Source organism: Hydra vulgaris, chromosome 09 (assembly GCF_038396675.1).
Source record: "Hydra vulgaris chromosome 09, alternate assembly HydraT2T_AEP".
Taxonomy (NCBI): Eukaryota; Metazoa; Cnidaria; class Hydrozoa; order Anthoathecata; family Hydridae; genus Hydra; species Hydra vulgaris.
In genome coordinates, this window is record NC_088928.1 from 12585541 (window position 1) to 12657629 (window position 72089).

The 72089-nt window shown below is 28.2% G+C and overlaps 2 protein-coding genes across 2 annotated transcripts in view; one reads left to right on the forward strand and one right to left on the reverse strand.

Moving 5' to 3' along the window:
- Positions 1–13144: 13144 nt before the first annotated feature.
- LOC100211664 (mitogen-activated protein kinase kinase kinase 9) lies at positions 13145–43129 on the forward strand. Its single transcript, XM_065804761.1, has 8 exons — positions 13145–14128; positions 23682–23856; positions 27981–28129; positions 28206–28522; positions 36864–36969; positions 37274–37384; positions 37505–37726; positions 41759–43129. Exons 1-8 carry the CDS (start codon positions 13420–13422, stop codon positions 42640–42642), a joined length of 2673 nt encoding a protein of 890 aa, XP_065660833.1. The 5' UTR covers positions 13145–13419; the 3' UTR covers positions 42643–43129.
- Positions 43130–70433: 27304 nt separating this feature from the next.
- The window catches only part of az (ornithine decarboxylase antizyme AZ), a 6896-nt gene continuing 5240 nt past the window's right edge, over positions 70434–72089 (reverse strand). Inside the window, 3 exon segments of the mRNA NM_001289902.1 lie at positions 70434–70489; positions 70492–70604; positions 70709–70794. Of these exon segments, the coding sequence (NP_001276831.1) occupies positions 70492–70604; positions 70709–70794 (199 nt within the window). The 3' untranslated portion in view covers positions 70434–70489.

The window sequence follows — 72089 nt, forward strand, 5'->3', positions numbered from 1 at the left end:
GAGGCACAAAAGCTGTACTAAAAAGATTTTCTTCACTTTTAAGTTCTATACTTATGTTGCTTGTCTCATATTTCTGTTTATAAATACTTTGGCTTGATGCTCCATCAAAACCAATCTTTCCATATAAAACTCCAAATATTTCGTTACCTTGACAACAATTAGGCATATCAATCATTTCAGTTGTTCTACTCACAGTGTGATCTAACATGCTTTGAAGAGTACACTTTGCAGAAATTTCAGAAAAGTGTATATTCTCAGGATAGCATTTCAGTTTTTCCTCGAAAATATCGTGCAAGGTAGGATAAATATGCTTATTGTGTACAAGAGGTGAGTTTTTGATCATTTGATATTGTTTATCACTGAGATCAGTGTTCATTTTTAACGCAAGAGCTTCCTCTACACTCATATGATTAGGAAAGGTTTTATCCAAAATTTCATCAACTTTTTATCTCTAAACAATCTCTAAAACATTAGAAATATTGTTTTTTTGTATAAATGTATCATAATTTTGTCCACATTGTTTTAATTTTTTCTTCACCTTTAAAATAAATATAACTAAAGCAGCCTTTACTTTATTTACGTTTTCTTTGCAAATTTCTTCAGTTTTTTTATTTCATTAATTAAATCCTTCCATAACCCATGGCCTACTTTATTTATACGGCCGGATATTTTGCATTTTTAAGAAAAAAATAGAAGGCCAGTTTTTAAAATCGTAATGTTTCAAAAACTTAATACGTTTTGAACATTTTCAAAATTATTTTACTTTCTAAATTTAAAAAGTCCACTAAAGTTGTATATATTCATAATTTTAGATATTAAAGGAACATTTATTAAGAAATAAATAAATAAAAAGAGTCTTTATTTTAAAATTTAGAATTAGTAAAAACAATGTAAGAAACAAGAACAGTTATAAAAAAATGTTGAATTTTTTTTTTTTTTTATTAAAAAATAAAATAATTATAAATAATATATTAAACATTTATAAATAATATATCAAACATTCTCAAATTTTTTCTTTTTAAAAGATTTTATATGATAAACAGCTACTTCGCTGGTAGAGATAATTCTTTTATTATTAAGAAAAACGTTGATAACAATTCTTCCAGCAAGTTTTATCCCAATTTTTTCATGCATGGGACAAGAAAAAGTCTGAAAAGAGTCATAAAAGTGGTTTAAAAAATATTCTAAAGCTTGTCGTGCATGTAAATTAAATTTCTTTATTTTGTTATAAGAGTAGTCAATCATAGCAAAGGATGTGCAAACATAATCCAAAAGTGATGGTGAAGGAATAGTGAGACCACCCCTAGAAATAATTGTTAAATAAGTATGATCAGGATTGCTTTCATCAATATTGACACAACATAAAAATTCTTTACAACATGTACCAAAACCTAAGGCATGACTATTAAGTGTTCTTATTAGTGCTGCAGCTGTCTGAACACTTAAAGTAAACTTCTCACAGTTTGGTATCTTTTGTGATTGCCAAGCTTCAATCCAATGTGCTATTTCCCTAAGAAATTCAAGTTTTTTATCACCAGAAACGACTGCATTACCTAAAATATTACATGTTGAATATTGACATTTAGAATTTGATAAAACCCACCACTTGTTAAATAATGTAAGAAAATCTGCACTACTTTTAAGTTCAGGAAAATATGAGTGAATCACTGCAGATGTAGTTTCATCAAAAATTGCAAGTGCTAAAGAAACATTTTGTTTAAAATTGCCAGGATGTAATACTTTCATTGTTATTTTTGGTGCTTTACGCAAGCCAGCATCAAGAGAGAGGTCTTTTTCATAAATATTATGGAAGGTGCTCCATTTAATTTCTCCCCCACATACAATTATAGGATCTTTAAATCCATTAAAGTTAAAATCTGGAAATAAAAATCTTTTGCAATTTAACAAATTATTTCTGGTGTTTTTAATAAGATGCACAACATCAAAACAAAGATAAATTTTTTTTAGATTGTAAATAAAAAACAAATCTTCGGCTTGTTGATTCGATGCACAAAGAATTTTTTTAAAACAAGAAACATTAGAGGAATGGTTGTCACACACAATAACTCTAACATTAAATTCACATTCAGTTCAAATACGAAGACATTCAAAAATTTCTTCTTTCAACCATTCAGCATTGATTTTTTTTTCAGGAGACGTTTTAATCACATATGGAATGTTTTGTTTCAGACCAACTATCATAAAAACAAACTATTCCCTTATACATTTCTCCAGACTCATCACTACCAATCATCTCTCCAGCAAAATACTCCTCACATTTTTGCAAGTACATTTCATCAAAAATCAAGCAAATGTCTTAAGATATCTTACCTTCTAATTTTAAACGTTTTGCACAACTTAGAGCATCAATATTTCCACTAGTTATTTTTTTAAGTAATGATAATGATGGTAAAGGCAATACTTAACACAAAAGTTGGTATGACTGCATAGAAGTATATCGTAATATCAGTGAATATTTTATAATATTGGCTGAATAAATAGGTTTTTTCATATATTTAATTTGCTGTAATTCAGTCAATACAGATGAAAATTGTTCGGCTTGTGATTTAATGTAGGTAGGAAAATTATGAAGCATACTTTTACAAGATAAACGACAATCTCTTCTTTGACGAAACCACTGAGGCAATGGCAGAGGTGAACCTTTGTAAAATAATTTAACATGCATCTCATTGTTTACACGAATGCACTCTGTAACTTCTGGAACAGATAAAATACTATGACTCAATTTATAAAAATTACATGATCATGATACTTCAAGAATGAAAAACCATCTGGAGCAAGACTTTCAGTAATATCGTCAAAGCTACTAATCAAATCATTCAATAAAAACTGTTCATATTGATCTGGCTGAAATATTGTTTTAGTTGGTGATTTTCTTAACGAATTAGAAGATTTTATAAGTTGTGATGAACCTTCTTCAGTCAAATTTGTGCAATCAAAAATAGTTAGAATAGGCTTTAGTTTTTTTATTAATCTAAATCGTTGACTCGTGTTACCTTTCTGAAAATATTTTTTTTCAAAGTGTTTGATGCATATAACGGAAGAATTAGTAGGTGTCCAATCTTTTCTATTTACAAATTTAATCCAGCTTTTTTTTAACTCTTCATTTTTTGGAAACGAAAATACCACTGTAGATACTTCACCATAACTATGATAATTTGAACGACAATTTACAACGCAACATTTGTTAACCATCTTTTTAAACTTTCAAAGCTGCTTCTTTAAAAACACTTTCCGAGAAAACTGGCCTTCTATTTTTTTTCTTCAAAATGCAAAATATCCGGCCGTATAAATAAAGTAGGCCATGCATAATCTTAATTTATCCACTCCTAATTCATGTATATTTGGGATAAGATCTAATTTTTTCATTGCTATTGTTTTTAAGAACCATCAATATAATAAAACTAGTATATCAGAAACATTTTAAATTACATTATATATTCTTTTACTTTACACTGTTTAAAATTTTAATTTGATATGGCTTTAACAATTGTCACATTGTTACATCCTGTAAAAACTATTACTAAGTTAACTTTATATTACAAGAAATAATAAAGTTGTTCAGTTAAGCTTTTTCAAACATATTTTACTTATCGAATAATAAATCGTTCTTTAAAATTGTCAATAAATATTTTAACGAACTTTTAAATAGTATATAATGACAAAAGTACGTTTTTTAAAACTATATTTAATATTTATGATTTAAAAACTATATTTGAGCAAGTAAACAAGTAAAAAATTTAAGTTTCCCGCCATTTTCATTTGTTTGATTATAACAAATAACTTTCAAAAATGGCGGAAAACAAGGTTTTTAAGTGTTTAACAACATTTGTATTTCTTTTATAACTTCTAATACCGCAGGAGACCGCAGTAATCCCTTTATATTTTAAAAGTAGAAATGTTAATTAACTAGAAAAAATATATATATTTTTGGAACTCGGTGGAACATTTTTTTAACTGATATATAAACCAAAAAAATACGATTACTTACTGCCTTTTTTTTTCAAAAAGTCTTTAAACTTAAACAAAAAAATCAGACTTTTTTTTTCTTTTTAGCAAATTTGAAATATATAGAGCCAAAAGATTATCTTCAAAACAAATATACACTTTTATTTAAATTAAAACTACTTTTTTTAAGTTAAATAAAAATCTCACATTTTTCAGATTTTTTTGAAAATAATAACAAATTTTTTCACTTTTTTTTACTATAAAATACAAAATAAAAGTTTTATTAAAAAATTATTTATACTTTTGAAATAAAAAATTATTGCAATTTAATATTATTTAAAAAGGGGCACTTAATTTAGAGAAAAGTTGTGAGGGGTTTATTACCATTTTTTTGTTGTTTTGAGTCACTGTGCGCCGTTTCGATGCGTTCGAGAATAAAAAAACCACTTAACAAAACTAATGACCTAAAAGTCACAAATTCCGGCAGGATCAAAATTTCGGTACATGCCTAGATTATATCCATATATATTCGTATTATATATGCATAAATGCGCCTCCTACCTAACCTCCTAGAAAGAGGAGTATTACTTTATACCTTTCCAGGTCTGAAAACTTTAATTAGAAAAGTTTAATCATCATCATTTTTTTCAACTTTTTTACAAGAACATATATCTTGAGAACATCGATCTTTTTATTATTACAAGAAGTCAAAGTAAAAAAGTCTGACTCTAGGATCCGTTATTCCCAGTTTACTAAATATTGTATCGTATCTCCGATGTTAGGTTCTAAGACTTTTATAAAATCTTTAACAGAGTCATAACTAAAGTAAGTCTCCAATTCATGAGTCTAATATTTCTCAAAGTATAAGTGTTAATTGCAAAGAACCTTTTCTCTAGTTTGACTCTTGGATCTTATTATTGTCACTTTGGCTTTCGATGCTAAAATCATCAGTAAATTCCATCATAGTTTTATACAAGTGTTCTTCAAAATATTATTTAATCTTTGTTAAGCTATTATTAAGTGCTAAATAAGTACTTGCAATATTTAAAAACTCTAGAAAACACTTAGAAATCTTCAACTATCCTAAGATTAGTCTTTTCCCCAAATTATTAGTTTTTTTATATAAAAGTTTTAAGATTATTAAATCCTTTCTTTTTAACTACAGCATTCAAGTCATTTTCGAAAGCCTACACTTTTCTTCATTTCCAGTAACTTTAGGAATACCGCAAGTTATCTTTTGCTCCTGTATTGTTTGTTATCTTCAATAATTATCTTACTGACAATTTTACATCTAAATTGGCTCCATTTGCTGACAACTCAACTATATACTCTTGACTTGATCACTTTTTCATTCTAAATCTAATCTCTTTTCTCTAACAGCTTGGGGCATGCAGTGGCTTGTGAATTTTAACTCCAACAAAGCTCAGTTATTTACTGCTAACAATTATTGCAATATTGCTGATATTCTTATATTTATAAATCTCTCACTCTCGTAAAAAATTCAAAAGCACATTGTAAATTAAAAATGGATCTGTTTTATCTGTTAAGCTGGAGCTACTCTACCATCGTTGTGGGGTCGCATCTTTTTCTTTTTTCTACAAATATTATCATGGTCGCTGCTCAAATGAGCTTTCGTCTCTAGATCAATCAACTAAAACTCTATCTTGCTTGGCTTGTTAATCAGCAAAGTTGCATCTTTCTACTGTATCTGTAAATGTTATAGTTCTACAAACCGGTTTACAAACCCGGCCCCGGCCCCCGACCCGGGTTTGTAAACCGGTTTGTAGAATTATAACATTTAGTAGAGGTTGAAAGCCGGGGCTTTATCATATATATATATATATATATATATATATATATATATATATATATATATATATATATATATATATATATATATATATATATATATATACATATATACATATATACATATATATATATATATATATATATATATATATATATATATATATATATATATATATATATGTATATACAAATTAGAACTTCCACTATATTGTATATCTTTAATCTCGCGATACCCTTCCCGTGACTAATTATATAAGTCAAAATATGTTCTTTTCATAATTTAGGACACTTTCGGATGTTTTCTATACTTTTTATTTTATGCTCTCCAAACACAACATTACTAACCAATAGCATTTTTATTTACTAAGGCTTAGCTTGAAGGACATTTTTCTTTTTATTGATTAACCGCAAACTACATCATACAACACCTAGGTACAATTTTACAACTTACATGCGCTCTATAAACTGCTCATTGACATATCCTTCATAAGACTTATTCTTATTCAATATCAATTTATTGTAAGACTTTTTTCTTAAATATTTTTTATTTTTTTGTTTGTTTGTTTGCCTTAAATTTGTACTTTAGTACTTAGGAATAATGTGTCTTATAAGTTTTTGTCTCTTAATAATACTTCTTGCGCAACGTGTTTTAATAAAATTCTTAAAAGTATATCAGCGTGCTTTTCTTAAAATGGAACAAGTTAGGGTATTTGGTTGAGCAGTAGAATTTCCTCTCAAATTTTGCAACATAAGAAGACTTAGACGCAGACGTAAAGGTGGGTTTTACTTGCTTGTTTTGAGGATGACACCCCGACGGAGGTTTCTAGGAATGAGCATTAAAACATTCAAAACGTCATATACCAGAGTATTGAATCACTGTAAGGGTAAATACTATATCCATTTCTTGACGAGAACCTGGTATTTTACTACATAATTTACGATTTATTTTTAACACTGTTATACTTTTATGCTCTTCCTTTATTTAATTCTGCACTTTCCTTATTATAATATGTGTTTATTATTGATGTTTATTATAACACTGTTGCTGTTGTGTTTTAAGTATAATTAATTAAGTAATTTTGTAATATTATGTTAATTAATTTATTAGATTACTCTTACCACAACGATGGCAATCATAATTGTTTTGGCTTTAACATTTAAACTACGATTTTTTATTTTTTCTATCTAATTTATCATTTGTTAATGCAAATTTTTACAAAAACATATGAAAAAATTATGTCAATCCTTTCTTGTATGTGGGAAGTTTTGGGTTAAAAATGTAATACCTAGTCTTCCCATGCATCAAATTTACTACGGGTCTTAAGCGTTCAAAATTAAAATTAAAACTAATTTTAGACTATAAGAATTGGACTGCACTGTAAAAGTTAATTAAAACTAAATAAAGGTTAAACATAAAAAACAAATATTTTTACTAAACCATATAAAGTAAATTAAATGTAAAACAAATATTTCCAATAAACCACGTTAATTAAACTAAATCATATATAAGCTATAATTATATATAGGGAAGACCGGGCCAACTTACCTCGAAAGCCTTTTTTTCAATAAATAGTCTTTAGATCCTGAAAAACGGCAACTTTGAAAAAAAGTCTGACTAGATATAGTAAACCAATTGTGACTGAAACATTTACAATAATTTTTTTTTCATACGACTGACTATTTTCTTTGTAAAGTAAAAAGGAAGCGATGTTCTAAAAGTTACGTTTTTTTCCAAAAAACGCATAAATCTTAATATCTCCCACGCGCATGCGCTAATCCTGACAATGCTATAGTGAATGATGAAATGATCAATTAGGAATGTTCTGTGTAATTTTTGTCAATTTTCGATGAAAGACTTTAAAGATAAACGCAGTTCGTCAACTTACCCCTGCGGCCAACCAGCTCCGGTCTCCCCTTTAGTGGTTATTCTAAGTATAAACAAAAGCAAAAACGAATAATTTCAAACAATCGAATAAAATTCAAATAAGTATAGACTAAAAATAAAACGAATAACTAAACCGTATAACTGGAATAAAATGAATTTAGTATGAAACGAATATCTATAATATATCGTATTAATTTAAACTAAATTTAAACTAAATGCTAAATTAATGACTATACTAAAACGTATATATTAATATGCGTATGAACTGAATATAAAACAAGTGATTTTAATAAACCATATAAATTGAACTAAATAAAAACTAAATATGAAGGGTTTTACTAATAACAGCATAAATTCAACTAAGTTAAAAATTACACCATATATTTGGTACATACATATACAAAGGTTACTTATAATATAAATATAAAACAAAGAATCGCATTAAACCATATGAAACTAAATAGAAATTAAACATAACACAAACATCTCTATTTAACTAGATAAATTAATTAGAAGAATTAAGATTTAAATTAAAATTAAGTACCTAGACGGATATAATGTTCCCACTTTCTTCACTTAATTACCTGCTTTAACATTGAACATCTGCTCAATATAGTGTAAATATTACACTAACACTTTTTCTTATATAATCACTTCTTTTCTCTCAGGCATTTACGGCTAAATATGTTCCACTAGCGACTAGACTTACTTGTTCTAGTTGTGAACCTTATATAGAAAATATATGTTGATGGTGTCAAACAGATGATATTTATAACTGATGGAAACTGGTAGTATTGTGAGGACAAAAGTTGTATCAAATTCAAACTCAACGTCATTCAATCCAAGTAGTATTGCTTACACAATTTCTTAAAAAATCTTTTGTCAAATATAATATAATTCGTTATTTTATATAATTTAAAACTGACAAAACAAATGATTTTCAAAACAAAAAAAACCTTTTAAATATAATTTTATATTTCGTTTACCGTCTAAAACGTCTTCCATTTTGAAAAAGGTACTAAATAAGGAATATCAAGTTAAGTGTTTAGTAACTCTAACCAGAGAAATAAACCTAGGAGTCTTATTAATAAAAATTACTTATAAAAATTCTGGTCAAAATTATGCAGCATAACCAATGTCTTAAACTTAGAAGGTGTACTCCTTTATTAACTAATGTAATCGATTTTTCAGTTTACAATAGGCTTTAGGTAAGCTGTATGATTCGTTGTGATAACGTAACAGCTGTTTTGACTTTACTAAGGCCGCTATTAAGTTTATGCTATTACAGGTTGTTATTTAAAAAAAAAAATTAGGCAATAAATAATGTCAATTTCAATAAGAAATGTCAAAAGATATTTTATTCTCAGCGGGCCAAAACATTCGTGAGATGTTTTAAGTCCTACGTTCGTAGGACGTATTAACTTCTTTCTTTGAATAACACTGGAACTCATGAAATACCTTTTAAATTTTAACAAATAAACATCGCTTAAAATAAGTATAATAGATTTATTTTACAAAGGGTTTTGGCGCTAGGCTGATTTAGTTGACATTAAAATTATAAATATAGAAAACAGTTTTGCAGCTATTCCTATCATCATCTTAAATAACTCAGTTTAAAATTCTTAAGAATAATTTTACAGATTCTTTATAACATTATAACACGCAGGCGTGCAGGCGTGCAGACTGTGATTTATTAAATTATCATAAATGTAACCGATATTTAATTTTAGATACTTATCATAAAGCAATGAATAATAACAACTTTTTTTTTTTTGTTGTTGTCAAGTTAATTAATCTGTAAACAAAGATATTACTTATGGAAAATGGCAGCTTACTATAAAACAATTGGAAACTGATCAAACTCTCCGTAAACCAATGAGTCATAGTTTTATATCCATACTATCCGAACGCTTAGATACTTAATTAAAGAAATTTAACATAGTTCTATTTTGTTTTAAGTCTGATAGATTAGACATTTGTAGAATGTTTATACTCTCCTGTTTTTTGCAAGAGAGTAAAAGTATCAAACGAATGTGAAAATTTTTTAATTAAAATTTAATGTATACTTTTCTTATATCATTACTCAAGTAGTACTTTGTTTTTTGCCCAACACATTTTTTGTTATTGTAATTATTCTTAAAAAGTCAAACAAAAAAAACATAACAAAGAAAAAACAAACAAAAAAAAACACCAACAACAAACAAACAAAAAACAGAAAAAACTAATCAAAATTTATTTTATTTTTATAAATTTTTATTTATTACCAATTATTATTCAGTTATTTCTTTTGTTTTATTCCTTTATTTGCTTATTTAAATTTTAAAAAACATACTTTGTTTCATAACGCATAATATATAATATAGAGTAATTTAGAAACCTATTTTTATATATTATAACATATAACTTAAAAATAAGTAAACTTCACCCACAACTTAAACGTGGCGAGAGAGGAACACTGATGATATCACGCTCCAGGTAGTTATGATTACGCCTAAGTAGTAATAGTTTACCTTAAGAACTATAAAAGGTGTATACATTTATTTATTTGCATCTATTTACTCTTAAAAATAGAACTAAAAAATCATGAAAAATCATGACCACCTAAATTTCCTCTTTACATTGTAAAAAAATTGTTGACTGCTTTTTATAATAAAATGTTTCCGTTAAACTAAAATAATGAAGCTATTATATATATACAGGGTCGGATTAAGATACTGTTTTGCCCTAAGCATATAAATTAATGGAAATTTTATTAGACGGGGTGAGGGGGGGGGGGGGACGGATAAAGATTTGAAATTAACTTCATTAACAATTCTTGAATGAACCGTTTCAGAACAAGCGTGCTTAAAAAAAGATTTGTTCCTACAGTAGATAATTTATCTAACTCATTAACAAAAGTTTGTAGCAAATAAATTGAATGTGAAGAAGCACCTGAGCAGTTGTTTTGGAGCAGTTGCCGAGGCCAAATCTAATCAAATAACCTCATTCAAACTAAATACTTTAGAATGAGTTGATTTTAAAACAACGTTCAAGTTGTAATCAAAGTTGTAAACATTGTCAGTCAATATATCAAGCACCTGTACAGTAAGTTAAAGAGAAAATGTGTGTTTCAAAGATCGTCTCTGAGTCTATCGCGGTGGCATAGTTCATAAACTTTGACTATTTTGTGTTTTCTCATCTAAAATTTTTAGAAATAATAGAAATATAATTTCTAAAATTTTTAGATATGATTATTTCCTTGAAGTTAGAGAATGCATAAAAGATTTTGAGCAGATTACCATATTAGATAAAACAAGATTACTGAAAGTAACTACTGTACAATTAAAAAAAGAATAAAAAATTCATAAAAGCCAATACCAGAAGCAGCATGAATTAACAATCTTTGAGGCAACGCGAATGGCCTCAAAGATTGGCGTAAACTCAACCGACAAAATAAACACCAATCAATTTGGTGTTAAATTGACAAAAATAAATCTGCCGGCAAATAATGACACAGAAAAAAACTTTAAACTTATGATATATTTTGGTTAAAACTATCAATTGCAAAGTGCCATTTAAAGTGGTAGTCAACTACAATAACTCAAGATATTTCAAAACCAATTAAAATTAAATGGCGTTCTTAGTTGTTTAAAACACCTAAGACCTCGAAATGATATTTAACTAACAGTAAATTTTATTTGGTACGGTTGCTTTATTTTTGACGTCAAAGTAAAAATGAGGAAAGACAATAGTCGTAAAAACAAACTATTTATAGAAAACTGATGAATTGATAATAAACAGCAAAGCTCAAATTAGACTTCTTTAATCAGAGGTGCTCTTGCAACAAAGTACTCGTAAGCAATAAAATATATTGATTCCTGTTTGTATGAATCTTCATGGTCTTTTATAGTTGTAATTCTATTGACTTCTTTTTCTTAAGTCCTAGTGATGAACTATACTTCTTTTTCTTAAGTCCTGGTAGTGTCCAGGAAGTACTTATGACTTGTAGTAATTATTATAGCACACATTTGTTGTCTTCATATGACGTGTAGTTTAAGTAGTAGTTGCAAGTTGTATATGAAAGCGTTCAGCACCTCTTACAATACAAAAAGCACTTTGAAAACGCTTTGTGAATGACCAGATGAAATCATTTAAAGTTTTCATTGGGTTGAATGGAACGCTAATAAACCAATTGAAAACCGATTGCGATTGTACACAAATTTTGTATACATCTATCCGAAATGTAATTTATGTATTAGTGGTAAATTGCTATAAGTGCTGATCAACTCTAACTTTAGTTTATGAAATCTATACTTATCCGAAAAACGAAATGCTGATGCCAAAAATTAACAAGTGATTCCGAGAAATGTTTAGCACATTTTAAACTGTTTAAAACTCGCTCACATACACGCACTTGTACCTTATGTTATTTGATCAGTTTTGTTACTGACTCATTAGATTTTTTTAAACTCATAATGCTTAAATGCACATGAGCTCAGGAAAAATACTTGCCTTCCACCCACCAAAATATAAAATTTAAAACCATTTTAACGTTCCAAATTTAAGTTATATTGGAAAGGCTGCACATAAGTTAATTAAAAATTAATGGCAAACTAACTTCTCATTTTTTTAATTTAAATCCTTTTTTTTTAAATTACTTTAGTGACCCTTGTAAATCTCGTTGTCTCTAGATGAAAGTTACATATCTCAAATAAAAGCGAGCCCTTGTACGGGACTCATACTCAAACCACACACTACGTTAGGTATCATCAGAACATCGTTGAAAGTGATAGGTTAACGTTGCCCCAACATTAGTCTCAAGTGTTATGCTGTTTGGGGCAATAATTTTATACTTTTTTCTCATAAATTCAAAAAATTTCATTCTCAGAATTTTTTTTTAAATATCGTGTGGTCTTAAGTTATTTGTTCGTGATAAAAAAATTTTAAAAATAAAATTTAATGTAATAAATTTTAACTGATACTTTAATTCTTTGTTTTATTATCAAAAGGTATCAGTTAAAACTCAAATTTAAAATAAAACAGTTTGGAGCTCACATATAAGACATTGAAAAAATAGGATACTAAAGATAATTAGTTTATATTATGCAAAACTGTGGCACCTTTTTTGAAAAAATTTAGCTGTAGAAATTTTATGCTTGAGGCCATTCCGAATAAATTTTTCTTAGCTTACTTTTAGGGAGATAAACAAAAAGTATATTAGTTCTTTTCTCGCTGATTATCTCCGTTCGTAATGGCCATTTTTGTACAAACAAATCTTCGAATTCTAATGATGAAAACATTCACACGAAAAATATTTCAATCAATTGTATTGTGCCGAAAGTTTTATATAAAACGAGCTCAAAGTTGTTTCCAATATTTGGTTATGATTGTTGCGTATAATTCATTATTTTCTATATATATAGTATATATATAGATAAATATAAAATCTATTAATAATATTAGTTATAATATATAGTTTAATTAAAGTTATTATTCCATAAAGAATAAACTGTTTTTGTTAAAAAAATACGCACACACTCTTCTGAAGTGGACGAGACTAAATATGAATATAGTTACTACTTAAAAAAACATTCTCGTTAACTCAGAGAAAATAAAAGCCTTTTGGATGTAATCACTAGTTTTTTTGTACAAAAAATTGTATAAAGAGTAAAATATAAAGATTTGTCTGTTCATGGATAAAAGATTTGAGGTGTTGACATATAAAACTCCTTACAGTGTTCAAATTTTGTTTTAACAAAAAAGAGTTTATTCAAATGATGCGGAAGGATAACGCTGATTCTGTAAATCCAGATAAGTTTGAATATGGAACTGCTATATACTTTTACGATGCTAAGGAGGAAGATGAGCTTACATTAAGAGTTGGAGATGTTATTGAAGTACTTTCTAAAGATAAAGAAATTAGTGGGGATGATGGGTGGTGGGTTGGTCGAAGGCATGGACAAAATCTAGTGGGAGTCTTTCCAGCAAATTATGTTATTTTAGAGGAACAAAATAAAAATATTATTCAAAAACACAGTTCTTTTAGAACACCTATAGACAATCGTAGAATTCCTGAAATAGATTTTGAAGAGCTAGATTTGAAACAGCTAATAGGAGTTGGGGGTTTTGGAAGAGTTTACAGAGCCTTTTGGGAAAAAAAAGAATGTGCTGTAAAAGTAGCTAGGATAGATGCTGGAGATGATCCTGATGTAGCTGTTGCTAATGTAGAAAAAGAAGCTAGAATGTTTACTATGTTATCTCATCCAAATATTGTTGCCTTACTAGCTGTTTGTCGTAAACCTCCTAACCTATGTTTAGTTATGGAATTTGCTAGAGGAGGTGCTTTAAATAGAATTTTACAATCCAAAAAATTACCACCTGAAGTTTTATTAGATTGGGCATTGCAAATAGCTCAAGGAATGCAATACTTACACAATGAAGCTTTTTTGCAAGTTATTCACAGAGATTTAAAATCAAGCAATAGTAAGCACCATGATTGTTTTAATTTTCTTGTTTAATGTTATGCTTGTTTCGCTTAATATTATATTTGTTATGTATGTTTAACGTTGTATAAGTTATCAATTTTTGATTGATTATAACAGGCACCCGATCTTGAATCAGATTTCTCTTCTGTGACATCTTATCACTTGCAGTGGCTTTAGCGCAAGCATAAAGTTGTTTACTACTAATAATTATCACAATTTTGTTGATAAATGACAATGGTCTTACTGAGTCTTCTACTTTAAGTCTGCAATTATCATTCTCTACTGTTCTCTTATGGAAACTATATATAAAATTCATTGCAAATTGAGGATCTGCTTATATTGCATTACTTCATTGTATTTTATGATTTTTCTTACTTCATGATTTTATTTTTTCTAGAGAATACTTTTGTTTTTATTGGGCTGGTTCCTCTAATAAGGCCTTTTCTCTTTTAGACAAAGTCCAAAAATTTGTTGTTAACGTTGTCTAACCAGTTTGAGCCTTTGTCTTAATATTGTGAAGTCGCAACTCTTTCTTTTTTCTTTAAATACTACCATGGTTGCTTTTAAATAAGCTATCAAAAAAAAATTCTAGTTTTTTTCCACAAATAATGGCACTTATGAATTCTCTCCAGTCTTTATGTTTCCAAGATTCATCAGGATGGCCACTGGTCATAATAGTCATGAAGTTTCAATTGGTCATAAAAGAAGTCATGGAATTCTTAAATTTTTGTTAAAAGTCATGGAAAATTCATGGAGCTTTTTAAAATGATTTTTATTTTTTATATTTGAGTGATATTATTAAGATATTTACAAACTGTACTAGTATGTCTAGCCTAAGCTTTTTTTGAAAAAGATATGAAGATTTTTTTTTAGACATAATTTTGGAACTTTCTAGTAATCAGTTTTTGGTCTGCATATTTTTTAGTGAATCGGTAGCTACAGCTAAGCGCATGGCAAGCACTGGATATTTTAAAATAGTAACTTATCGTGAAAGTTTATAAAGAGTCAAAGAAAAGTTATGAAATTTCATTTTCAAATTTAAGTGGCCATCTTGATCCAGAGTTCTTAGTCCTTAACCTTGGCCTTGTAACGTGTGACCTTGGCCTTGCTTCTTTTGACCTTGTTCAACTCTACCTTGTTCATACAGTTTACATTTTTTTAAGTCTTCTCTTAATGGCTTTCTTCAACTATGTTTGTTTTCTGTTAACTCTTAACTTAATTAGCGGTTGCTTGCAGCCTTGTTAGCAGTAAGTTTGTTTAAAAAAACAAAAAACCATTTTACAATTTATGTTAATAATCTACAGTGTGTTAGTTACAAAATTTTTCTCAAGTTCAAGTTTTAACTTTTTTCTCAAGTTCAAGATTAAAATTTCTAGTTTGTATTTATATTTGAAAATTTGTTACCTTTAATGCTTTAATTTTAGATAAACAGGATGTTTTTATTTATTATCAATTATTATTAATTGATATTATCACAAGTTTTTGCAAAATATCAGTTGTCTCAGTTATTTCACAAATAATTTTACTAAAGAATTTAGGTTTTATTTTTATGTATTCTATACCAATAGTTCTTCAACATGTATTGTTGAAAATGTAAAATAAAGTTTTAATTAAGTTAAGAAAAATTAGAAATAAAAGTTCTTTTTAATCTAATTTTTTTTACTTCAACTTTTTATAATTCTCAATAAATGCTAATTTTTTTCAGTGTGATTTAAAAAAAAATGACAATTAGACTCAGTAGTGCAAATTTAAAGAGAATGTCAATTACATATTATATTATTACAAATTACATATTATAATGATTTCTCCATTTAAACCTTAACCGCGCTATTTTTGTAACTAGAAGAGAAAAATTATGAGTCTTGAAATTAACTTTAAACAGTCCCTAAAAAGCAAACAAACATATAAAAAATTTTTTTTGGGGGGCGCGAGAATTTGGGTGCATGACTTTTTTGTCACAATGAGCAGAAAAGGAAAAAAATATATAAAAATTTGGAAAATAAAAAATTAGTAAATTCATATATTTTTATTGACACTAGTTGCAGTAATTATTTATTCAGTTATAAAAACTAAATTATGCAAAACATCATAGTTGGTTCTGAAAATTAATTTTATTTGTAACAAAATTGCAAAAAAAATTTGAACAACAATTCATATTGACTAGATAAATAATTAAAAAAATATTGATTCCTTCAAGCACTCGTGATATTTGAACTAGCTCAAACTGTCTAGTAACAAATACAGTATATATTGACTAGGTAAATTATAATACTGTAGTTTGAAATTCTTTTTCTAAAACAAGCTTTTTATAGGTCTGTTTTATAAAAATATTTATAATACATTAGGTTATACTCCATTAAATTTCATGAAACAGTTAGATGTTGAATTAAGACAAAGATGAGCATCGCACTTAATGCACTTGATTACTGGCGCTGCCTTACAACTTAGAAATCTGCATCTCCCTCTTGTTGTTACAATTGGCCAATGACCAAATTGATCATTTCGAATAGGTTTAGGAGGAATTTTAGTTGCAGCTCCTCCACCTCCCTTAGAAACCTTTGCTCTCTGAAGCTCATCAACATCAATTGATGGTCTACCTCGCTTGGTTGGAACTTTGTTTTCACGAGTAAGACACAGGGCTATTTGATATTTAAATGTTTGAAGTTTTATAATCTTTCTAGGATCCGTTATTCCGCTAAGTCTTGCGTCTCGCCTGTATGTGTTCCATGTTTGAATGATTATGGTGTCAAGTAAATGAAAAATTATCCGATGATACCATTTCTTTGATCCTTCTTGGATTTCTATAAAGGGCAATGAGCATGTCTAGCAGGTCCACTCCTCCCATACACTTGTTGTAAAGTTTCACAACATCCGGACAATCAACATCTACTCTTCTTTTAGTCATTCTGTCATAACGACTTATTTTGCCAAGGGGTGCTATACCAGCATAAGTAGAAACTAACATTACCCCACAGTTATCATACCACTTTATTGCTTGCACCTCAACATCATTGAAGAGAGTTGTATGAATAACAGACGCACCTCTCTCTTTCTTTTTGAGTTCCTTATCATTTGGCACATTGCAACTAGGTAATCTATTCAACCGAGCTATGCCAAATTATTCCCAAGAACTGCTCAATTTTCTTTTCATTTACATCTAGAGGCCTATTTATATCACATTGTAGGGCACAACGATTTGACTCTACAACAATGTTTGATAAAATTTTATCATCCAATATAACACGAAAAATATTGAATTGGTTCTTTTACGGGCTGACCTTCATATAGTTTTCCAGTGAATGGAACATTGATAGTGGGTATTTCATCTTGGATCCTTTTTTCTCTAAATTTGGGGTCGATTACCTCTAGGACCATTCGATGTGGCAGCGGCAGTGGGACCATTTTGTTCATCAGGTTCATCTGGATCTTTGGTTTCACTTTCTTCTGTAACTTCTAAATCATTTACACAGAAAAAAATACCATTTATAAGTAAATGTTTCTATATTCAGAAATAGGCCTATGATAGGTAAATAATGCGGAAATTAATTAATTTGTGTCATTGAAGTAAATTAATTTATGCTTACCGGAAGAGTCTGAATCTTGTTCTAACGCTTTAAAAGGAATTGTAGGTTCAGCTTCATTTTCTGATTCATCAGAGGATGAGCTGTCATCAGGATCAGAGTCAATTGGAATTGGCGCAGCAACTCCTTTCTTCCTTCCGTAAAAGAATTTTGAATTGAAAGATGTCATAGTATCCCTAATTTGTTTGCCTAAAAATAAAAGAAAATTGTACTTTTATAGAAGACTATTTTAATAATTTAAAGCATAGTTATACATACGCAGGTTGCGTATGTATAACTATGCTTTAAATTTCGCCGTTTAGGGTTAATAAAAGATTGTTTCATTAAAGTAAATCTTTTTTATTCCAATCTGATATTATTTAACTCACTTGAAATAATACTGTTATTGTTTCTAGTACAAGTAAAAATTATTACTTGTGGTACTAGTAACTTTTTTTCAACTAACTCTTCATGATGTTGCAGTATAAAATCAAAATGTATAAAATCAAACAATTTTTAGTAATTCTATAATTTTATTTATTTGATTGTTGCTTTTTGCTCTCGCAATGACGGTCCAAAATAATGAGCCTGTTTTTTTCAGTCTTAATAATTTTTGAAGTTTGTTTTTCACCGTTTTTATGGATAATCTCAGGCAAGCATATCAAGAATGAGTGATTCTTTTAAGTTTTTTTCATATTTGTCAGTTTCCATTATGATATGTAATTCAATGGTTCTGACTATTTGGGATTATAAGATTTAATGGTATGTAATTCAATTGGTTCAGACTATTTGGTTCAGTATGTAATTCAATTGGTTCTGACTATTCGGGATCATAAGATTTAATAGGAATAACACAATTCTAAAGGGAATAAAAGGCAGGTTTATGAGATAATATATATTTTTAACTGTGTAACAAAAAAACTTTAAACAATTATTATGTTAATTTTAAAAAATTATTATGATTCTAAATATAAAAATGCAGAAACTAAATGTTGAGCTTGCATTGATTATCTATCATGGTTTGCAGAAAACATGTTTTGCTGCAAGATTATTGCTTCATTAATAAAGTATTAGTATGCAAAAAACCTCATGCGAATGCAGCAGTATTTTATATCCTCCAATGATTTTTGCGCATATCATAAAAAAAAAAAAAATTTTATACATTTGTCATTCATTTTATATTTTTAGTGGTGTCAATATAATATCACTGCAAGTCCTAGCCATTTTTAAAAGAGCTGTAGCAACAGCAGATTCATCAGAAGCATTTATACCTCATATCTTACAAAATATTTTATATGCTGTAAAACTACTATTTTTATTTAAGGATAAGCATTTAAGAATGCACAAAAGTTTACAAAATCTTTTAACTTTTACCTAATAGGCTATTTTAGATCCAAAGTCTGTTACTAACGTTTTTTACAGTTGCAACTTATTAAAATATAATATTGCTACTCATCACATAGTTTCAACTTAATTATTTATGTTGTAACTTAACTCACAGTTGCAACTTAATTATTTATAATATTGTTGCTTAATTAACAGTTGCGACATAATAATTTATAATATTGCCACTCAAATCACAATTGCAACTTAATAGTTTATTATGTTACTACTCAAATTTTCAATACAATATCAATCACAGTTGCAACTTACTAATTTTGTTGTTATTCTACTCACAGTTGCAACTTGATAATGTTGTTACTTAACTCACAGTTGCAACTTAACAATTTATGTTGTAATTCAACTCACAATTGCAACTTAATAATTTATAATATTGTCACTTAACTCATAAATGCAACTTAATAATTTATAATGTTGTTTCTCAACTCACAGTTGCAACTTGATAGTTTATGTTGCAACTAAACTCACAGTTGCAACCTAATTGTTTATAATGTTGTTACGCAACTAATTTAATTAATTATAACTTTCCTCACGTATTCATTGAATGCCCCATCCTTATTCATATATTCTTTGAGTGTCCTATTCTTTAAACTTAACATGCCATAGGTGCTGCAAATGGTGAATTCTACATATGATTCATGCTTTTTACTACTTGACAGTTTTTCAAAACATTTTAAAGCTACTTACATAAATTAACTGTGGTTAATTATAGTATATTATTAAATTTAATAAATAATAATCAAATCTAATAAGCTAATATAAACCATAAAACATGGAAGTTTCTTAACTCGACTTGTTATTCTTGACTTTTCAACAATGTTTAAATTTCACTAATGATTTAAAAAAAGTAATAAGTTTAGAGAAACAGCAATTACACATTGATAAGTCATATAAAAAAAGCTATGGACATTTTTTATTCTGTATAAAATCTACCGCTTTAACTTGCGGTTTTTTTATCTTGTTTTTTTGTATAACTATTATGTTAGACCATTCACTTTTAAATCTTTTTAAAATATCCAGTTAAGGGATATTTGTTTCTTCCATTTTACATTTAGTAATTAGTCTTACTATTTCCAAAATGTGGTGGAACATGGGAGATACTGTTCAACTGCTCCAAATACAGTTTTTGCGACAATATTTCATGCACTATTGTCTAGTAATGGAACTCCTATTAATTATTCTTCATCTCCACAGCTGATCAAAATTGCTGCATTTTTGACATTTTTTGGTAGTAATTTTCTATCCTGTGGACTGCACCTTCTAAATTTGAATTGAAAAAAATCTACTTTGAATAAGTTTAGTTTTTTTTTTAATTGTCTGCATATTCAAATTACACTTTTATTTAATGCAAGTTGCTTTGGGTCATGTTTAAAAAATTCTAATGTACCTGATAATATTTGAACTGTTATCTCTATTTGATATAGCACACTTAACTAATAATACTAATAGTCTTTCATTTATAACTTGCTTATTTCCTTTATTTCTAATGAGCTCTTCTTACTGTATTACTAATGTTTATAATGTTTTAATGCGGTAGTAAAAAAAGAAAAAAAAAGAGGAAAATTCTTAGTAAAAAGTATGTATGACTATTAAAGTAATAAATTAAAAATTTTAATTTAATAAAATAAGTTCATTGCTCTTCTATTTTTGAGAATTTAACATCAAGACCTCCCATTTAACCTGGATGTCCTTTTTCTTTTCGTTGAAACTCTCTTTTTCAAGGGAGGTCTTAAACTAAATGGAATGAGTCATTTACCTAATCAAATAGTTTGTTTTTCTTTCAAATCAATAATTTTTTTTTTTTTTTGCTCAAAGATTTTTATATTCAATTTAAATTTTGTCTTAAATAAAGAGGAAGCTAAAAAAATGAACTCACAAAGTAAATCTTAAATAAATAGGTAATAACTCTACTGAACAGGAACCAAATTTGTCAATCAATTTAAAAGTCGATTGATAAGGAGAATTCATTTTCAGAGTTATTCACATTCTAAAAAAAAGTAAAAAAACTTGCTGACAAAAAAGAACCAAAGTGAAGTTAATATTAAAATAAAGGAAGAAAAAAAAATATTAATAATTTTTTCTGCATTGTCTAAAAGGATGATCTTTCTATAAACTTCAGCCTCTGATAGAAAAAATGCAAATGTCTTAGAAACTAAAGGTTGTAGCTAAAAGTGTTTAAGAAGATTTTTGAATTTGAAGATAATAAAATAGTTAACAAAATAAGACTTTCAAGTTTTAAGTTTCGGGATGAACTATTTTCATATTATGAAGTTTTTTCAAAGTGTCACACTTTTTCATGACTTTAACACCGATGATGTATGGATTTGCATTGTCTAGTTGAATTAAAACTTTAAAAATGTCATTACACACATAATATATATAATATATGTCTAAAAAACATAACTGGTAATGTCATACTGAAATACAGAGAAGAGCATACATCAACTAAGGATTTAGTTGATGTATATAGACAGTTGTATGAAAATTTTATTTTAACTCAGGATTTAGTTAATATATAGGACATCTCTGTATGAAAATTTTATTCTTCTGTTATTATTTTACTTTTTCTTTATTTTCAAAATTTTCTCTGGCTTGTCCAAGCCTTTACAATTTTCTACAGTCATGGACAACCATCAGTGAATAATTGTAATTTAGACAGCTTTTGAAACATTATTTTTAATGTGGGTATTATAAGTTAAGATTATTTAAGATTTTATCAAGGTTCAATTTTTTCCAATATTTAACATTATTTTAATGTGGATATGATAAGTTGAGATTTTATTAAGGTTCTCAGGTTCCTTAATTCTCATTAAGGTTCTTTTTGATGCCATTTGTTTCATTACACATTTTTTTCTAGGGAATATCTAGTTACTTTTTAACATTTGATTAATAAAGCAACCTTTTGCTTCCCTTCTGAGAGTATAAATTTTAAGTGAGATTTTAGAAGAGATATTCTTGTTGATTTCCTATCTTGTTACTTTGAATGATGATATTACAAAATCTTAATCTTGTTCACCCTGACTTTGTTTTTTATCTGTAAGATCTTCTATTTTTTATTTACAAGGTTTGCAGAGTTTCTTCTTGGGTATTGAAAGATTTCCTTTAAAAAAAGATGTCATTCTGTGCATTGGAAAAATATATATTATGTTTTAGAAAATACAAATTGAAAAATTATATATTAATAACATATTTAAATTTTAAAGCTAAATGTAAAAAATAAGTTTTAAATAATTCTTACTGTTTTAGTCTCCTTTTTGACTATAATGTTTTGCGCTTATAGATATTGTGAATTTTATTCCAATTAAAATTTACAAACAAATGTTGTTTTTCTACTGAATTTTTTATAAACTACACAATTTGCTAAAAACTTAAATAAAGCAAATACACGTTTTAAGTGTACTATTTGAATTCATTCATTCATTTTGAATCAAAAAAAGTTCTAAATCCTTATTTTCATAATTTTTCCCTTGTTAATTTAAGATTTTTTTAAATGCCGTGAAAACATTTTAAGCAAACCAGGTCAATATTAAGATTACAGTATCTCAAGAACCATTCAGCATTTTGGATAAAATTTCTCTGCGTGAACTTCCCAACAAGACCGCATCTAAATCGATACCGCTTTTTTAGAAAAAGAAGAAAACGAAGAATAATGAATGAAATAATTGCTGCCCACCCCAAACCCTCAGTCGATGTAGCAGCACTCCACTGATAGTCAGGCTATTTGTCGGTCGATATATGTACTGAAGCCCCCAGCAGCAGGTTATTTCAGTATGACATCACACTGCTCACCTATATCAGCAGTATAAGATAAATATATATTTATTGTTTTTAGCTATATTCCAAAGATTTATTCAAAAAGGCAAAGTTCATAATATATTCTGAAATATTTCATTACTATTTCCTTATTAGTTTTTATAAAAATTTGATTTAAAAATGAGTTTAATATTTAATATCAGTTGTTAATAATAAGTAAATATGAAGTTTCAAAGTAGGTTAATCAATTTTGATTTTAAATAGTTGTTTCAAATCAATCAAAAATTCAAATAAAAAATAATGATAGAAATGTAGAAAGATTAAAATAAATTAAGGGATTTTGCAGTCTTCTCCATTTAGCCAGCGCTTTTAGTGCTCAAGTTTTGCCCACGCCCGCAAAAACTTTGGCAAGCATATAAAAGAGCGCTTGCCAAAAAAATAAAAGCGTTTTGTTTTAAATTTCAACAAAACTTTTTTGTCAATTTCTTTTATGAAAAATGGCATTTTTACCAATTTTTTCTTTTTAATTATATTATCTAGTATTTATTTAAAGCATTCTTTTTGCTGTTTTTATTTTAATTTAAATAGCAGAAAAAAATAAGTTTTTAAAATTGCACAGGCTTAAAAATGACCATCCTGCCAGCGCTTTTATTGTGCGCTGGCATTAAATTTCAAACAGAGAAGACTGATTTTAATTAAATTTTGATTAAAATGTTCCTTTTTATATACACATTACCTTTAAATGTATTTCTTTCTTTTTCTTTTTGTATACACAAATATCTCTAAAATGTATTTTTTTGAATTTACCACTTTTGATCTTCTTTTTTTTTATGTTAGTCTTGATCAACCAGATTGAAGATTCTCTTTCTAAAAGTATACTAAAAATTACAGACTTTGGTCTAGCAAGGGAAATGAATCATACAACAAAGATGAGTACAGCTGGAACATATCCTTGGATGGCCCCGGAAGTTATAAGAAGCTCAATGTTTTCAAAAGCAAGTGATGTATGGAGGTGATGTTAACATTTCGAATTTCTTTGATAGAACACTGCTTTCAATAAATTTTTTTTATATTGGTTTCTAATCTAAAATAACTTATAAAAATATATATATATATATATATATATATATATATATATATATATATATATACATAATAATATATATACATATATATACATATATATATATATATATATATATATATATATATATATATATATATATAAATATGTATATATATATCAGGCCTTGTTTTAAATGAAAAATGCTTAATGCATTAGCTTAACGCTATATTTGGCGTCATAAAATTATCTTTATTTTTTTATAGACATTAATTACCACAATAAATAACCACAAACTAGTTCAATTGAACAATTAACTCAAATAAGGAAAACAATTTATAGACGTTGTGAATGTTATATTATGAAATATAAGATATATTATGAAAGGTTTGTTATGTTTTCAATTGATATTCAAATGTTAATTTTAGTTCAATATTATTTAGTAAAAAATAAATATATATATATATATATATATATATATATATATATATATATATATATATATATATATTTACATTATTTCTGAAATTAGTTTTTGAATAATTATTGTTACTGAATCGTTATTGAATAAATAAAAAATAATGATTTTTTGTTTTTAAAAATTTCGGGAGTTAACAAAAAAAATTAACATATCGATAAACAAGAACCCCTATTAATTATTTAAACAGCGATTTTGTTTTGACTAGCAAAGAATAATTTAAGTTTTTGAGTATTTTTTAAATTTATGTTGCTTAGCATTTTTACTTGCGTTTATATAAAATATAAATAAGTTTAATGTCTGTTTTAAGGAAATTTTTGATATATAGTTAGAATGCGTTTGCCAGGAATTTAATGCATAAATATTTTACGTTATCATAAAAATGTTTTACATTTAAACAAATCACAAAGAAACACAGCTATACAGAAGAATAGTTTTTAATGATTAAATTTTTTATTTTATTATATTTATTTTTTATGAATTTTGTTAAATTAAAAAAAAAATTAAATTAAATATCTTAATTATGCAAACTCTTTTGTTAATTATTTTTAAAACAAATAACTTTTTAAATACTTCTACGCATCATTTTAATCTTGCCAACTTAAAAAAATTCTCAACTTATTCAATATAAGTATATTTAATAATTTGAATCATATCTGTTTATAATAAACATTCGTGAAAATTTGTTCATTAAAAATTAAGTTCCTTAACTTATAATCAAACTCAAAGTATTTTCATTCTACTTATAATTACTAAACTCTCTTTTTTTCGTTTGCAAGCAATTTAATTTAGTAGTAAAATAAAAATAAGGAGAATGATTATGAGGTAATCTTTGTAAAGAAAAAATTTAATTTATTTATTGAAAAATATTTAATTTTATTTATATACCAACTTTAATAAAATATACTAACATGTTAAAATATTTTAGTGCCATTTATATACTAGTGCCACTTATGTACTGTAGGGCAGCTGTCCTCAAGGCACCATTCGTTTTGGATAAAGTTTTATTTTGATGAAGATCACGCAAGTTACATATGATTTTAATAGCATAAGTCTTCTCTTTTTCTGTGATAGTTTCAATTCGAAAAGCATTGGTAAAGTCCCAAGATTTAAAAGTTTTTAAAGTAACTTTTTTGTCCTGCAAAATACAATCCATATTCGAACTTTAAACAATTTGGAGAGAATAGAAATATACTAGGTTTTTATATACTAGTTTGTCTTATTTTATATAGAAAAATACACAGTCATTAGTAAACAATAAAGATTGTCATTAAACTTTAACGTGCCTTAGTATTAGTTTAATGGAGTCTGTAACGTGCGGGTGCATAATGAAACCTCCATTATATAGATATAATTAACATAATATTAGTGTCATCAGCGGATGTTTTAGTCTACAAGTGCTTGAAAAACGCTAATACTTAAACCTTGAAGCAAAGATCATAATGATATAATTTAATTCTCATAAAAAATATATATGGTTTAATCTAAAACTAATTTAATAAAAATATATAATTTTATTCTGATAAAAAAATATATAATTTAATTTTGATTTAAAAGATATATTTAAGTTTATTAAAATTAAAGTTAATACTTGGGTTTAACTTAACTGTCAAATTTATTTTAAAATATTACTAAATATTGTTCAGTATTTAAATTTAATTTATTCTTAAAAAAAAATTAACTTATTTTTATCGCAATTGTTTTTTCGGTTTTCCTTCCTAAACATTTTTTTTTACTCAAAATTAAATTTAAACGACTGGATCAAAATTTTGCACTAAACATAAGTTTAATTTTTTTTTATAAAGCAATATAAATCGCAGCGATTATTTTTTAGTAAACGATATATACTGCGATATAATTTTAATAAATGGTGTTTAAAAAAACAATCTTTGCTTTCACAACAAAATTTTTAATAAAATAATAAACTTTTAATAAATAAAGTAAATAAATTAACGTAATTTTTTTATTTGTTACTCAAATTTTTTTTAATAAAAAATCATTTGTAGTTGCAAAACTGCAATTAGAAATTCATTTCATATTTCAAAAATTTAACATATTTTAATTCATTTATGCAAATGTTGAGAAAAGAAATAAATTTAGTAATATCAAACATTTTTAAAAATGTGATATTAAATTTAATTATTTAATATAAAAATAAAAAAATAAAAACATTTCCTTATAGTAATAATAAAAATGAAGTTAAATAACATTTGCGGTAATTAATATTATTGCAGTAATGGAAAAAGGTTAATGTCTTTAAAAATAAAGAGAATTTTATGACATCAAATTCACATTAAGCCATTGCATTATTTAAAACAAGGCATATATACATATATATATATATATATATATATATAATATATATATATATATATATATATATATATATATATATATATATATATATATATATATATATATATATATACATATATATATACATATATGTATATGTATATATATATATATATATATATATATATATATATATATATATATATATATATATATATATATATATATATATATATATATATATATATATATGTATATATATTCCAATAGTTGATTTAAATTCACAGTTTGTGGTAAAAAATGGCTCTAAACAACTCTTTGTTTAGCTATATCAGTTTTTTTTGTTTTTTTTTAAAAAACATGAAGTTTAAATTTTATGGTATATATATATATGTATTACTTAGATTCTAGTTCATTTAGTTCAAACACCATATCACTTAAATCAACATTTGTGAGAAATATTTACTGGCACTCCTATGTTATAAAAAAACAACACTAGGTTTACAAATTTTATGATTTAAAAAACATTTTGACCCTTTAATATTTAATGAGTCCTTAATATTATCCCCCCCCCCCCCTCAAAAAAAAAAAAAAAAAGTTTCTATTATCATAGATAAATGGGCCTCAATCAAAGCAAATTATATTAAAACTTCAAATATAATAGTCATTTTATTAAAAACATTCAAAAGTTTTGTAAAAATGCAACAATTAGTCAAAAATAATTTTTTTGAATTGATAAAATAGTTAATAACTAGTTAGGTTGCTATGATTAGAAACTTTATGGTCACCTTAAAATTCTAATGAAACTTTATGGTCACCTTAAAATTCTAATGAAACTTTATGGTCACCTTAAAATTCTAATGAAACTTTATGGTCACCTTATAATTCTAATGAAACTTTATGGTCACCTTAAAATTCTAAAATAATTTCGTAATTCATTATAAGTGAAGTATCAATTTTTTGAATATTTGATATGATAATATTATAATTAATTAGATTAAAAATGATAATTGTATGGCTCAAATAGACTGTCATTATGATCTAATAGTAATAATACTTTTGTTCTTAAAAAATTTTTAAATATAGAGATTATAAGGAAATTTGAAGAAGACAGTTCTTATCTCAAAAATATAAAAAACAAAAACTACAACAAAAAATAACTCTCTGCTACATGTATTGTTACCGTATTTTATAAAAAAAAAAAATTTTCAATTAATTTTTTTTTAATGTTTGAAAGTTTTGAGTATAAAGGTTAAATAATTTAACATGCAACATCAATTTTCTAGATATTTTTCTTTAGTTATGGTGTTGTACTTTGGGAGTTACTTACTGGTCAGATTCCATATCATGGCATTGAAAACTTAGCAGTGGCATATGGAGTTGCCATGAATAAGTTAACCTTACCGATTCCAGCAACATGTCCTCATGGCTTTGCTCTTCTTATGGAAGGTTAAAAATGCTTTTTGATGTCTTGCAATAGTATAAATGTTTGTAATAATATAAATGTTTAAATTTTTATTCATAGGTTGTTGGAAACCTGATCCACATGATCGACCTAGATTTCCAGATATTCTTAGTTCTTTAGAAAAAATTGCGCGCTCAGATTTTCCCCATACCGCTATTGATTCATTTCGGACACTTCAAGACAAATGGAAAGGTGAGATAGAGCTTATATTTGAGGAATTAAAGGAGCGAGAAAAAGAAATATCTAGTCGTGAAGAGGAGCTTATAAAAATTGAAATTGATCAAAGGCGTCTAGAAGAACATTTAAAATCAAAAGAACAAGAGTTGCAGGAAAGAGAAAGAATGTTGCTTGAGCGTGAAATTGTCATTGCTGTTCAGGTGTGTATTATAAAATAAATCTTATAACATAAAGTTTATTAAGTAAGTTGCTTTATAAGAGCATAACTTTGAACAATAATTATCTAAGGAATGTAGCTTTATGTAATTAAACTTTATGTATGTATATAGCAAGTTTATGAATTGAATACAGAATGTGTTTATTGTGCATCATTATCACAAAGTTCCAAGGTTTTTTGGACTTTAACACTGTTATGGGGTTCCGCAGCACTTTCTTTTTTGGAAATGATAGTAAAAAGAGTTATTTTCTTAGCTTCACTCAATTTTAAGATATTTGTATACATTATACTCCATGTGTATGAGAAAATAAAATATGGTCTGAAAAGGTTTTTATGACTGGTGACAATTTTTATTGTTACAATTTTTAAAAGCTCTGAATAGTCTAGTTTTAATTATAAATATCTAATTTTATACCAAATTAAAGTCACTTCTCCGAAATCATTTGTTTGAAAACCTTAGGATTTAAACCCTTATTTTTCAATAACAGTTCTGTGTATTACGACTTGTTCAGTTTTCTTTTTGCAACACTGAAAGCACTGACGTTATCGCAATTCAATTATGCTGTAAATTTTGATATTAGGCCTAAAAATAAACTGGAACCAAAAGGAACTGTCATTTGACCCTGAAGAATTTTACGACATCTTAATTAGTTATTGACATAGTATGTCAATTTGATACTTTTCTTTTGAATTTTGATATTTTTAGGTAAGGAATTGGGGTTTACGATTGCAATATTTAGTTTGGTTGTGATGGGGTTTTTTGCATCAGGGTTAGCCTGCTAATGATTTATTGCAAGCCAATTTTCATCAAGGAAAATTGTATGCAATTCAATGCAATTTTTTATCGCTTTTTATCGCATAATCAAAAAAAAAAAAAAGCTTTTTTGCTAAGAACAAATATGGTGAGCCATTGCTTACAACACTGTAGCATTTCTTATTTTTAATTGCTCTAATAAAAAAATCTGTACTATTTTTCAATTTAAAGAAAGTTCAAGATGTTCCTTAACAATGTTTTTTAAACAATTTTTTTTTCTCTACATGTTTTCATAATAACATGATTATATTAAGACTAAACTTTTGTATTAAACTTTCTGATCTTAAATAATGTTAAAATAGCTGTGAACATCAAAATGAACAGTTTTACCTAATAAAATAAATGTTAGATTTTAAAACTTAACAAAAAAGTTGAGAAAAAATAAATAAATTAAAGTTTTTTTTTAAAATAAAACTTGTCTAACTTAAAAAACAAATAATTACAGTAAATAAATTATGAACTCATATTCAATGAATATTATATTTTTTACATATATTTATTTTCGCATGCTTACACTTTTAGAAATTCAGGTAAGCAGTTGTATGCCGTAGTAAAGCCAAGTTAGCTCGGCTTTTGAGTTGGCATTGCCGAATACCAACTCAACTTTAATTTAGGATCATAGATTGTTTTTTATTATTTAATACGGGATCATCCATTCTTTTTTTTTTTTTTTTTTTAAACATCTTCGCTTCCAACAAGGCTGCAAGCAGCCACTAATTAAAGTTGGAAGTTACTGAAAGAGAAAAGATGAAGATTGTAGAGCAAGATAACGATTGACGGACAACTTAAAAGATTGCAAATTATATGAATTAGGAAAGCAAAATGAAGGAAGCGAATTCCAAAGAACTGATGTTCGAGGAAAAAAACTAGACGAATAAGCATTTTTGGAGCACGTAGGAACAGTCACAGAAAAAGGATGACACTTAATTGAATGACGAGTAACACGAGAATGAATTTTAGTAGATGGCACAAGAGACGCTAGCTCTTTAGAGCAGTGCCCATTATAGTATTTGTAGAAAAGAGAAAGAGAAGCAACATTACGACGATGTGATAATGGTTGGAGGTTGGCTGCAAGAGCAGGTCCAACTATGTTTACAATGCGTTTTTGCACCTTGTCTAAAAGAGAAAGGGCATCATTAGAAGATTCGCCCCAGATATGGCAACAGTATTCCATACAAGGCCGGATTTGAGATTTATAGAGATAGAGAATAGAATCCGAAGTAAAAAAGTGACGAGCTCGATAAAGAGATGCAACCTCAGCAGATGCTAATTTTGCAACTGATTTGATATATGGTTTCCAAGAAAGATTGGAAGTAAGAGTTAATCCTAGAAGATGAAGAGTAGGTGACTCATCGAGTACATCACCGTTCATAAATATAGGAAGATCTAAATTATTGCGATAACGATTGGCTGAAAAAAATTGAGTTTTATCTGAATTAAAGTTTACCAGTCACTGTGAGCCCCATGCTGTAGCAGAAGTGAGATCCTTTTCAATCTCAAATGCCCCCTCCAAGGATAGAACCTTGAGGAACCCCTGAAGTTACAGAATAAGAAGAAGAGTGTTGTCCATCGAGGACAACTTTTATGCTATGATTGGAAAGGAAGGATTCAATGATCTTAAAGGTGTTGCCAGACACACCATAAGAAGAAAGCTTCTGGAGAAGACCAGCATGCCAAACTTTATTTAGCTTTTGAAATGTCAAGAGCAATGGCCTTAACCTCTCCACCTTTATCTAATGCACGATAAAACCTGTCAATTATTACTGTTCCATATTGATGATCAGAAAGTAAGTTATTAGATTCAAGATGAGAAATTAAGTGTTTGTTAATTAAAGATTCAAAAACCTTGCTAATAATAGGAAGAAGACTTATGGGACGGTAGTTAGACGAATCAGATTGCTCTCCAGAATTTTTGAAAATAGGAATAACAGATGCCGCTTTCCAGCAGGCTGGAAAACAAGACTCTGATAAGCACTTGTTGAATAGTTTTGAGAGTATAGATGTCAGCTCCGGAGAACACTTCTGCAAGACAATAACAGGTATGTTGTCCGGGCCACAAGCTGTAGAAGAGTCTAGGCAGGAAATCACTTTAGATACAGATGCTGGAGTGATATGAATGGATCAGCCTGTTTGTTGGCAATATCAGGTAGAACGCAACTAGTGGAATCAAGAGATGATATTGATGAAAAGTTTTTAGCAAACAATTCGGCTTTGTCTTTAAGTGAGGTTACAAAGTCTGAACCATACAAGAGAGGTGGAATTATAAATTTGCCCTTATTATTGATATTATTAAAGATTCTCCAGAAGTCACGAGAGCCTAATTTTTGAGATGAGATACGAGATTTCATGACCTGAGAATAGCGGGTTTCGGCGTTAGACAAAACTTTTTTACAATTGTTTCAAGCAGTAATAAACAGACGTCTGTTTTCTGGAGAATTGTTTTGCTCATAAATATGGAAGTAATGGTTTCGATTGGCAATCGCAGCAGCACAGTGTGAGGAAAACCATGGAGGAGAGTGAGGCTTGACCTGGAATCGTCAAGAGGGAATAAAAGATTCCATGCCAGCCTGAAACCACGAAGTTATGTAAGAAGCATATTTGTCGATAGGAAGAAAAAAGATTTCTACCCAAGTGCCATCACGAAGAAAATCACGGAAAGAATCCAGGGGGATTCAGGTGATGAAGAAGAATGAGATATTAGTTTTAAAGAGTTCAAACTGTGATCAGAAGAACTTAAAGGTGAATGTGGAGAAACTGAGCATTGACTAGGATCAGAAACAAGACATAAGTCGAGTAGAGAAGGTAGATGATTCGGGTTGTCAGGAAAGCGAGTTGGAAAGTTGACTATTTGAGTTAGGGATTGAAAAAGGCAAAAGTTGTGGGCTTTAATGCCTGCAGAGTCACTGACACTAGAGCCAAGCCATCCAGAGTGGTAAGCATTAAAGTCACCGACAACAACTATATTAGCTGATGAATAAAGAGAGAGGGCTTGGTCAATATGATCAGAAAAAATGTCAAAAAGAGTGCAGTCTTGAGATGAAGGAGAGCGATATAGAACAAAGAGAAAGGCAATAGAGTGACGTGGTGCTAAACGAAAGCACATGAAAGAATAGTCTGTGGATTCAAACCTAGTTTCACGACAAATGGGTGAATTCTTACGAATGTAAATGCCCAGGCCAAGCATGTGACTATTGGAGTCTTTACGAATTAGAGGCAGATAACCATCAACACTAAGATCACAAGATGAGACAGCCAAACTCAAATTAGTCTCACAAAGAGCAAGTAGGTCTGGTGAACTTTGCAAGAGATAAGACTCAACAGAAGAAAAGTTACTTTGAAGACCACGAATATTAGTGAATTTTGGTTTTTTGTGTTTTATAGTTTTTGATACTTTATTCATTTTTAAATTAGATTGAAGAACTTGACTTAAAGCATGATAGTACTCAGAACACCATTTAATAGCCCAAGCAATTGCCTCATTACTACTAATAAACCCTAAGCCGTAACAAAGGGCTCCAAATGTGGCAATGCACACCAAAAGTACAAACAGGGACACCATCCATGCGCAACATGGCACTGTTAATACTTTGATATTTTTAAGCTGTTGATGGAATCAGCCTCTCTGAGAGCTACCACAGAGTTCGGGAAACCTGACTACCAGCCGGCCTCAGAACCATAAAACTGAGTTTTAGAGCTGTACCCTCATTAGGAGATAATAGAATGAGTTGCCTAGTCATAAAAACAGAGACACAAGCAAAACCCATGCATTGATTCAAGAAGATCCAGCATTCAACATCCTAAACTGGAAACAATGTATTAAAAATACATCTGCGCCAACCTAATAGATGAAGAAGGAGTGCGAGGCTGGTCAACAGATAGAATCTGTTTACCCCTTAAGTCTTTGCCTAGGAGGCCTTTTACCAGACAGTAGCCGGGTGCATTTAACATCTGCCCAAGATGAGTATTTTTATCAAGACACCATCTCTAGCCTTTACTCAACCAAGGTGTATCCTACAAGGCAGCAGGACATGAAGCAGATTGTACTGGGTTACATGTTACCAGTAGCAGGATAACCTGATCTGACTGGGTAGATGAACTTAGTGGATAGATAAACTTAATATTTTTGCCTTCTATATGCATGCATTTACATTAGTTTTTATTAAATTTTAATAGCCATTATTTAAACCATGAAATTGGTTTATATAGATCTATTACATCAGAAGCCAATCTGATTAGCATTAACAATATAATCAGATTAATGTCATCAGCATCGTTTATATAAACAATTAAACATAAATTAACCCAAAATAAAACCTTGCAGCACACCAATTGTAATTGGAATCCAATTTGAAAACTCTTTATTACAATCAACCATTGTACTTTGTTATTACAAAATTTCTTCATCATTAAAATGCATTATTTTAATATCATATCTTTTTAGTTACAGACCTTATCTGTTTTAAGGCATAGAACCTAAAGATTTTGACATATCTTTTCAACTTTCGCTTCGTAAGCAAGAAGTTCTGAGTTTGATCCTCATCACATTCCTAGTAGTACTGCACTCAACTTGTGTCTCCGCACAGCGGGTCTTGCTCATTACCTGCATTACTAGTAAATCCAACCTGTTCCTTATTCAAAAGATATTTTTTTAATTACAAGTAGTTTTTTATAATATGTTTCATTACTTTGCTTATAACCTGAAAATAATGATACTGGCAGATAGCTTGTCAGATTTAATTTATCTCCATTTTTTATTTGCATTTAGCAACATTAACAATAATATTCCAATGATTTAATAAAAGTAAATGACAAAGAAAGTAAAAATGCACTTGCACAATTTTATAAAGAACAGAAATGAACTTTGTTTACACCTGTAAATATATTTGGATGTAGTGATTTCAGGGTTATTGAAATTTTGTTTGGTGAAGATGTTCGGTCATTGTGTATAAATTTTTGCTATTTTTAAAGAATAGTTAATTCTTATCAGCAAATGATAACAGTTAAATTAAATAAGTTCATTCTTGTTTATCTACTGTAGCATATTTATATAAGCATTTGCTCACTTTTGTGGCTTATTTAATCCGACAGCTTTTTTAGAAAAAGAAGAAAAAATGAAGAATAATGAATGAGAAGATTGCTGCCCCATGCTGAACCCTCAGTCAATGTAGCAGCACTCCATTGCGAGTCAGACTATTAGTCAGTCGATGTATGTACTGAAGATACAACTTTACCATGATAGAAATGACGCTCAAGCTTTGCAAATAAAGTGGGTCCAAGTATGTTTTTAATGCATTTTTGGACCTTGACTAGAAGAAAAAAGAGCATCACTAAAAGAACCAGCCCAAATATAACAACAGTGTTCCATACATAAACAAATAAGAGGTTAATAGAGGTAAAGAATGGAATCAGCAGTAAGAAAATGGCGACCATGATAAAGAGAAGCAACTTAGCAGATGCTAATTTAGCAATCGATTGAATATATGGTTTCCATGAAAGGTCAGTAGTAACTGATAATCCAAGAAGACATAAAGAAGAGGATTCAATGAGAGGGTTGCCATTCATTAATGTAGGAACGCTGACAGTATTGCGATAATTGTTTGCAGTAAATAACTGAGTTTTGTTGAGTTGGCCTTTGATGACTTTTTAACTTTGGCCTTTGATGACTTTAATAAAGCAGTTAGAAAAAAATAATTTGATAATCTCAAAAACTTTCCCAGATACACCATATGAAGCAAGCTTGTGGAGAAGACCAGCATGCCAGACTTTGTCGAAAGCTTTAGATATGTCAAGAGCAATAGCCCTAGCCTCACCGCCTCCATCTGATGTACAATAAAATCTTAATAAAATCAGTCACAGCAGTTGGCAAGTCAGTCATAGAGCGAGAGGGTTGAAAACTGTATTGATTGTCTGACAGTAAGTTAAATGACTCAAGATGGGTTGTGAAAAATTTGTTGATCAATGACTCAAAGGCCTTGCTAATAACAAAAAGAAGACCGATTGGGCGATAATTAGAGGGTCAGAATGTTCTCCAGAGTTTTTAAAAACTGGAACAACAGATGCTGTTTTCCAACAGGTAGGGAAACAAGACTCAGCGAAGCATTTATTAAATAGTTTAGAGAGAATCAAAAAGAGTTCTGGAGAACAGTTTTGTAAGACTATGACAGGAATATTTTCTGGTCCACAAGCTATAGAAGATTTTTGATTGAGATATGACTTTAGCAATGGAAGATGAAGTGATGAGAATGTATAACAAATGGCTACTAAGTATATCTCAAAAACTATTATATTAAAAGTTATTAAATTAAAGCTATTATTATAAAAAACCTTTACTATTAAAAACTATTATTATCAAATACCTTTATTATTAATAATCATTACTATTAAAAACCATTGTTATTATTAAAAACCTTAACTTTACAAAAGTTACAAAAATTAAGGTTTTTAACAGTTACTATTTTGTTTAAATTAATTTTAAAGCAATACGAAAATTTTATATTTTGATGCCCAATACTAGGTGATCTTTTCAATGTATCAAAATGATTTAACTACTCTTCTTTTGTCTGGTTCTATTGATGTTAGGTTGAGTACATTTGAGGTTTTAATCTATTTAATTTGAAAGCTTGGTTTAATTGCATTTTGTGTTATAGAACAGTAATTTCAAGAATTTTTGAGTATAAATATCTGAAATATTAATTAATTCATTAATTTTTACAGTTGAACAGTAGTTAAAAAATAATTAAATATGTATATTCTGTAATTAATTGTTGTGCATGAATTTTAATATTAGGATAACCCAGTGCAAGGAAAAATATTTTGTTACTATTAATCTTAAATAGTTGAGTTTATCATTAAAAAATTTTTTCTACTTAAGTAGAGTCAATATGATAAAGTAATATAAAAGCAAGAATATATGTTCTTGTTCTAGCTTTCATGCATTGTGGTCAATCTAGCTTGCATGCATTGTGGTCTTTCTAGCCTGCATGCATTGTGGTCTATCTAGCCTGCAGTGTGATGTATAAAAGATATAAGTAATTAAACTAATTTTTTTTTTCTATACAGCTGTAAGAAGAGTTAATGGGTGAGGTCAATCTTTATTAAATTATTGAATAAATAAAATTTATCAAGAATTAAAGCATCTATCATAATCTAATCTAATCAAATTCTAATCTGGTCCTTAACTGGCTCTAAGTGTTGAAGTTCCAAAATTCTATATTGTTCTTAATTTTAAAACAAAAAATCTATAGATTTCTAAAACCAATCCATTTTGAACTAGAATTTTTTATTTGCTATTGGAACTCTTGTATAAATATATTAGACTTCTTTAATTTAAAGGTCTTATTTTTTTCCTTATGAGATCCAGGATTCATTAAACATTTTTTAAAATGTATTTGGCTTTTGAGTCCTTTTTTGAGTCCTTTTTTTTTTTTTAGTAAATAAATAAGGAGTTTTTTATAGCTTTAAGTGAAACATAAATTTAAATTAAATTTATTTCAGTATGTTGTATTTTTAGACACAAAACAATATCATGCCAGTTCCAACAAAGCGCGTGAAAAAAAAGATAAAACTTCGAAATATTTTTTTAACATCTGGTAAAACTAGCATTAGTGCTCCTTCAGGTCAGTTCTTCAGATTAAACATATGCAAGATTACAAGATTAAACATATGCTTTTAACTAAGTTATTATGAAGATAGTTATATATTAACATATTATTGTATTTTTTTAATTGAATTTATTATGTTGTATGTTTCTGTTATGCATTAAATGTTGTGTTTTTTAACTACTAAATAATATTTTTTAACATTTATATTATTTACAATAATATTTTTTAAGTATTTTTTTATCACTAGTTTTCCAAAAGATGTACAAATTAGCCACTATCCATATTAATTTTAATTTTTTTTTTTTTGTTCTAATTTAAGGATTTAAGCATCGCTATACTGTAACAACAACTCCAACTGACGGTGATGGTCCAAATGAATCTCTAAATCCTCCAAGATCTCCAGGTCCTCAGCGACTCAGGCTTCTTTCTCGTAAGGTTTTATTTTAATCATATGTTTTATTTAAAATTAACTATTATTTATTTAAAATTAACTTTTATATCTATATTGTTTTTGTGGAATTAATTAAAAAATTTATGTATATGTAAAAAGTTGAAAAAGATTTGAAGCAAAAAGAAAACACAAAAAAGGGTCGCACATGGGGACCAAGTTCTATTTATCAAAAAGAAAAGGAGAAGCGAAGAAAAGAGAAAGCTCGATTAAGAATGTATTCTGAGGATCACACAGTTCAAACTCACGGTAGATCTTCTTCCTTTCCTAATCTTGGAATTGCACTGGTTAAAAATGATCCATCTGATACGCCTCGTGAACTTTGTAAGTAATAATTAAAAAGTTTAATAAAGACATATATAAATTTAATATACACATATGCATTTGGGTATACACTCGAACTTTTAGTCAGTCGCCAGTAGGGCAACTTTGCCCTAAATTTAAAATTAAAAAAAAAAATTATTTTAAAAAAAGAAAAGAAATCTAAATGTTATTGATTAATGTATTAAAGAGAAAATAAAAAGAACATAGCCAAAACTAAAACTCAAAGGACAGAAATATAGCTTAAAATAAAACACTAAGATTATATAAAAAAGGTTTTTTTATCTTATTTTTATAATATTATGGGGAATCCTTTTAAGTAAAGTAATAACCTACTATTATGTTCTTAATACACAGGAGAGACATTTTTCCCCACCCATCCCAAGGTTATTAAGTCCCTTCTCCCTCTCTCTCCCCTCCCCCTTTCCCCGTTTAATAATTTTAACTTGTCATAAAATCAGAATATATATATATATATATATATATATATATATATATATATGTATATATATATATATATATATATATATATATATATATATATATATATATATATATATATATATATATATATATATATATATATATCAGTCACTGATAAGAATAAAAACTTTCAGTGTATTTATCCTTTAAAAATTGTCAACCTTTAAAAAATCTTTTAAATCTCCATTTGTCAAAAATTAGGTTTTCATTTATTTCTCACCATAATATAAAATTTATATAACCATATTAAATTATGGTAAAACCACATTTGATCACAATCCACACTAGAATTAAGTTGTTTTATTTGTGTTTTTTTAAAAATTCCAATCCACCCTTTTATCCCCCCTCCCCCTTCCTCATACATTTTAACATACGATTATTTATAATTATTATTATTTTTTCGGGTTTTTTTTTTTTTAAGATTAAAATTTATCATAAAAAATACATAACTAGATATAATAAATAAAAACAACTATGTTCAATTTATATAAAAAATTATTAGCAGTGATTTTAAAAGTGTTTCACTAATGAAATTAATAATTTTAATACAAAGTTAATTAAAGAATGAAAAAAAAATCTTAAAAAGTCATTGTTCACAAAATCAAAATTTTTTAAAATAACCTTTATTACAAAAAACTTTTGTAACTGTTTTTAGGAAAAGAAAAAAAAACAATTTTTGATAAGTTTTTCCTGTTTTTGTAACTGTTTTTAGGCTTCATTATTATTTCAGTTAAAAAGTCGTTATCAAAAAATATTTATCTGAATTTAAAAAAGAATTTAACTTTGGAGCAAAAATGTTAAAATAATAAACAAAATAAAAAAGTCTGAAGTTATATTCTTATAGAATTCTCGAACAAAATTTGATCGCCTGGTACCCTAAAGCAACCACAAGTATCCAGCTCTGATATATATATCTACTATAGGGCATATAGATCAGCAATTTCTCACTTTTTTGGCTTTATTCCATACAGCTTTTTTGGAAAAAGAAGGAAAACCCATAATCGATATAGCGGCACTCCTTTGCATATTCTACCTAATTGTCAGTTAATGTATGAACGGAATCTCTTGGAAGAAGGCTATTTCAGCATGATTTCAGACTTCTCACCTAAACAAGAAATTTAAGTAGACATGTTAAGAGTTATTATATATGTATATATATATGTGTGTGTGTGTGTGTGTGTGTGTGTGTGTGTGTGTGTGTGTGTGTGTGTGTGTGTGTGTGTGTGTGTGTGTGTGTAAGTGTATATACGTAAAACATAATTAATTGAATTTGAATTTGTGAAAATCGCTTGTAATATTAATCATTTTGGAACTATAAAACTTTTTCACAGCTCAAGGTGAGTTTTATAAATTTGGTTCCAGAGATTTAAACTTTTCTGTCTTAAAAAATGATGTCTTCAAAGCACTTGTTGAATGGAATTTTTGTAAAAAAACTTGTAAATAAAAAAGAAAAGAATTTTTAGTGCATCACAGCGTATCAGTATCAATTTGAAAAATTGCATTTGAAAATAATAGGAAGGGTAAAATAGCTTGATAAGTTAATTAGCTTGGTAACTTATGAATTAAACAAAAAGCAAAAATTTTGTTCAGCAAAACCAAATAAAATTGATTTTAGAATAAATAATAACCTGTGATGAGAAGTGTATAATAATTGTTGTCAAACTGGCAAATGGTTTGACATAAAATAAGCACCTAGCACATACCAAACCCAGTTACCCAAAAAAGTCTACCATTCTAACCATTCTATTCAGCCTAACATACAATTACTGGAGACACCTGCTGTTAAAAGTTAAACACTTTTCGTAAATAAACTGCTAATTCTTTAGCTTGCACTTTTCAAAAGTAAACGTGTTGTATCCTGATTCATAATAATGCTTGATTACATAATCCCATATATAATCCAGATAAAAATCAACAAACTTATTATGCTATATGCAGTATACTCTTCTGACCTGGCTGTGGTCACCACTTTTTTAAACACCTTGTTCCGTTTGTTGAAAATAAACAATTCAATTCTGAAAAGAACATAACAAAAATTGACTTTAAAAGTCCAGAAGACCAGACTTTTATTCAAATGGCATAAAAAAACTTATTGAACATTGGCAGAAGTGAAACTATTTTGATTTAAAAAAGTACTCTCTTTTTTTCAATTTTTTTTTCAAATCCAACTAATAGCTCTGTTTATGATTTAAATATGACTTGAAGTACTAATCTAAATCTGTTTCCCATTTGACCAATATCTGAGAAAAGCAAACCTCAATGCCCAATAACAAGATGCATACATACATACATACATACATACATACATACATACATATATTATATATACCACCTTAGTGCTTTACTTGGTTGAGTCTAGTAGAAGTAAATGTATGTTTGCAGCATTAGAATTAACATGTAGATGTCTTTTAATATGATACAAATGATATTTTTAATTTTTATTTTTTATTTCAATTCACCTCCTCAATGCCACTACAGTGAGGATGGCTACTTTAGTTGTTGTTACAACTCTCTCTCAACTCTATAACTCCAAAACACGAACTTTGACAAACAAGCCCGCTGCATGGAGAAACAAGTTGAGCACTGTACTACCAGGGATGTGGTGGAGATTGAACTCAAAACTTTTTTAATTTGTTATATTTAATGACAGAATTTACTAAAAAATAAATTTAAAATGCATTACCTTTTCATTATTAAATTGAAATTTCTAAAACAAATATCTACTCAAAAGTTTATGCATTTAACAGTTTTAATTTTTCTGACTGTGTTATAACATAAATAATGTGTTGAACATTAACAGTTTGATATATGTTAATTGTGCGGTTGTTTTTAAAGATTCAGAGAAATCTTATCATAGGCTACCAAAATTCTAATACAATATCTCTAAATACGGATACAGAAATGATTGAAGAATCAAACGATATTTGGATTGCTTCGTAATATTTGTAATTAAAAACCATATAATTATAATTATTCATTGAGGCATTTCATGTGTGTTTAAAAAATAATAATATTCAAAAAGGCTAAAGCTGAAATCGCTTTCAGATAAAAAGATTTTCAGTAAAAATAGTTTTTCTAATAAAAATAGCTTAATTCTATAAAAAATGGTTTTATACTAAAAATAATTCTGGTCAAGTTCAGGCTTCATCCTAAAAGCCATTTAAAAAAAATCCTCATAATACTAAAAAGGCTTCATCTTAAAAGCCATTAAAAAAAAACAACATAAAAGAATACTAAAAAAGTTATATAAGAAGTTGAAATATAAACATCTACGAGACATAATTTAGATAAACATGATATAGACATAATCTAGATAATCATGATATAGAGGACTGCAAATCTCAAAATGACGTTTTTCTTATACCTTCGAAGTCAACATGTTGTATCGTAAAAAAAACTTTTTACTTGTAAAAATCACTAGTACTCAAAACATTTAATTAAGTTGTTACAGATAATTTTATAATTAACTTTTGCACGATATTTAAAAAGTACAATATAAATTTTGAAATGACTATATAAATTTTATTTTCTATTTTTCTATTTTATTTGCAGGTGACAGCTTGCCATCTGATCGTTTTCTTTCAGAAATTAGTCCTCATTCTCCTGCTCGCTCTCCAACGGTTAGATACCTTGCGATATGCCAGGCTGGTATTTTAGCAGCTGCTCTTTGTGGCATTGACCTTCAACAAATTTTTGTTAAAAACTCTGATTTTGTTTTAAATAAAAAAGAAAGTGTCGTTAATAAAGAACCAGTCACTCCTTCATACCAAAAACGTATTAACGGCACATTGCGTGGTTCAAACTTAGTTGATATTTACGGTACTTACCGTCGTGTGCGGGAAGAAGAAATTTCTCCTAGTAAACAAAGTTTGTTTGATTTGACGACTAATCTATCAAAGATGCCACCAATTTATGACTCACCTAGTTACTTAGAACAATCTTATTCTTCTCAAAATACTATTCGAGTGGATGATGATCCTCTAAATGGACTAAAACGATTTTCAGGTAACACTACATCGTCACGACCAAGACATAGCTCTGTTGATAATTTAATTGAATATGACTCAAGGTACCAATCTAAATCTGTCTCCCCAGTTAGACGAATATCTGAAGATAACAAACCTCAACGCCCAATAACTTTAAATGTGACGCCGGAACATCGTTACAACACATCGCGAAGTACTAGTGTTCTACCTAACCAAGCTTTTACAAATTCAAATACTTCTTCATCCTCTCAAAGTCCTTCAACTCCTTCGCCTAAACTTTACAGCGGTTTTCAGCAAACTGAAATTACCGATAAAAAGGGTTCACGAAACCAGATAAATCAAGGTGTTGTTCAACATTTAAACAACGTGACTAGATCACGTGTTCAATCAACTTCACCTTACAATCAACCGTCAAATAATAAACAATCTGAGTTTATTGCTTATCTTTAGCGAGCGATATTTGAATTTTGCTAATTTTTTTTTAAATTGTTGACGCATTTTTATATAGTTGGTTTTTAATTTTTTATTTTTTATTTGCTCTTTTAAACATCTTGAGTTTTTTATTTATATTTTGGGAGTTAATCGACACGATGTTCGTTTATCTAAAAAAAAGCAATATAAGATTTTTATAGTATAACATTTTTATAACGTTTCTCGTCGTTATCGTTTCATATACAATTTAATTTATATTTTCAGATAGCTTTATTTAAAAGTAAAAAAAAAACTTGTATGTTTAGGTTTGTTCAGAGAAATGTTGTAGGTTGTCACTTCTTGGCAGTGAAATATTGTCACTGTTTTTATCACTCCAAGAAGCAGAACAAGAAATATTTTTGAAAGCCTGTGTTATATTCATACACAGTATTTAAGACATATCAGCCTAGTTCTGATGAAAATTTTATTTATATGAAAAATTCGAAATTAGATAGTAAGTTAACAAGTTTTAATTTTTCTATCAGCCGTTTCCGGCCATAGGCTGCAAGCCGTTTGCGGATAGCAGCTTAAGGCTTCCGCGTTTTGTTTATTTTAATATTTTGCAGTAATCTTTAATTATTAAAAAATGTGGCAATATTTTTTTTTTTTTTTTTTGTATGAAAAGTGTGCAATGCATTCAGAGGCAGCAGAAAATGCACGCATTGTTTATCGAAATAAGGTAGCTTTATTTGAATAATAAATATTTACTTTTTATACAATATATAAAATCTAATATAATAGATTAAATATTTATAGTCTAATATAATTTATTAAGTTTAAAAGTTTTTAAACACTTTCTGGCTTTTTTTTTTTAAATCGTTTTTAAACTAGTCAGCAGTTCCAAAACTTGTCTGTAGAAAAATAAAGGAAATTTGTGTAAAATTCTTTTTTTTATTTTGTTTATGAATCTTTTTATAATTTTATTGAAACTATTTGGCAATTTGATATAGAAAATTCATTTAAGATTTGTATCATTAGCATGCAGTTTTCATTATAAAAATATCAATTATGAAAACTTCACTACAAAACATTGGTTCTTTCGTAAACTAAAGATTGCGAAAAACACCTTGATACAAATAAAATGATCAATTATCTAGGGTTTATTTAGTTTGCAAACTAGTACCCAATAAATGTTTATGTAAATAATTTATTTTGAATTAAAAATAATAATAGAAAAATTGGTCATAAAAGAAAGAGAACCAGTATTATTTAATTCATACTAAAATACTCAATACATTAAACTATATGGCTTTTATTTATTTTTCTTCTTCAGGTATACCATATAAAGATGCATTTATAATCTTCAAAATATATATATATATATACACATAATTATTACGTATCAGATTGTTAAAAAATACATTAGTATAATATTGATACAAACTTTAATAAATGAATATTTTGGTATAATAACTATTATATATATTTATTTTTCCAAACTATAATACCTATAAAAAAAAAAAAAAGGAAATCAGAGAAGATTCAGCATTTTTGGGTATAAAACTCCAAAATTTTGTAATTAGCTTTGTTAACAATTTCTACTGTTATTATTTTTTTTCCTTTTTCATTTATTGCAATCATTTTTACAAACTAAGAATATGCAACTTTGCTTGCCGCTTAAACGACAATATTCCATTAAAGTCTTTTAATTTTTGATTTTTCAAGTTTTTCCATTTTTTGGGGCCTTGTGTCAATTGAAAATTCAGAATACCGGGTTTTAGTTTTTTTGATATAATAGTTATGGAAACTATTTAATCGCAAAATATAACTTTGAGAAAATGATGACAAAAATGTCTAAAAAAGAATTCAGTAGCATATTATTTTTATATTTGAACATAAAAAAAAGAATCTGATATAAATTAAGTTTTTCTAAGTTAAATATTTTCATATTTGTCATCGCATTAAAAGGATTGTCCATTCTACTTAGACGATGGATTACTTTACAACCATGGTTTTGCAAGCCTTGTAGTTTGATTAATTTTGTTTTGTGTGTATTAGCGCACATTATATTAGCAGATGTGAAATAACTATGAATTAGACTGGTGTAAAGTTTTTTTCTTAAACAGAAATCAAGAAATGGGCGAGATTTATCTAATATACCTATTGCAGATGGTATTTCGATTCAATGTGCTCAATATGATTTTCCATGATAAATTTTCATCTATTTGAATACCAAGAAACTTTGCAAATTTCTCCCGTTTTATTGTTATGTTGTTAATGGGCAATTCTGGAATTTTTAACGGACATTAATTGACCTGTTTTATGAAATAAAATATTGTTAGTTTGATTGTAGTTTAAGGATAGTTTATTTGCTCTAAACCATAAATTAAAGTTTTTTCAGTTCAGTATTTATTGTTTCAAACATCGATTTTAAATTACTATAATTGTAAAACATTGTTGCGTCATCAGGATACATTATTGAAGGTAGGGAAGACCGGGGCTAGTTGGCTCGGTTTTTACTCTATGAGCTCTGTAGCCCTAACAGTACATTTTTTTAAAAATATTAAAGTGTAGTCTTAAAGAGTATGGATTAGGGTATCTTATAAAATTTGCATTCATTTACAAAAAAAAATTCTTGGGGCCTTTCCGGGCCTTCAAATAAAAAAAATTGCGCCAACTTACCCCACCACGGGGTAAGTTGGCGCAAACTATAAAAATGATTATTAATGCACTATTAAGTGCAAAATTAATAGAAATTTTTTTACAATTAATTTTTGCAACAAATTTACCCCAAAATTTAATATTACTTTTAGCTGGTACCAAATATTAGTCCGTATAAAAGCCAAACAGTAGCCCACTTTTTATCTGTGAAAAAAATTTTTTTTTTAATTTTTTTGTAAGAACAAATTTTTTCAATATTGTTAAAAATTAAAAAAAAAAAAAAAAAATGATTTTATAAAAATATATATATTTTTCCATTGTAAATGCTATGAGCCAACTTACCCCGTGAAAAATTTGTCAACTTACCCCGAAAGGTTTTTTTTTAATAAACAGTATATAGATCCTGAAAAACGGCAAACCAATTGTGACTGGAACTTTTCCAATAATTTTTTTTATACGACTAACTATTTTCTTTGTAAAGTAAAAAGGAAGCGATGTTCTAAAAGTTACGTTTTTGTCCAAAAAACGCATTAATCTCAATATCTCCCATGCGCATGCGCGAATCCTGACAATACTACAGTTAATGATGAAATGGTCAATAAGGAAGTTTTTGAGTAATTTTTGTCACTTTCTGATGAAAGGCTCTAAAGATAAACGCAATTCGTCAACTTACCCCTGCGGTCAACTAGCCCCGGTCTCCCCTACTATAGATGATGCTTTATGCATATCATTGATGTAAATTAAAAACAATAACGGTCCTAAAAATGGTTAAAACTTAAAATCATGAGTTTAAAAAAGACGTCATAAAATCGAGAATCCACTTAATTTTTTTTTGTTTTAATAAAAGTTTGTAATTTCAAGATGTTAACGTTTTTCACATGTGAATTACAGTTTTCTGAGCTTGAAAACCAACCTGGTACTGATTGGGAACATCCACGTTTGATTCACGTAGTTTGTTCTCGTAAGAGTCCCTTAAGATACAAAAACCATTATTTCGGTCCTAATATATAAAATTTGATTAAAGGGTGTCATGGGAACTTTTTTTTAATTTTTATTTTTTTATTCTTTTATTTATTCATTTCGCCGTTAAAAAAAGAATAAATTTAAATAAATAAAATCTAGCCAGAGCTAAAATAAGACTATATTTGCCTTATCACTACACTAGTTTGTGATACGCCCCGTATCACAAACTTGCTTTACTCGTTGTTTATCCAAATGTTTTTTCAAATAATCGTCAATTAATATGATTGAAATAGGGCCATCCAAATTGTCTGAAATGGTCGCATCATTTGGAATATTGGGGTCCTCCCTTTTATCTTCTTCCTCATTGAGCCATTCAGCAAAAGCCCCTTTCTTTTTGTGCCGCAGTAATGGTTATCAACCCTCTTTTGCACTCAGTAGCAATGCGAACAGATCTAATTCGCAAAGTATAACAGATTCTCTGAGACAAACTTAATTACACAGAGGGATAAAACAGATTTTAAATGAGAGAGCTCTGAATATTGGAGGCTATAAAGATATACAAAAGAGAAACATTTTTAGATGTTAACGTCTGAAACGGCAATAGCTTTCAAGCAGTCATCTGACTGGTAGATTGCTAACGGATAAGAGGCAAAAATTGACCTGGAATTACTTGAAAATAAAAGCTCTTTGTCAAAGAGCAACATTCTGGATCCTCACATTTCACAATTTATGTAAAATATTTAATGGGTACATATGAGAGTCAAACCAGTCCTGATCCTTTATTAAGAAATGATGAGGATTGAGCTCTGTTTATTCGTCTTGATTAATACACTCGGCCACTGTTTGGAACTGATCAATTATCAAACATGAGAAAACCGAGGCTCAGCTTTTGTGGGCAGAATACTAATATTATAAGCCTTGCTTTATACAATGTGTATTTTAATAAGAAGTTGATATTAAAAAAGAATTTGCTTTTCTTTAACCTCATTACATATTTTATGAACTATTTTTTTTTTGACCATTGGTTCTTTTCTATGTTGGAAGAGCGTTATTATTAGGTTTTATTAGCGCGTTTTAAAGACTGTCATGATTGCTATACTACTGTGATCAAAAAGTAAGGTGAATTTTTTTATAAAATGAAAAATCTTTATTTATTCTTCCAAATCTGTATCGTCCCCCTCAAACTAATCCCCCCCGGCCCCAATGCACTTGTGCCAACGTTTTTTCCAGTCTTCGAAGCATGCCGAAAAGTCCTCGGTAGGGATAGCCTTCAATGCGCGTGCCGATTCACGTTGGATCTCTTCAATGGACTCAAAACGATTTTCCCGGAGTGGTCTCTTGAGCTTTGGGAACAGCCAGAAGTCACACGGTGCTAAGTCGGGCGAATACGGTGGTTGTGGAGCAACATGGGTAGAGTTTTTGGCAAAAAACTCACGAAGAATCAGTGCTGTGTGCGAAGGCGCATTATCGTGGTGCAAAATCCAAGAGTTATTGGCCCATAATTCCGGTCTCTTTTTGCGAATAGCTTCACGCAAACGTCGCATAACGCTTAAATAATATTCCTTGTTGACAGTTTGGCCAGTTGGAAGGAATTCGTAGTGCACGACACCACAATAATCAAAGAAAACAGTCAACATGACCTTGATTTTTGAGCGACTTTGACGTCGTTGCTTCGGTCTCGGCTCGCCTTTTTCACGGTATTCACTCGATTGGTCGGTTGTTTCAGGGTCGTATGCGTAGACCCAAGTCTCATCGCCAGTAATAATTTGTTTGTAGACGTCTTGATAGTCAGAAAGCATTGCTTCACACGTTTTAACGCGACGCTCTTTTTCAAAGAAATTGAGAAATTTCGGCACGAAACGTGATTTGAGTCTTCTGAGGCCCAAATGATCCTTCAAAATCGGTTAACCGACGATTTGCAAGCACCAATTCTTTGATTTTGTTGATGAGGCGATCATCAATCGAAGTCGATGGTCGTCCGGAGCGTTCCAAGTCATCAACACGTTCTCGGCCTTCTTTGAAGTCTTTGTACCACTTGTAAACATTTTTTTGAGACATAGTCTCTTCACCGAAGGCCTTTTGCAATATTCGATACGTTTCAGCAGCAGAAATATCATTCCGCAAACAAAATTTAATAGCACTTCTTTGCTCAACAAAATTAGACATCGTGAAAATCGCCGAATGCACTTTTGGTACTTCAGAAACAAGCGTAAACAAAAAAAAATAATTATTAGTTTGACATGTAATCCGGCGCAAATGTTAAATGACATTCCTACCAACTTAAAAATAAAAAAGATTTTTTATTTTTAAGTTGGTAGGAATTGGCTGCAACAACTACAATTAATTAAAATTAATTAATTGTAGTTGTTGCAGCAATAAATATTACTATTACTATTACTAAGATTTGCTTCCAACTTCCGTAACAAGCCCAAAACAAGTAAATGTAAATTGGTTTCTTGAACTAAGAAAACATTTTTTTTTCCTAAGAAACATTTTTGATTATCCTAAAGTTATTGTAGCACCTGATTAAGTTAAAATTTGCAGTATTAAGAAACACTTGTTCTTGGGTCTATCTTGGTAAAACAAAAAGTTTTAGTAGGTCAAATCACATACGCAAAAAAATTAGAAAATAGGAAACATTACACATTACACAAACTACCTTAATAGAGAAATAGTTCAAGAAGTATAAGAGCTATTATTTCAAAAAGAAAGCATTTCTTATATTTGATTGTTCCACTTAAATTTCAAGATAAAGTTATAAATTTATTTTGTCCTGGATCAGCTCTCAAACTAAGTAAAGCTAACTAAAAAAAAATTATAAATCATATCTAAAAGAAGTGGACTGTGTAATGGATGAGATTGAGGTATCGCCTGATAAACTTTGGTTTGCTTTTAATATGATAAAAACAAACAAAAGCGCAGGTCTTGGTGGTATAAGTCCTAGGGTTGTTAAAGAAGTTTTTGATATTATTGAATACCCCTTAATCTTTCATTTAAAAATGGAGTTTTTCCTATTCTTTTGAAACTAGCTAGAGTGGTTTCAATATTTAAAGATGGGGATATTTCAAAGTTAGCTAATTATAGACTTATTTCAATACTCCTATGTTTTTCTAAAATTCTAGAGCGAATAATGCATAATAGGCTTTACAACTATCTCACAACTCACAAAATTCTAAATAATATTCAGTACGCATTAAGAAATTTTAAATGGGTTTGAAAACAACCAATATACTCTTGGAGTGTTTATTGACCTCTTAAAGGCCTTTGATACTGTGGGCCAATCTTATGACAAAACCTACACTAAATTAGAAAACATTACCTGCAGAGTTCCCCAGTGATCTATTCTAGGGCCTTTATTGTTTATTGTTTATATCAACGATATTTACTTATCATCTAGTATACTAAACTTCAATCTTTTTGCTGACAAGTTTTTATACTCGCTCTAACATTAAAACCATCTTTACCACTATGAATCGTGAACTTGATGAATGAATTCAAATTAATGGCTTAAAGCCAACAAACTCTCTCTGAACCCTATCAAAAGCAAATATACTCTTTTTTCTAAATCTTCTAAATCTGACATTTTGCCCTTAAAACTCCCGGATATTTCAATAGAAAAAACTAAGTTGCAACGGACATTCTGAGTTAAATTCTTAGGCGTTTTAATCGATGAGCAAGTTGGAAAGAGCATATTAATCTAATAGAAAATAAAATTTCAAAGTATTGGAATTATTTATAAAGCTAGATAACATTGCATGAGCAAACACATCCGTCAAGACTAACGTGTATTAAAAAAAAAAAAACAAGCCAGCCGCCTTATATTAAATTCTAATAAATACACCAGTACCAATCCACTGCTTAGAAAGCTTGGAGTGCTGAGTGTTTACGAATTAAATATTTATAATATTCTTTTATTCATGTTTAAATTAAAATACCATATGCTGCCTAATATTTTTGAAGAAGGGGGTAATAAATTTACAATAATTTTTTGAGTTAAGATGTGATGGGAGCAGGCAGCAGACAAAAGTCATATCATGAAGATGACCAAAAAAAAAAAAAGAAGCAACCCAGAAGTGACTACCTTAAGCTTTGCAAAATGACAGAGTCGTGTCCAGAGCAAGTCTCTCAAGAAAATTTCTCGGGGTCTTAGCCCCCAGGGAGGACCCATCAATGCTTGACCAAAAAAAATTTAGCCGCATAAATGAAAAAAAGATCCATTTTCTTTCTTTTTCGAAATCAACAGAAACAGAATCAGAAGAGGAGGCATTAACTCGGTAAACAGTTTTTTACTAAATTTTCGATTCTATGATTGACTCATTTTACAGCCATTCAAGTAATCTTTGTCATATTGTCTTTTTTTTTCAAAATGTCAAAAACTGTATGAAGCAGAGATCAAGAGCATCTCCTCCTGAAGAATTGGTTCACATAAAGAAAATTCTTACTACAAACTATGGAAAGAAACCTTGGCTTGTTAAACAAAATTTCTGAAATGAAACTTGGGGATCTCTTCAGAAATGTAGTAATTTAAAGAGTATTTTTGCTTTAATTTAAGTGACAGTGGTTTCAAGTGAGTCTTCATTCAGTAAGTTGAAGCTCATTAAGAATTTTTTTTGCGCTCAACTAAGGGATAAGAACAAATCAGTGATCATACCACTTTAAGTATTGAGTGTCTATTAGCACGAAACCTTGATCTTCATAATGTGACTAAAAAGTTTACAAAACAAAAGACAAGAAAAAATTGTAAGAAAAATACTAGACTATACCAGGAGTTTAATCAAATATTTTGAACAGGGTTTATTTTTTTGAGGAATAGAGGGGGGGGGGGAGAAGGGATAAGAATCAGGGGGAAAAATTTAAGAATTTGGGGGAAATTCAAAAATTCTCTGGGCTCCCGAATCCTGTTCACGTCCCTGAACGATAGAAATATTATGTGGAGAAAAAATAAATGATGGGTTTGTTTTCTACAAACCTGGTGCTTACCACAATAATTGTTGGACAGCCATCCTGTTATAGAGTGCAAAGATGTTTTGTTTAAGAATGAGTAAAACTACTCAACAGATTTTTTGGCCAAACTTGAGAGATCCATCCAGTTTGCTTTTGTTTTTTTTTACTTTTTATCAAAAACTGATTTATCAATTCAAACCCTGCCAATGTACTAATCAATAATTTGAATTTAATTAAAGGTCTCACAACTTTCAGGGACGAAACTGAGATAGTGGTGAATGAAAAAGAAACAGTATTTAAGTAACCGAATTTTTTTCTTCCAAAAAGTATTTGTCAGAAGAAAAATACTGTAACAAAAATTTAAATAAATTGTATACATGAAACATAATTTTGGTTTTGCATATCAGAATATTCGAAAGTTTGTATGTGGAGAAACAGCTTTTTTAGATTTTATTGCTCCTACATCATGATTTTTTAAATACAAGCACTTCTTATTTATTTAAAAGATTGTTTTACTCATGTAAACCTTTTCTTATTTAGCATTAACATGCTAAAAACTTAAAGTGTAATATATTCAACCAATTTTGTTTTGTAAAAAAAAAAAAAAAAGAAATATATATATATATATATATATATATATATATATATATATATATATATATATATACATGTGTGTATATATATAATAGTAATAATAATAACTTTATACGACAACTAAAAATTTAAATGTATATATAGTGTTGGCAAATTATGCAAATTCGTTGAAAATTTTTTTGACTTTTTGAATTTCTTTATAAAAAAACTAAAGGAAATCTTTATTAAGATTGATTACATATTTATATACTTTTAAATATTTGGTTTTTAATCGCTTCCTAAAATATTTAAATAACTAAAAAAAATAAACTATATATTAACGTTAAATACATTTGACCACTGTTTGATATTTATATTATTTCAAGCCTATGCATATTTTTATTCTATTATTTCATTTTACTTTTATTCAACTTTTTAGCTGATCCTTGTGACATGACTAAATGGTCTTCTAAAAGTCTCTGAATTCCCAATATTAGGTCAAGATACAAAAATTTACTATTTATATAATATATTTTTAGATTATATTTACTCGTAATACAAATTTATACTAAACATAAAATGGAAAGATTAAAAAAACTAAGTGAAGAAATAAATATAAAACAAATTAAATTAAATTTAATTATCAATTTAAAAATCAATTATAATATAATTATATCAATTATAAGTGATTATCAATTATAGTATAATTTAAAATACTAATGTAATATAAAACAGTTATAATATAATCTAAACTTACTTAAAATATAAATTCTTAATATAAAATTTAAAAGTAATGAAAAATTAATAATCAAATTTCAAATATAAATATAACACTAAAACGGCAAAAATAATGGATAAAAATTTGGATTTGGTTTTCAACATGAGCGGGTTCTAAATTTTAAATGGTTATAATTTTCGATCACGAAAAGATAAATTAGTTGCAATTTAAAACATGTCAATGAATTAACTGGATATCTAAAATATCAAAATATTTTATGGAGGCCAATAGATTTTTATGAATATACTAAGTTTACAAATAATTATAAAAAACACTTAATAATGAAAAATAAATACATCACTAATGTTAAACTTTAACATTAACCAAATAGTTTCATTAAATTTTTATTCGATTTCAAAATCTAATAAAGATTTCTAAGCGCTACTGTTGCTTTAATAAAATCATCGCGTCTCTGAAAACCATAAATGGCAGCTGTTGTTTCGTTCACTTGCTTTAAGACACAAGACTGGATGTGGTGAGGGAAGTAAGGTATCAATAGAAAAATTTTTTACATTTTAAAAATTTTTCTGTCATGTTAACTGTGAAATTTAACTCCAAGATTTGTTCATTACTTAAGTCTGAGTTCAGGGAGAAACACAGCATCAAAGTTGAGTGGTTTTTTTCCCCGATATTTCGCACCTACATCACCTAATTCTAAACTTTCTCTAACCTTCATGTTTACTGCAAAAACTCTATTTTCATTAAAGAGCTTGCAAGTAGTAAAATTAAAATAGACTTAAAATGTGCATTAAAGGCCCCTTTTGAATCGATTTTGGAACGACATCCCTAGTTTTGACTGTTTGACCTTTTAAAAGATAAAGTAACTTAATTTAATGATAAGGTCTATTAAAAAGACTAATTTTAATGATGAGGCCTATTAAAAAAACTAATTTTATTGATGCGAATAAAAAAAAGTTAATTTTAATTCTTAAAATATATATTTATTTATAAACTTTGGCATATATATAATTCTGACATATATAAAATTCGCCGAATGGTCACACACGAGCAGTGAACGCCTGAGGGAAGAAATGAAATACATTAGAATAAAGGAGAATTATTTTTCAAACAAAGCATATTTTGACAGTTGTCAAGACAAAAATAAAGATTAATAGAGGAATATTTAAAATAAGACAGACAATGCATCTAAACAGTACTAACAATAATAATAATAATAAAAAAAAAATTGTTATATAAATACTAATATAAAATAAGATAAACAAAAAAATATATCACCAAACAAAAAATAAATAAAACAAAAAATACATTAAAAAATAAAAAGTATGCATACAACAATGAAAGGCCTCAAAATGGAAAAAAAACATTAATGCCAATGTGTAAACATAATTTGTGTAGTGATTAAGTAATAAACATCTCCTCAGAGTCGCGTCTATTATTACTGGCGTTTCGATGAGGATCAGCACTTATAACTAGTTTATCCCGTCAGACAAACATCATCGCCACTTATGCTTTACCCCGCGACTTATTAATAATCAAATTTCAATGGACATTTTCAAATGGACATTTTCTGTCAGTTCTTTTGTATTAAAAACGTTTTTTGTCATATAGAGAATGGGAACCTGAAACTAAACATATGAGCTAAGTCAATACACTGGCTCATAGCAAGAACTAAATGTTTAGTTAAGTGCTCCTGTTTCCTGCAAATAAACTTTTCTTTTTTACAACAAAAATATTGTTATATATGATTAGACAATCACTGCCAGCGCTTATTTAATGACATATAATTTATTAATTAAATGCTTTCTGTACCTTTCGTAACGTGGTGTTTGTGCAAAAGTCCTATATTTTTTTATTTTGCTTAATAAAATCTTTCCTTACTAAAAATATTTAATTAATTTAATCAACGTTTTCTAAAACCTTTCTCCGTATTCTCGATTTCTTTCCGCACAACGGCTCAAAAACAAAACAAAAAAAACACAAAAAAATATAAAATACAAAAACTAAAAAAGCATATAGAGAGAGCCAAGAAATTATTTTAAAAATAAAAGCATATATGAGCCCCTGAGATGCATAGTGGTGTAAGTCACTCATATCTAGTTTTGAGAAGTCTGACTAATATCACTATGGCTGTGAACAAAAACAGCTGTTTAGTGAGGAGCATAACAAAAAACAGTTCCAGCATCATTATCGATATCATTAGACTTATACCACTTTGCCATGTAATAGAATAAACAAAATACTAACCATTGGTGGCAATAACTCAAAATATTGAAAAAAGTGACTTATACCACTATGCATCTCATGGGCTCATATATTGTTAAATATTTTTGGATAAACCAACGTTAAGTTTATGCGAAAAAGCTTTTTTTAATATTATAAACGCATGTTATGAAAATTATATAAAAACAGAAATATATATACAAAGAGGAAAAAATGTAAAACTTATTGTATACAGTATATGTTTATTTATTGTGCAGAAATAGTATATAAAATTTGTAAATATTTATTATCTTGTAATAAGAAAAAAAAAAATGTTTAAAAGCTTCAAAGTTTTTATTCATTGATTTTACGTTCATACTTAAGATAATAAAATCTTTGTTTTTTTCTCTATTAAACTCGTCAGGTTTATAGTATGAGTTGTCGAGAAAAATTATATTTATTTCAGTCAAAAAACTATATTCATTTTTGTTAGTTCTCAAAAAGTTTGAAATTGGAGACTCTAAGTTTTCAATACTAATTGTTATATTATTCTTGTAAGTTGAACTCATTTTTATTAGATTATTTAATAATTTTTAATCAAAGTACAAATAAGTAAAATAAAAAATAAAAACTTTATTAATTAAATAAAATAAACTAATTAAATTTGTTTTCACTTATCTTTGTTTGTCGTCGCTTTGTTTATACTCGGCATTTCTCTTACCACCAGGCGGTTGTATACTACCTTCGCATATTTTCCTTGACTTCGATTGATTTTTACTTGTGCAAATAATTCTTTGCAGATTTTCATAGTTTTTTTCACTAAAGTCTTCATTAATGAAAATATTTTTCCCCCTAAGATTTCTTGCCTAAGCCAGAACGTTTTCTTGACAAATCTTTCTTACAAAGTAAAAAGCCAGAAAGAAATCTTTTTTACAAAGTATAAGCCAGAACGTTTTCTAGACAAACATTTTTTACAAAGAAGCAGTTATAGAGTGGTTTGTTCTGGCTCAGAACCATGATGTTCGGGGTTCGATGCCAGCTCTAGCGTAATGAAGCGACAAGAGGCGTTCTTCTTCGACTGATAAAATATTAAAATTATTATTTTTGTTTTACTATGTTTCCAAAATTTCATAAACAAGATATGAAACTTTTTATAAAATTATTCATGATTAAGTATACTTATAAAATTTTACGCTTAGTAATTTCTAGATCTATCAAAAGCATTTGATACTGTCAACCGCAAGATTCTTAATTATAAACTACGCAATTATAAAGTAGTTCACTCCAACTTAAAGTGGCTGCAACGTTATTTACAAAATCGTCAACAAGGAGTACCATATGACTTAACATGTTCCCCATTTGAATCAATGAGTTCCCCAAGGATCAATACTTGGACCTCTTCTGTTTTTAATTTATATTAATGATATTTATTTGTCTTTAAAAATACTTAATTATATTATATTTGCTGATGATCAAATTTAAAAAATATTTTTTATATTGTAAACTCAGAATTAATATATCTTAATGAGTGGTTTATGAATATTGAAAAAACGAAATATATTTTGTTTGCTAAACCATCTAAATCCGAAAACCTTCCACTTAAATCACCTGAACTAACAATTAACAATATTAAAATAAAAAGAGTTTTTTCAATGAAAATATTCGGAATAAATTTCGATGAACATTTAAATAAGATAAGCCAACTAAAGCTATTCGAGAACAAACTTTCTTAAACTGGGGATTATGTACAAGACAAAACATCCTTTGAATAAATTATGTTTAAAAAATTTATACTTTTTATTTATACATAGTCATATTGACTATTGTAATATTGCCTTGGAAAACAATCATTCATCTTTCCTAAAAATTATTTATACAAAACAAAAGCAAATCGATTAGTTTTGGGCGCAGATAGACACGAAAGTGCTGAGCCGTTACACAAGGAAATAAATGCTCTAAACTATACGAACTAAATGTATACCATAACTTGTTATTTATGTTTAAACAAAATGATATGATTCCAAAATATTTTTTAAAAGTTTTACTCGAATTAATCATAAATATGAAACAAGACACTCAATGAGTAATTACTACATCCCACTAACATCACTCAAAAAATCTGACTTCTCGACTATATGCCAGGGACCACGCTTGTGGAATACGGTTCTTGACGAAAATATGAAAAAAAATAAAATCTATTGATACATTAAATAGAACTATAAAAAAACACTTACTAAATTTAAACATTACGTAATTCTCTAATTTTTTTAAAAAATTGAAATAATTTTTAATTTTTTATTTTTAATATATTTTATTTATTTTTAGTATATGTATACGCATATGTACCGACTTGTAGTTTTTTTTAATTTTTTTTAATTTTGTTTCGAATATGTAAACGAAAAAGTACTGATTTGTAATTTTTTATTTGTTATTTTTAATAATTTTTTCAATTTTTTTTTTTCTTTCTTTTTTAACTTTATTTATTAATTTTTTTTTATTTTTTTTTTAATTTATTTTTTAACTTTAAATTCTTTTTTAACCTTAAAATTTTTTTTTTTTCAAACTTATTAATTTCACTCTTTTATATAATATTGAAAGATGTAAAATTTTATTGTATTTTTCTGTATTTCACGAAGGGGCTTGATGATAAGACACATTGACTTCTACTTGTAATTCTGTTTGTAATTATATACATTTGTTTAAATTTATAGATAAATTGTAAAATGTGTAAAATGACGAAATAAATAATAATAATAATAATAAGTATTTTAAATTTTATTCTAATCCACTATTAAATTTTTTTATTAAACTGTAGCTCATCAGGATGATCTGAAAAAAATTTCGCTGTAATATGTTTATATTTGGCATATTACATTATATTTTTTAAAAACAAAGAACATACCAACTCATTTACATCAAAAACCCTGTGGGCACCGGACTTCAAAAGACGTTCAAAACTTTCAAAAGAGGTTCGAAACGTTTAAAACACGTTCAAAAGACGTCTTCTTTATACCCCGTGCCCACTGGTTAAAAGAGGGAATTTGTTAGTGGCATTAGGATTGCAAGTATTGATCCACGCTCGTCTATTCTCTCTAGTTTTGCACAAATTCATATAGGTTTCCTTTTAATCATTATTATTAATGTTTGGTAAAGGATTAGTATTTGGAATTCTACAAAACTTAAATGAATATATATACATTTTGGTAACAAAAAATTATTATTGAGATATTTTTTACAAACTATACCTTTATTTTTGCCAAGTACAATGTTTTTTAATAAACGAGTCTCTGTGACTCTTTTCAGCTTTCAACTATTATAGATCCTCCTTTTGCATAGATACATAATAACTCCTCGGTTGCATAAGCCTGCACAAAACTCTTATTTATGAGCTGTTTTTCCTCAGTATAATCATCATTTTTAGTTTGATTTCCTAAAATCAGTCCTACAAACTCCTCATTACTAAATAAGCTGTGAAAGTTGTCTTCAATTGACACATATTCATTGATGTCATAGATTAATTTATTGAACCGCGTGGAAGTGTTTCAGAATTAACAAAAAGAAGATGTTCAGCAAAATATTTATCTTGCTTGTATTTTGTAGAAAGAAAATCAAGAGATTTTCGAAAAATACTTCTTCAATATTATTTAAAACACCTCGATGAATATTAGGCACATACTAAAGAACTAGTACACTTGTCTTGACAATAGCGAACAGGCATTCTTAATACACCAGCAGCTTCATGGTTACGTAGATGATGGTACAGCTCTTTAACTCTAATAAATAAATCTTGACATAAATGACATTGATACATTGAAAATAATTATGTAAGGGTGTTTCAATAACAAAAATAACAAAGTTAATCGCTTAAAAACCCGTTTCTCGACATTAATATTAAGTTAAATTCAATATATAATGTTGGAAATTCGATTTAATATTTTTTGTTGAGTGGTTTCTCAACATTTTTTTTCAATGCGTATAGGATCAATAGTAATGAAAATAAATAGGTTATTTTTGCTGATTGCCATTATAAGGTAATAAAATGATAGGGTAAGAGAATGATTAGGGTAATTTTGCCACTAATCATTTACTAACCACTCTATTAAGCCTATACCCATAGAAAGCACAAAGCGCCTTTTTGAACTTTACCCACAGAAGGCAATGGCACTAGTTATCCTATATTATCATTTAATTTCAAAGTCTTGTGTAAATTATGCAATTTTGGTAAAGTTCTAGAAAGTTTTAATCAGTAAAACAATTCGTCGAAAATCATCAAAATTAAAGTACGAATTTTACGCTTTTTTTTCATAAACATAAATTATACATAAATTAAACATAAATTATACATAAATTATACAGTGATTTTTTATGCGTAGCATCAAAAAATGTTTATAATAGTTTTTTACCATGTTTTGACAGTTTTCTAACTGAATTTTAATAAAATGATGAATCTATTTTGTATGCTTTTTAATCAAAAAATTTAATTTGTTTTTTAATCAAAAAATTAAATTGATGTCTTACAAATAAAATTTAACAAAATAAAGTTTACTTATGTTAAACTCTTCCTGATATACCATTTACTGACCGGTTTAGTATACATTTACTGGTAAAGGCAATAAATATTATTAGGTGATCGACAATTTATAACCCTTTTTTCAGTAGAAAATAAATTTATTTATAAAAATCAAAAAAAAGTAAAATATATTAAAAAATCTAATAATACCAAACAAACAAAAAAACAAAAAAAAATGTTGAAAAATCCGAATTTAAATGTAACCTATTAAACTAGCCTAAAGGACAATAACAAAACAGACCATAATCTACAAAAGTCAAAAATAGGAGTAAGACCAAGAAAAAATATTATTCTTGCTGATATTGAAGGAAATCTTACTGATTATGCTGACAATTGTGCCCAAATGGGAATTGGTTTTGGAAAAAAAAAGCATTTATCGATAATGCCAAAAGCTGGCGACAGCATCTGCGCAACATGTTATAAACAAAGCAAAAATAAAAATATTTTGCAACATTGGAAGGTCTGATGAAAAGCTAAAATTTATTGAAAAAACAAGAACATAGATGTGACCGAAATACAACTAGAGCATAAACTACAGCATGATGGGAATGAAAGTTGTGGGAACGAAAGCATGATGGAAATGAAAGTTAATACAGTTGTGGGGATAAAAGCATGAGAGAATTAAAAAAAGTTACTGTAAAGAAAAATTAAAAATACGTTCAGCGTTGAGGTGGCAACAAAGATCGTTACTGTTATAGTTTGCATAAATTCAGCTGATCAAGTAATAGAGTGATATAATACCAGCTCATATAATAGCAAAAGGAAAAACAATAACCACCATTCATTGTTTTGATACTGAAAGTGTTTTAAAAGGAACAACATGGAGTGTGTCAAAAAGGAGTGGAGTGGTTTTTTAAATGCAACTACTGAATGTTTGCAATCTCCAAATTGAAATAATAAAAGAATAGCTTCTTGTAATACATTAACAGATGTCAAATTTCTATTATTTTAGCTAATTTTTTTAGTCGGTCAGATAAATTCGGCTATCTAGTCGGTCAGACAATCATCTAGATTTCTTACTTTTCCTCAACCACAAATCAAACAAAGAAAATCAACTCATAAAGTTCTAGTTTCCTAAATAAACCGGGAGTAAAACTCAACCATTGTTGGTTAAAAGGATGTTTTTTTACCATTTAAAATGTTGCAATTTAATTTAGGAATCCATGCAATGTACTATTTGCGGAAGTTATAAAGGGCAAATAAACTTTGTCGGTGAAAGAGGTTTAACAAAGTTATCGAGAGCTCTTTTATAAAAAAAGGAAACAAATCTGAATCTAAGGCAATGGACCATCGAGATTGAGAAAAGAATTGTCTTTTCTCAATCTCAAGGAGTATCTATCCATCCATGTTAAAGGAGGCTCATGGTCTGTGATCATGTTAAATGAGATCACAGTCCAACTTAAAAAGTTAAGTTTATCAATTGAAGCTAATTTTCTCTTGAAAACTTTTTACTTTCTTTGCTCAAAGCCGGTTACACAACATTAGGAGAAGTCCCACCAAATGCAAATGCTACCACTACACAACATTCTCATCATGTGTGCAAAAGCAAAAAATATTTTTGGTACGAAGAAGTATTTACAAGATTGGAAACACTAAATAACCAGGTTGATATCAGGCTTAACAAAGTGGGTCAAACTTGTAGTGGAAGATCATGTTCGATCATGTTCCAATCATGTTCGATGCATTTAAAAATGTTTGCGGTTAGATTAAAAACGTTGCAGGAAGTTTTTACGAGAAAATTATATAACAAGAGATTGAAGACAATGATGGTGCTTGATATAGTCTCAAAAAGTTTCAATCAAAACTAAGTTGTTAAGATTACGTTCATTTTGTTCAAAGTACTGACAATTTGGGTGAACTGATTTTGATTGATGGAAAGTAGTTGGTTTCTGATTCGTTGAAAGTATTTATGATACTCTGTTTCCTTCCAGTCAGAAGCGGTTGAACCTGAGTAAATGCATTATACAAGCTTCAAGATCAAAATTCAAGACTAGAAAGTTTCATCACGCCAACAATTTGGAGATTTCATTGAAATTGATAAATCTAAGATATAAACAATTTTTTTTTTTAATTTTTTACGGTTTGGGTTTTTAATTACTCCAAGTGAACTGAAAAGATTTAAACAATCAGGAATGAAAGAAATGAGAAGAAATGAAATCAAGAACCACAAAGAAATATGTAAACGGGTAGCTGATAATATCTACCACAAATTCGACATTAACACGGAAAGGTACATTTCAAATGATGGGAATAATCATCATAAAAAAAGGCAGGCTGAACTGTTCAATAAAGTTCCGAGATTGATAATATCTTTTTTTGTTACATGCGGGGCAACATGATACAAGAGGGATCATAAAACATAATTGCGAAGGCATTTTAAAAGTTATGACAGCCACATTCATAGTGTGAAACAGATACTACAGGATTTATGCTTTAATAAAAAAAATTATATCATTAGGCGGAAGGGTTATTATATATATATATATATATATATATATATATATATATATATATATATATATATATATATATATATATATATATATATATTTTATATATATATATATATATATATATATATATATATATATATATATATATATATATATATATATATATATATATATATATATATATATATATATATATATATAGCTATGCACAAAAGTTTAATCGAGATAGAGTTTTTCATAACTATGCGCCAGTTTTTCTAACATTAAAGTTTAAGGAAATATAGATTTTAAGTTTTTTTTGTGTGTGTATTTTGCTATTTATATAAATAGTTTGTATAAATAAATTAAAAAATTTACACATACTACGCTACTTCCGTACAACTAATTGAACGTTGTACGATGTATTTTACAGATGACATAAAAGTTAAATCGAGTTAATTAATTATGCATTTTTCACACTCATTAACTAACTACTATACTTAATTACTGCTATAAATTATCAATATAAAGAGTGCTCATGATTCTTAAATAAAAAAATAATTTTATAAAAATTACAAAAAACATTTTAATTGCAAAAAATTATCTAAAGAATAAGTGCAATATTTTAAATTTCAATTTGCTTGCTAATGGTAGAAAATTAGTGTCAGAGAGCATCAAATGCCAAATTATTGGACTGGTCAAGTCAAAGAATCATAACAGCGTTGAAATTAGTAAACTTACGGGTGTTTCTGAATTTTGCATGCAAAAAACAGTAAAAACCTGGGAGTTAACAGGTAACGTTGCTGACATACCTCGTTCTGGAAGACCAATGAAGCTTAGTGACCGTGACAAAAGTAGCATATTCAGAACCAGTCGAATAAATCCTAGGCTCAGTAACAAAAAGGTAGCTCAAATATTTCAACCAATCTTTTTCTAATCGAAATATAAGCAGAGAACTCGTTAGGAGAATGTTAGCAAAAAAAGGTATTGGGTCTTACATTGCAATAAGAAAACCTATCCTGTCAATCATGGACCGACACAAAAGACAAGAATGGTGCAAAGAACGTTTGAATTGGACAGTTAAAAATTGGGCGAAAGTAATTTGGAGCGATGAGTCATATTTTCAAGTTGTGAACTGCTATGGAAGAATATACGCTAAAAGATTTGCAACAGAGAAATATTGCGAACGCTATTTACAAGCAAGGCGACAAGGTGGTGGAGGCTGAGTCGGCATATGTAGATGTTTTTTCCACATAGGCTTTGGTTTTTTTAAGCTGTATAATGATCGTATCAACCAATATATCTACAAAAACTCAATTGAAACATGTTTGATTCCATCGACAAGGGAATTGTATGGCAGAAGCAAACAATCCCAGTGGGCACAGTACGTTTTAAAAACGTACCGTACCCTCTGGGATACATGTTACAGCAAGACAAGGCTCCAGCACACACAGCATATAGTAGAACAAACTGATTTACCACAAAGAAGATCGATTTGTTGCCTTGGTGCCGTAGATCACTAGGTATCAACCCAATCGAGTACATTTGGTCATGGATCGACACTCAATTGGTAAACCATCAAATTCAATCAACTGAGCATTTGAAGCAACTTCTGAACGAGTACTGGTTAAAAAGTGCCACTAAGATGTGCATGAAATTGTTTGAATCAATGCAGAGACGAGTTCTTCGTCGCTATCGAGTTAAAGAAGGACACTTTAAACATTAAATTTGTTTTTTTTATTTTTATTTTTTTGTGTACCAAACCTTAACTCGATTAAACTTTTATGCAACTCATTTTATGATTTTATAACTATTTATTTAATTTTTTTGAATTTGTTAAAATAAAAAATAGTTTCGAACAATTTAATGGTATTGTAACATCTAGTATTTGATTTTAGTATTTAAACAAAATAGTTCTAACTAAATCTGGATCCATTTTACCAACCTCTTTTTTTTTAGATACAATCCTCGTTTAAGGATCTTTTGTGAACATGGCATCTTTTTTTTATTCAAGCTTATTTTTTTTAATTTTAGTTTAATTGTTTACTTGTATAGTTAAACGATTGATTTTGAATAAAACAGCTGTTTCATTTTATGTTAATATGCAGTTTATACAAGGTTCGAAAAAAAGACGCGAACCTAACAATAGTTAGGTTCTAAACTAAAAACTATAAAAGGCAAACAATGCCTTTTATATTTTTTTTTGTCATGCCTATCCTTAAAAACAATGACAAAAAAGATTTATTTTTAAATATTTAATTGTAATTTATATGGTGTAAAATTTATAAAAATTTGTTGCGTTTAATAAAAATCTTCGTTTTTAAGTATAAATTAAATATATAAATACAATCCTAATCCAAATATGTTAGACACGCATCGCATCCTTCACACGCACGCACGCATCCTTCACACGCACGTATTCTTCATCCATGTCTAAAATACTTTGTTAGACTCTCGAGAGGTTGGTCTCGAGAAGTTAGAGGTTGGCCTCGAGAGGTTGGTCTTTAAATCATTGATGTTTTAGAGACCACCTAGCGGTCACAGACGTCAATCAGACGTCTTACGGACGTCTTAACTAGGTTGCGACGTTTTAGACCAAATTAGGACGTCCTAAAGACGCCCGGTAAAAACATCTTTATTAGGACGTCCTAGTGACGTCTATATTAGGACGTTATCAGGACTTCCATATTTAGACGTCCTTTAACATCTATTTTTCTGATTAGTAAAGCATAAACTTGCCTTTGCCTTTCAAGCTAACATTAAAGTCGGTTGATTAGATTAACCTCAACAATCGCCTCAATAGACATTAATTCGTCATATTGGGGTTTGTAAGCTTAGCAGAGCCGTAACGTATCCAGGGGGATGATTTAGATATTACGACAATCTTGGATCCGTCATAGCAGCAGAGTGTTTGTTGGTGCTCACCAATAGCATAAGTTCTTTTCAAATTTGACAAAAATTAATTAAACCTTTTTGAACGAAAAACGAAAGAGAGCTATAGAGTTCATTCCACTTTAAAACAACTTCAACTGTTTGAATCATTTTATTTACTTTGAATCTTTTCGTATTTGTGTTTCAGATTAAAACAGCCGTACTAAGCTGAACTTTTTTCCGTTTAACGTTTAAAATTGAAGTTTGTAAAGTTAAATCAAAAATAAATTGCAGCACTGCAGCGGCTGCCTAGGATGGACATGTGTAAAGACGGGCCTGAATGTCACGTCGGGGATATACTTGTTTTATAATACTTATAATGCTTTATAATAACGATTATAATAAAAGCTACTAAACTGATACCGATATAGCTATACTACCGATGATTATAAAATAATAAAGCTAAAAATATTGATGTTTTTTTAAATTGTGGGGATGAGGGGGGAGGGGGAGGTAACATCTTCTGACGGGTATTGAAAACAAGTTTTGCGCTTTTGCGTTATTTGAATAACTGAAATCAAAATTAAGTTCAGTAGAAGCTAGAAAAATACAAAAACACCTACAAACAAAAAATGTAAAAAGTGTTTCCAATGCATGTATTACCGGGGTTATTTTTTTAATACGACTAATAGTAAATCAACCGAGACAAATTACTAGAGATGCCACGAATATTCGGCAACACTTAATTATATTGAGCGCATAAGTCAACTACTCTGTGGGCATTTATAAATAGCTTGTGTCACAGCATGCATTATTTGTTGACTGATACACCAAATATTTTAACTACAGTTATGCCTAAAAGTTTCATACTCTTCAAACCATTCAGAAAAGTTCAAAAATAACCAGCTCATCTTGCACTTCTGAGGTAATTTCAGAAAATGCTATAGATTGAATTAGTATAGAAAACTCTAAACTTATTAAGCATGGTTTAACTTTAATGGGAAAGACGATTAAACAACTGCCTTTTTTATTAAGTCGCCGAATATTTGTGACATAACTAATTTGAACAACAATACAATACAAACAAGCAAAACCATAAAATTAGAAGTGTGTGTGATTTTACAGGCAATCAACACTCGTACAAAAAAGTTGTAGAAGATCCAAATGACTACAAATTTACTATAAACTAAAATACTATAAACTTCATATTGCTGAAAATTTATGTTTACCTTTAGTTGAAATTCCAGAATTTTTTTCATAATACATAGACTTTTTATTTACAATTTAACTCCTAGCATGGTTGATGGTCATAAATTAAACTTTAAAGTTAAAAGCTGTGTGTTTAAAAGTAGCTGCTCTTTACATTGAACCCTGCAGTTAAGAAAAGTATACGCAGTTAATGAAAATTTAATATAAAGGTTTTCATTGGTTTTAAGATATGTAAGAAGTAAAAAATACGAATCAAATCAAAAAATTTATAAAATAAGTTGTAACATTTCAAGGACTTTGTTGATCTCCTGCCCCAAATAAACACTTCTAAAAGCATATGAAGCTGTTGCAGTATTATTTACTGCTATTACTACTTAAAGAAATGAAAAAAATTGGAGAAAAGGCCTTTCATCATTGAATAGAGTTGTAAAACCTCTTAACAGTAATAAAATGGTATTCAGGTATTGTCAGAGAACTGTGAATCGTGTGGAATGTAGATAAATATATTATCGCTTAAAAATTGATTTTACTTCACGGATTTGTTAGCAGAGTTTACATTTACATTTTACTACAGTTTACATTACAGTTATATTTTACTACATGGATTAATATACAACACTTAAGTTAGAGCTTGTACAGTATTTCAATTGCCTTATTTCAATGAATTCATTGATACATTTTTAACTATTTTTGATGTCTGTAAATCAAAACACCTCAAGCAAATTTTTATAAGATATTAAGGTTAGAGAGGATAAACCCCAAAAACTTAAAATTAGTAGTAAATGTCCATGAAATGGAAAAAACAAGATCTTCAGCAAGCCGTCGAGTTTTTATTTCCAAATCCGTATTATTATATTTTTTTATTTCAACGATAGGTGTTTAGCTGTATATATATTGTTGTAAAAATGGAGTAATATGCTCAAATATTACAGGGTGCTACTGCAATTCAGTATGTTACAAAATTACAGCTTGTTAGTGGGGTAAATCTGTATAAATTAAAATTTAACGAATGGGACACAAATTATAAACCACTTCCTTCCGTAGAGTATTTCCGTAAAGTATGCACATATGCTAAGCAGATATTGTACAAATTATTTATGGATGAACCTAAATGTATGTATTGTTGAAGCATACAAAAAAATTAATAAGGAATATCAATATCATAGAGATATTTATTTTGTTCCTTATAAACTGAACTAAAAAAAAAGGTATAAAAAAGTTGCTAAAAGGTATCTAAAAGTACTTAAAAGCCCTGCTACATATTACATTTAAAATTATATATATATATATATATATATATATATATATATATATATATATATATATATATATATATATATATATATATATATATATATATATATATATATATATATCATTCATTGTTCAGGTGAGACACCTTTAGAATTAAAGTAAGCAGAGCATACTTTCGAGGATTTAGTTGGTTTTTTTTGCCTATTAACTGCTGCAATCCTCTCGCAGCGCCTCTGATAACTCTAGCGTTTTACAATCTTTGATGCTTAATAATAGAAGAAAAGCTATAGAAAGATATCTTGTTACCGTCACGATATCAACTGTTGACTTGAGTAACTGTTGACAAAACAAGTACTTGGCATGTTTTACTGACAAGAATAAAATAATTTATCATTTTTATGAAAAAAAGAACAATGTTTTTACTCACGTTTCAAAACAACCTTTTCTTAAATGTATAATGAAAATAAATAAACCGATTTTCTATAATTAAAAATCTCTTTATTTAAACTTTTATTTTCACCTATAAAATTTGAATTAGAAAAGTTGTACTTTATATATATATAGTACTATATAGAACACAATTCTAAAAAAAGTTGTAATGTATACAATTTTCAAACACGTGTATTGATTTCTTAAAAATCCAGATAACTTAAAACGTTCAGAATTATGTTAGTTTATAGTCTCAATAAAAGGTTGTGTTATTAAGTCATTATTAAGATCCATTATTAAGTTCCAGTTGTTTACATTCATCGTTGAATTCAATGGAATTAGAAAAAAACTGCACATGTCCAACACACTTTACTTTCAGTGGTAATATATAGAATTGTACATAAGTCCCACAACTGACAACATCTTTAAATGACAAAGAGTCACCTCTTCTGAGAAACTCATTGCACACTAACCAATGAAATGAAATAGATCTTCTAAACATAATAACAGTTTGCTTGAAAATGTTTTAATACTTACAGATCTATTACGTATTTACTAGTATTAATTATAGAAGTCCTTGTAATGTTACAACTTATTTCAAAAAATTTTAGAATTTGATTTGTGTCCTCTTTCTACTTCTCTTAAAGCTAATGCAGATCTTTCAATCAATATCATCTATTATGTATATTTTTATTTGCAGCAGAATTTGATGCAAAGAAGGGTTAGTTAAAAACACTGTTTTTAAGCAAGCAATTATTTTAAAAACAAAGTTTAACTTATGAACAGCACCCATGTGATAGGATAATTTGTCAACAAAAAGTCTGTTTTATGAAAAACATTCTTGACATGACAGCAAAAAGATACACATATAATTTCAACTATTTGTAGTTTATAATAAAATTATAATCATTTGGATCCTCTGCAACTTGTTTACATCTTTAACACGAGTGTTGATTGCCTCTAAAATCATACATTCTTCTAAGTTTGTGGTTCACTTGTTGCCAAATATTATTGTTATTAATTATTATTAAATACTTTTAATATACTAAAGCAATTTAATAATTAATTCAGCATAGTATTTAGGTACATAGCATTTTAAAATATTATTACAACTTAATAAGTTATTTAACATGCTTAAACAACCAAAATGTGTTCACTGTGTCTGAGTTATGTATGTTAAAAATATTTAAAAAAAGAAAAGAACCTTATGTGTTATAGTTAGTTAAAAAGAATCTTATGTGTTATGATAAAGAAATCAACTTCAAAAGTAATCTAGAATCAACTCTTTATACAGATATGGATGTATTTAGTCAAATATTGAATATGAAAGAAGATAAGGTACACCAATCACTTTGTGTCATTAAAAATAAAAAAATTTTGGTAAAGATTTTATCAGCTTTGATAAGTTCCACACAGACAGTGTGAAATATTAGCGTACGTAAATTTGGAAATTTAGTTATTTCTGTTCTTTTGAAGTTTACCTTATCTATTTTTAGTGAGGAAGTATAGTTGGTATATTGTTTTGGGAATAAAACAATATGTATTTTGTTTTTTCTGGATTTAGTCTTAACTTATTTAATTTCAAACAGATGCCTAATTTTTCAAGTTCCTTGTTTATAAGTTAATAAAGGTCTTTGATTGAGTTTGAGGAACAAAATAAATTTGTGTTATCGGCAAACATTCATCATGTTTTTGTAAAGTCGTTAATATTTAGAAGAAACAGAAGGGGTCCAAGAATGGAACCTTGTGTGTGTGTGTATGAAGGGAGGAGGGGGGTACCACACACTATTCTTTGTAGTTTTGAGTGTTTATAATTATCTGAAATAACACATTTCGCTAAGGTAGCTTTTGAACCATTCAAGGATGCTGTCGTTTATCCCAAATTTTTAAGTAAAATATTATGATTTACAGCGGCAAGGCATTTGACAGGTCCAAAAAGATGCCTAGAACATCTTGTTTTTTAACAAAAGAATCACTTATACTATGAAATAGATTGCGTGTTCAGTTTAATATTGTCTTTGGAATCTGTTATAGAATACTCATTCGAGAAACTTAGAGAAGGTAGGGAGTACCGAGATTTCGTTACGTTTATTAACTTTCGGACAAAAATTTCCGAAAGTTAATAAAAGTATTCTTCCGTGTATTACGCATAAAAGAGTACATATTGGAAAAACGGTTTTGGAATTTTTGTAAGGAATGTCGAAGAACAGATTGTATAAATAGCGAGGTAAATTACAACAATCTACTTTAGACGAAAAAAGAGTCGTGTTTTTGCGTCATTTATTTTCAACAAAGATTTATATCTACACAAGAAATCAGCATTAAAATTTGTTTCCTTTAGAACATAAATGATGTCAAAGAGTAAAACTGGGAAATGGAAGAGTGTGACAATAATCTTCCATTTCCTAGTTTTCGACAATAAAGAATCTTATTTAAACATTAAAAAAACTATTTTATTTTGTTTAAAAAAATGTGAAAAATGTTTCTCTACTAATTTTCAACCATTTGTAGTGTTCTGTAAAAATTTGTTTAGCATAAAAAACGCTTGTAAAAAGTTTATAACAAGTTTGTTTTCGATAAAAAATTTAAACTAATTTCCAAACACATTACTTTGAATTTGGGTTTAGTAAAGGAGTTCTCCTGTAGCGGAAAGATCCGGTTGATATCAAAATAGACGCCAACGATGAAGAGAAAGGTAATATTTTTTTGGATTTGAATTGTTTTATTTTGAAAAGTGATTGGTGAAAGTTTTATAGATTATTGACCATTTTTGAGATATTACTCTATTCTAAATGCCAAAAAAATGAAAAAAATTGACTCTTTTTTTTTCAAAAATAATTTTCAAAAATAAAAAAATTTAAGATATTTAAAGGTAAATTAAACAAATATTAAAAAACCTAATAAAAAAAAGATTTACAAGCAAATAAATTTCTAATTATAAAAAAACAAGAAAAAAACAACAATTGTATAAACAATATAAGAATCGATTTTAACAACCAAGATGGAAACGATATTTATTATTCAAAAATAAACAAAAATCTGTTTTAATCGTCAAAAGAATACATCATGTACACAAAATTCTCCTTAATCGAAATCGGTATATTGCTGTGGTGGACTAGTTGGAATCCGAGGAACATGAAAGTACGCAACACATCCTCTAAACATAAAAACTTGATATTTGAAAGGAGATAAAAAAAATTCACTTTTAAAAAAACAAATACTTTAAAAAATATGTGAAGTTAAATTGGAAAAAAAATATACCTCTGTCCTTTCTATCTTTATGAATACAAAGAATGAGAGTTGAAGCTCCTATCACCTCTTCTGAATAGTCAAGAAGTTGGACAAAGCTATAAATAATAGTATAAATAATGTATATAAAAGCTGTATATAGAGGTTGGACGAAGCTATATGTTTGTATATATTTATATGTATATATATACATACATATTTATATATATAAATATATTTTTTCTTATTTTGATTCACTCCCAACAAGGCTACAAGCAACCACTAATAAGTCAAGAGTTACTAGAAGAAAAAAATAGAGTTGCAGAGCAAGGAAACAGTTGACAGAAGACTTAAAAAGTTAAAAGTTGTATGAATTAGGAAAATATTAAGATGGGAGAGAGTTCCAAAGGGTTGAAGTGCGGAGAAAAAAACTAGATGAATAAAAGTTTTTAGAGGATGCAGGGACAGATACAGTAAAAGGTTGAACGAGTTTTAGTTGATGGAAATAGAGATGATAGCTCCTTTGAGCAGAGACCATGATAGTATTTGTAGAAAAGAGAAAGAGATGCAACTTTACGAGGATGGAAAAGAGACTCCAGCTTAACAGATAGAGCGGGTCTAACTACATTTACAATGCATTTTTGGACCTTGTCTAGAGGAGAAAGAGCATCATTAAAAAAACCAGCCCAAATATGACAACATTATTCCAGAGGTAGAGAATGGAATCAGGAGTAAGAAAATGGCGAGCATGATACAAGCAACCTTAGCAGATGGTAATTTAGCAATCAATTGTATATATAACTTCCATGAAAGGTCAGTAGTAAGCGATAGTCCAAGAAGAGGTAAAGAGGACTTAGTGAGAGGGTTGCCATTCACTCATGAAATTCAATGCTTTTTGTCACAAAAAAAGAATTCAAGTTTTAAGAGATTTTTTAACCCCCTCCCCTCCTTCATTTATACTAATTCATACATTATTGGGTAACCTCCCTCCCCTTACACATTTATGGAAGACCACCTAAATTGTTTCGTTTTGTATTCAAAGAATTGGCATGATTGAAAAGACAAAAGCAACAAATTTTCCACCAGACGGAGAAATTGAACCTTCAATGATATATTGTTCATAGCACAGTTAATAGCACATTTAACCACTAAGCTATGGCCTACATGTTGGCGGAAAAAAAAAGAAAGAGTTTATGAACATTTTACGACAATAGTAATTAAATGCAATAGACAAAACAAAGAAAAAAAAGTAAGAAAATCATAATAGTAATTTTAAATTTTAAAAATAATTTGATTTTAATGTTGTTATGACTATTAAATAATTCAAATGTCGACTAAATCGATTAATATGTTTTTAAAAGTCGACTAAAATCAACTAGTAGATTTTTAAAATCGACAAAGTTCACTAAAAGGC

Coding starts and splice junctions, on each gene's coding strand:
- LOC100211664 (XM_065804761.1), top strand. CDS start 13,420: ATGATGCGGAAGGATAACGCTGATTCTGTAAATCCAGATAAGTTTGAA. Junction 14,129..23,681: donor AGATTTAAAATCAAGCAATA/GTAAGCACCATG, acceptor TTTTTATGTTAG/TCTTGATCAACCAGATTGAA. Junction 23,857..27,980: donor AAAGCAAGTGATGTATGGAG/GTGATGTTAACA, acceptor ATTTTTCTTTAG/TTATGGTGTTGTACTTTGGG.